A 72,089-nucleotide genomic window follows, 5' to 3' on the forward strand; every position below is an offset into this window, starting at 1 on the left:
CAATAGTTTATAATTAATGATTCTTTCCAAATGACAACCCGGAAGTAACAACGTGAACAAGCAAAAACTTGACTCAATACAAACAACGTTGAAAACTTTAATAACCAATTTTTCTTTCTTTTTTTTCCAAATGCAAAAATAGTGAGTCGCTGAGTTACCTCAGTTAAAAATCTACAGTCAAGAATAAGTTTAATGTGGTTGAGTTGCAATTCAATAGAATTAAGTTGAATGGAGTTGAACTTGAGTTGCAAGCCAGAATGGGAAGGAGATAGTTAGGGCGTCAAACGGAACCTGTGATTGATTCAACCGTGAACGTTCGTTGTCACTGTCTGGAATTAGGTTGCTGCCGAGTCGAGCTGAGAAGCGTTGATTTGATAGAGGAGGTATTCAAAGGCGATGTCGGAGTTGTTATTCGTAATCTGTGTGAGCTGTATAAAAGGACGAAACTTTCTTTGCTGCTGAGGTGTTGTTAGTGTTCGTTCATGGAAGATCGACTGTTCGAAGTACCCTTTAGCTGAATGTTACAGTTGAAGCCAGAGAAAGGGAAGCCATTGGGAGCTGATTACGGTAAGTGTAAAGTAGTAAAACCCGTAGAATATTCCTTTGTCCTTGTCCAATTCACGTTTGTGAGGTCGTCCGTTTGAATTCTCAGTTTGACATAATTTGGAGTCCGATTTGTTCAGCGGTTTTCTCCTTTGAATGAAGTTTCAGCATATTTAAAGCATTGATATTGAATTGCTATTTAACGTCCCTATTTTGTACATTGATATTGAATGGCTATTTAACATCCCTATTTAGTGCATTAATATTGAATTGCTATTTAACGTCCCTATTTTGTGCATTGAAATTGAATTGCTATTTAACGCCCCAATTTTGTGCATTGATATTGATTGGCTATTTAACGTCCCAATTTTGTGCATTGATATTGAATGGTTAGGATTTTGATCTCGTTATTCGTTGAATTGAATAATTTACTTAAAACTAGTATTTTAATCATAATAGTTAAAGATTAAAGAATCAATTTTGATATTTTTGAAGCTTCTCTGACGTTGAATTTACTAAACGTGATTAAAATAAAAAATTACTTCTTACCTAATTTACTGAGTAATTTTGCATAGAATCTTGATTCTAAAGTCAACTTGGGTAACCATTGATTGCTGACTTTTGGTTGCTTTTGGTTGATAAAATATAATTGTGAAAGGGCAATTTGCAATTACTAGATTATTGTGTTTAGAGTTGTTGAAATCAATTAATCAGAAGTATTTGGATGAGAAAATATTTAACTTATTGAATTTTTTTTTAAAAAAGAAATTTCAAATTGCTTGTTGATTCTAGGATTTATATTCGTTAATTAATCTCAAATTATTATTGTTGGATTTCTATTTATAGTGAATGAAAATAAATTTATACAATTGTATATGTGAGTTTACATTTCTACTTTTCAACCGTAAGGTCTGTTCTATGGTTAAATTCTTAAGTGTTAATGAAATAGTTTCTGTTACGATTATCAGTTGAATTGATATCAATTGAGATATAGGCAAGAAGTATAATTGCTATTTCTTTGATACGTTTGACCCCTCAGAAAGCATCCCGCTGTGTTGGATCTGAAATACTTCAGTTTAAATTGTCCCATTATAGATTGGTAAACAGTCGTAATATTGCGGATTCCAAATAGGTGTGGTAGCGTTGCTACACAGTGATGAAAGTACACGAGTCAGAAGGCGGCCTAATGAACGTTTGTTGCCAAGCTGCATTAATCGTCGTCATACCGGTCCGACCTCGCGCATTATGGCATGGGGAAGAGTTTCGTATGACAGTAATTATTCCTAATACCATGACAGCGCAAGACTACATTACAATGGTGATCGAATCGATTGTTCTCCCGTTCACGAACGCTATGGAAGGTGGCCTGTTTCAACAAGATAACGCTCATTCCCATACCACAACTGCAACACTACGAGCTCTTCAAGAAGTTAACGTTTTACCTAGGGCGGCAAGATCTCCAAATTTGTCTCCAATAGAACATGTATGGGACATGATTGGACGACGCCACCGGACCCATCCTGAACCAGCGGAGCTATAGGGGGCACGGGAGGGCGTTATCCCCTCAAACTTTTTGACAAAAAATAAAAGTGCCACCTATAAGATGGCCACATCTCCTTTAGCCTAGTCGGCATAACCGTGTTACGTAAAACACGAACTCAAGATTACCACCTTCCAAGACCTGTCAAAATGAAACTAAATAACAATAAGAAAATGTTCAAAAATGAGTTCCACATATTAACTCCACACTTGTCTCTGCGGTATTCCACAGGAAGACGGAAGTATTCTTAAGAAAGAGTGGAATGTAGAAAGTGGGTGGAGCAGAACTCCGCGGAAACCTACACACACAGCGTTTGTCCAGCATAATGCCCACTGGGCGGGAGCTGAGATAGATTTAGGGGCACAAGCTTCGGAGCTGAGTGCTCTACGATTCTAACAGCCATAAGGGAAGCACATAATCTTTCTGGAACAGGCTGAACCATTATATTCACAAAACTTCAATAATAATAATAATAATAATAATAATAATAATAATAATAATAATAATAATAATAATAATAATAATAATAATAATAATAATGAAATCTTTAAACTTGCCATAAAATTAAGCAAAACTTACAGAAAAGTTGGGATTTCACGGAGGGGGTCTGGACCTGGAGGACACATCTGCAACTACTCAAATATTAAACGAAGGCATTCCACTAAAGTTTCATACAGAAAGTAGTCTACTATACGTTTTAACTAAAATAACTGTAATAAAGATAACTGAATATCATTGAAAAGTAAGATATATAATAAACTAAGTATTAGGATTTGTAGAAGTTACTACAAAAGCTTTAATACAAAAATACCTACACAGACCATCATGCGATGAGCTCCAAAATACAATGTAACAAAATGGTATATAAGATTCAGAGAGCAATTGTTACTTGAAGAATGGATATACACTATTCCGAGAATCGAAATAAGACGAGAAATTTTTACGATACTTTTCGTCCCGTTTTGATTCTTAAACCGAGACGATAATTTGAGTTAGCCATGTCCTGTATCGAATGTAAAATGTTAATTCCCCCCTCGATTGTGTTTGTTTTATTTTAGAAACAAGAGAAGAAATTTCTCTTCTCTTGGGCAACAAAACAAAATTGCAATATTCTTGCCAAGCTGGACGTTTCTGTTTGCAATGGTTTGACGTGAGCGATGATGAGCTCCTAACTTTTTCCATAAAGAAAAGGAATTTACGCCATGGTTCCTATCCGAGGACCTCCAGATTACTGGTCGAGCGCCTTGACCACTGGACCACGGTAAGTACAAGGTAAATGATTCCTCGTTAGTGTGTTTAAGTTACGTGTCTTTGCTTCCACTTACAAATTTCTACATTATTTTTCTTCGTTTCCAACGTCTTTCGTATTGTTTCTATGATGATATAAGTCAATAATTTTTGGCATAATTTATATTAATAACTTGAGTTGTTCGTGAACCTTTGGTTCACAATTTTCTTTCTTATTCATACCAAAATGCAAATATGACAGATTTAATTCTCATACTCTGCATTTGGTTTCAAAGCAATCGCTATTACCTGTAAAGGACTATGTCTGTCACTATACATATTGCTCCAGAAAAGATACCCGCATTCTTTATTGCTGTTCTGAAGCAAAAGTTTTCCAACTTAGGGTATCTTCGGAAAAGAGTAAACTAACGATGCTGGTTCGAACCTCCAAGCCAATCTTAGCAAAAGGGAAAACTTGTTCAATTTTTTTCTTTTAAATGTAATAAGACGTGTTGGAATGATATTAAGTTTCGAAAAAATAACATTGATTGAAATACTTAGTGATAAAATATTTCGAAACTATATGCACATGCTTGTCTTGTCATTTTGGTTTCCATACGTAAAAGAACACTTACATACGTAAAAGAACATTTCCATATGCCATTGTCTTGGAAAGCACGTTATATTTCGTTAGATGGAGGTAGCCTATGGTGGCCATGTTAACTCAGTGGTAAACCGTTGGGGAGTTCAAGTCGTGAGTTCAATTCCCGTGTGGGTCAATTCTGTTTTGTATTAAATTTTATTTTCCGCAATGCATAAAAGATTGTATAAAATAATTATAATAAAATACATCATTTGTATATATATTCATATAATCATTGCAGAACAAAAGTGAATATAATGTTTAAAATATAACATCTGAGGTGGATGTTCAGAAAACGTCGGTATAATATATGTGAATGTTAACCCCTTACCGCATGCCGTTCCATATATGGCAGATACCCTTTTTCACTGTACATTTTTGTGATTTATCAGAGGCATCAAATGACTGTTTTGTTTGTTGTGTGAGATATTGACGTGTATGAATGATTTTGGTGTCATCTGGCATGTTTATGTGAGTTGGAAGTGTGTCATATAAGACTTTTATTTCTTGTCGGAATTAAGTGAAAAATCTAAAATTCAACTTTTAATTTATTTTTCAAGTTCCCATATGAGGATTTCCAATACTGATTATGATTTTTTTCCTAAAAGAAAAAAAATCATGCAGAAAGGGGTTAAATACAAATTCAGAAAATCGTGTGAGAGCAATAAATAAATTATGTAGTATATTTATTTGCAGCTATTTGTCATTTAGAGGTTACTTCCGAATATTCTCATTACAACACGTCATTTACAGTACGTTCTTGAAATATATTCCGAGGTATGAACAGATTGTATAAAGAGAGAATATCCAAAGTCGGATCGTGGTTCCACACAAAGAACTAAATACCCTTAAAATGCTCTCAAAAATTACTGATCCCCAAATGTCACGTGAAGAGGTTGAAATTATTCTTATGAAGCATGTCGGAACGGAAAGTCTCTACATACTGTGTCAGTTCAATATTCTGATATGCTTTTGTAATATGGAAGTTGTGATGCCTTGGTATCTCTATATTATCTGTATATTTTCGGATTAACGAAATACATGTTTTCTGGTTTTGACATCTATTTCTCAGTTTCGGACTTTTACTGGTGCCAACGCACTTAATGAATACCATGCTTCTTTGTTTTCTTACTTTTTAGATACAACTTTCCCCTATGCCGTAAGCGTCGGTGGACCACCGGTGAGCAAGTAACGATCTATCGCCAAAAATAGGCGGCCACGCAGCGACAATCCGGAATGTCAACGAACCACAAAATTACTACCCCAAAATACTTATGAGTGATTTCTTATATTTAGGTCAATCTGGAAACACTAAGAAAGTGCCTCGGGGTGGGCGCGAACCATTTACTTTATGATTACTTGGCGCATGTTCTTCCCACTTCTTCACCGAGACGAAGAAAATCTTGCTTCTAAAGAGATAAATCATTTAGGTCTGAATTTGGCCAATCAGACAAACCTCTATATCTCGATATCTATTAAGTGGTACCGTGAACCGTTACAGATTTATTGCTTTCTGGTGGGGTACTATCTATATGCAAAATTTGAACAAAATCGCCGACTGGCGCCTTCGGAGCCTCTCCTTTTTCCTACAATTTTAACACGTCTTATTTCATTAATAAGACGAAACATACATCGAGACAATTTTTTTCTCGATTGCGAAGGTTGGCTTGATAATATAGTAGATGAGATGTCATTTCTTCTCACGGTGAGACATTGATATGATTAAAAACCCATCTTAAAGTCGGTACAAACTACCTTCCAGAGTTATTAAAACCGGTTTCCCGACCACGAAAACTATGATATCGACAAATATTTCAGAATTTTTTGACATTTTGTTTTCCAGCTCTCCCGGCCCCTCGTCCTCTGAAGATGGGGACAAATTTGGACGTAAACGCCACTGGGTTCATCACTATTCATCTCAACGACCCAGAAAGCTATGAATAACACACTAAGATCAGTCGTTTTACATTATTTTTACATGTCATTCCTCTCAACTTCCATCTCTTGGAGTATCTTACTACCACAATATTTTTTCTTAAATTGAAAGTAAGATGTCTACTACGTTTTGCAAAAGTTGCTCCAGACATTCCGGAGTTACCCTGGAATGTACATTTATACACATATATTAACATTTTTATAGCTGTGTGAGCAACGCCTTTCATACTGCACATGTAAATTCAAAATCCACCTGACATGCTCGTTTATGCCTAAACGTGGCATTAAATGTCATGGTGACTGTAAACCAATAGATTGACGAACATAAATTACAAAATTCGACACTAATCTGAGTCAATTGAGAAATTTTATTTTTCATCCCTTTTCACCCGACACCAATATTGTCGTTTTTGATTCCTTTTACATGTCAACTTCTTCCCACCAACCCAGCTAATGGAAGCTAAACGTAGAGACTTAAATGATATACGAAGTGTCGACAATCAACTTAAGGACTCCGCAAATTATGGCTTCGATACTAATGTCAGTCGATTTTGATTATTTTTTCATGAGACCATTCCTCCCAACACAGGGATGTTAATGGGTTGAACTTGGACATAAATGGCAGGAGAAGTGTTGCTAGTTATCTCGGTAATCCCGAAACTATGAACTCTGCACTAATCAGTCGCTTTGAATCGTTGTATATGTTACTGCTTTCCGCTTTCCTTAGTTGTGCTAGGAGGTCTTACTCCTACTGGAAGCTGGACTTAAACTTTAAGGTCATTTGATCTGCTCCCAATGAACTGGTAGATCCCGGAAGCTATGGATTCGACAGTAACATGCGTCATTTCCAATTATCTTTACATGTCACAATTTCACACACCTCTTCAGAGTGGTTTTGCAATCTGAACTAAATGGCGTCTGGAATGTCTCTCTTTATCTAAGCGACCGCCAAAATTACGAATTGAACACTGTTATCTGTCTTATTTATAATTTTGATGTCAGCTCCTGTCATTTCTCTTAGGAGGGCTAAGGGGGTATTACTAACTTTTGTGCTTAATTTGGACTTAAATGTCATTACAACTGCTACAATTAACTTGAGAATGCGGTGACTTACCATTCGACTCTAATATCGGTCGATTTCGATATATTTACGTCACTATGTAACCCCCAGTGTTAATGGCTAGGCATGGGCACAAGTCGAGCTAAAACTCGACTCCAGTCGAATTCGAATGGAGTGTTGAGTCGGGTCAGAGGTAATTTTCTCGAGCAGAGTTCCGAACCGTGTCATTGTTTGTAAGGTCGAATTTTGTGTCGAGTCAAGTTTGACAAATGGCTCGCTCGTACAGCGAGTTTTAACTTTTTTGAAATAATGGCCTGATTAGACTGGAAAGGGATAGCCATGAGAAATGTAAGCAGTAATGTGGAATACTTTTAGTGTTCCTCACGAGAGAGGACACAACTCACAACACCTCTCGTCTCGATAACGAGACACAATAGATTTTTTAACGAGACGCCTCAAATATCGTAAGCACCAATATAAGTGTACACGGTGAACCTGAAAGGAATGCCCAAACTCTGGAAGGTGATTCGTGACATCAAGAGAAGACAAAATGTCATGTTGCATATTGTTGAATTCTTTGTCGTGTAAGAGTAAATAGATGTGCAAACTTGGAATCGAAAATCAAATTGTGACAATTGTATTAGAATAGAAAGATATGCACATGCTTCGTGACATCAAAAGATGATAACAAAACTTTTAGGAATGATCCAAAAAATGGATCAAAAGTTTGCGATCTTGGACAAGAATATTAGGAATAATACAAAAAACGCATCAAAAGATTCCGATTTTGGCTCAAAATTAGTTTTGGATCAGGGGCCACAAAAGTTTGGAACGGCCTGCTAAATCGAGTTTTCGTATTCTTTTTTACGGAATAAGCACATCATACTGAATGAAGTAATAATCTGGGTTTGGGTACACTGTATGTAGTTCTCCGGATATAAGGTGTAAAAGAAAATGATTGAATGAAATATATTGAATTTTTTGATCAGGGACCACAAAATTTTTGAACGGTCCCGAATCCAATCTTTCGTATTTTTTTTTACGGAATAAGCACATCATACTAAGTAAATTGTTAGTTTTGGTTTGGCTACACTATATGTAGTTCTCAAAATATGGGGCGTACAAGAAAATGTTTGATTAAATGAAATATATTGAATTTTTTTGATCAGGGACCACAACATTTTTGAACGGAACCTAAATCGAGTTTTCGTATTTTTGCGGAATAAGCACGTCATAGTGAGTAAATTGTTAGTTTTGGTTTAGTTGCACTATATGTAGTTCTCAAAATATGGGGCGTACAAGAAAATGTTTGATTAAATGAAATATATTCAATTTTGTGGATCAGGGAGCTCAAAATTTTTGAGTGTTCCCTAAAATCAAGTTTTCGTATTTTTTTTACGTAATAAGCACATCATTCTTAGTAAATTGTTAATTTTAGTTTGGCTAAATTATATGTAGTTCTCAAAATATGGGGCGTACAAGAAAATGTTTGATTGAGTGAAATATATTGAATTTTTTGGATCAGGGGTCATAAAATTTTTGAACGATCTCTAATTCAAGTTTTCATACCTTTTACGGAATAAGCACAACTTACTGAGTAAATTGTTAGTTTTTGTTTGGCTAGTTATATGTAGTTCCCGAAATGTAAGGCCTACAAGAAAATTTTTGCCTGAAATATATTAGATCTTTTGATCCAAGAAGTATTTTGTATGTTGTTTAATTCTGCGCCGTGTACGAGTGAATCGAAACTCGAATCCTGACATTGGAGTGGAACAGAAAGATGTGTACAGCGTATACTACTCGGAATTCTACAACAGGCATTTTGAATTCTTTTGATGTTATGAATCAGCCGACGAAGTATGCGCACATCTTTATGTTCCGTTCCATTTGTCACGATTGGAGAGAGTTAGATTTTGAGTTTAACGTCCTATCAAGCAGGGAGGCTACATGAGACGGGACTTACTGATTAACATGAAATCCGAACCAAGTGAGCTCCGGGTTGTCACGATTCGAATTTCGATTCCAAGTTGGCACCCCTGTCACTTTTAGACGACGCGGAATTCGACAATAGGCAAGAGGACTTTTGTTTCCTTTTGATGTCACGAATCACCTCTTGTCGTTTGTGCATATTTTTCAGGTTCATCCTGTATACTGTTTTCTTACAATCAAGGCTGAGACCTGCACAGTCGAATTTTTGAGCCTAATGAGAAGCCCGCGTAGTGATGGTAACCGTCTCGGTTTGATTCAACTGAGCGAACAGTTTGAGAAGGCTCGGTTGGAATGAGTCATCATCGGCTTGGCTCAATTGAGCAGATGCTTTGATGCCGGAACGGTTGGGATGAACCACCTACTCGGTTCTACTTGGTTCAGGCGAGACATTGGCTCGAGCCTGCTTGGTTGGTGTGAGTCATCGGCTCGGGTCGGTTTTGCTCAGGTGAACCATCAGCTCGAGCCGGCTCGATAAGGTGAGCAGTTAGCTCGGCACACTTTTCGGTATGATTCAATAGTGAATGGGATCCGAGTCGACGCGTGCGAGCCGTTGACAACCCTAAACCTGGACCGAGCAATTTGAACATGTTTGGCATGCACCTTACAACTTTTAACAATTTTTGGCTCGAGCCTGAATACTTGGTCCTCCCAAACTCATACCCACAACCTTCCTTATGCCGTAAACGTCGCAAACATCTAGTGGCCCACTTGCTGGTAAATGTCGATCGTCGATATAGCGATGCGTCGAAGGATTACCACTGGTGTGCCACTTGTGGCAGAGTGTCCTCGAGTCGAAAAAGATATCTAGAGTCGGGGTGTTGAAGTTACCAGTGCGTAGTAGCGTGGACTTCATTTTGGTACGCGCTCATTGCATTCGTCGAGGTGAATCGGGAAGGGATCAACACGAAGTATCGCCAGTCATGTGCATGCGGTCATTATTGTATATTAATTTTTCCTGACGAATTGTTCCTAAAGTTAGATAGGGGGATCAAGACTAACCCTGCCTCTACACCATGTAGTGAAAAATCTTGAGATGAGTGCGTATAATTGTATGAGTTTAGATGACAACTGTCGCCGAAAATTAGAAAGTGAATATGGGAGAACTCTGAAATAAAGTAAATAGACGCGCGTAATTTTGTTATAAAATTACATGGCGAACGCATTTTATCTGATCCCAAACGGTTATCGTCGAATATACACGGTTAAAGGAATGCTCTGATTGGCCAAGTTAGAAATACCTCAACGATTTGTCCCTCCACAAGCAAGGTTTTCTTCATCGGGAGTAACAAGGGAGTAACAACATTGGAGTAATTTTGTTTTCCTTTGGGTTTCGTCGCTTCTCTGCCGCTGGTGGTATAATTTTCTAAACGGAAGTGGGGCCACCGCCTTTCGTCCCTGCGAGGCCCCCAAATTTTGGCGAGATGTCGCTAGGTGCCCATCGGTGGTCCACCGACGCTTACAGCATGGGGTCATGAACGACGTCCCTGCCTCCTAGACTTCACGACTACCGAGTGCAGCAATCTATTATTAGTATTCCGACAGAAACCGCCTATTTTTCATGTTTCTACACGGTGTTGTTATAATAACAGCAATAATAATAATAAAATAAGTTGTACAAGTAATAGTATCATTGATAATAGAATAATTATACTGTCTATGTAGAATACTTCAAGACAGTACTTGAAATTACACACAGGATTTTGCTCTATTTGGCTCGTTTTGGGTTGACTCGACTCGAAACTCGAACGAAATTCGAGTGGAGTTGGAGGGAATTTTTCGAACCTAGTTCTATAGTCGAGAGCAAAGATGTCTGTTTCGAGTCGAATCGAGTTTCAAAGAAGTCACTCGTGCACATCCCTACTAATGGGAGCTTAATCGGAGTTGAACGGAATCGAAAGTGGCACTATTTACCTAAGAAACCCCGAAAACTATGGACTCGAAACTAATATCGATCATTTTCTAGCATTCTTTTATATATATCAATCTCTCTCTCACTATAACTAACCCAAAATACTCTTTTCCAGACTGTAAGAAATATGGTTAAAATTATTCTAGGCAAAAATGAATCATGTTGGAACACACGCACACATACATACATACACTTATATATATATAAATAGAGATGAGAGAGAGAGAGAGATTAAGGCATTACCACTTCCACGTACGAAAGCATATCAGAAAGGGTCGTTCCGTCAAATCACCTAATTCTAAAACATGACCATGCTTCAATGTTTCAGATTCTCTTCAAATGTTTTTCACATATAATTGCCAATGAACTTATAGTAAATTAATTTTTTCTGTTTTTTTTTTTTGATGAGAAATGGGCCGGGGAGAATCTTTTTGAAAAATGTGATTTTGGCGCCAATTTCTCTTTTCGGCATTCAGCTTCATGGAACTAAAATTACCATAACTCCATTATTTTTCAAGTTATTGGGTTCATCCAGGTGTCAAATGAAAGCTTATTTTCTGCTCTTTCGGCAGACTCTAAGAAGTGTTGCAAAAAATTACGCTGTCGAACATTAATGGTCATAGAAAACAAAATTTAGTTTTTTTTTTTTTTTTTTTTTTTTTTACAAATTGTGCCATTGCTCAAAGGTTAAATCTATGAAACTTTTGAAATTTTATTTTGTAAACTCATCTTAACAGGTACATAATATGGTTAAAAAATAAAATGGGTGTTTTTTGTATCTTTGTAATTATTATTTTTTTTTGTATTTTACATGCACTTAAACGTACAGTTTTAGGTTTTGTAACAAATTGTGTCATTGCTCGTAAGATACAACTACGAAACTTTTGAAACTTTTTTACAGAATCATCTTAGCATATACACGATATGGTTAAAAAAAATAAAAAAAGGGTGTTTTGGTATTTTTTTTTTGTGTGTGTGTGTGTTACATGTACGGAAACTTATGGTTTTAGGTTTCATTACAAATTGTGTCCTTGCACATAATTTACAACTATGAAACTTTTGAAGCTTTTTTAATAGAATAATTTTAGCACATACATGATATGGTTAATCAATAGAAAGGTGTTTTTGGTATTTTTGCAATTATTATTATTATTATCACTATTATTATTATTATTATTATTATTATTATTATTATTATTATTATTATTATTATTAGTAGTAGTAGTAGTAGTAGTAGTAGTAGTAGTAGTAGTAGTAGTAGTATTTTAAATGTGCAGAAATATACAGTTTTAGTGTTGTTTACAGATTATGACATTCTTCTGAAGTAGGGATGGCAATTTCCGGAAGTTTTATTTTCCGCATTCCGGAAAGTAAAATCGGAAAAAATTCTGAATTCGGAAAAAGTCCGATTTCGGAAAAAATCCGGAATACGGAAAAAAATGATTTCAGAATAATTTTTCGGAATTCCGGTTTTTTGAATTGCGAAATTTTTCCGAAATCTGGAAAGTGAGATTTCCGATTCTGGAAAATTTTGGCCATTTCTACTCTGAAGTAACAGCTGACACACTTCGAGACTTTTTCAAATAATCATCTTAGTAAATATTAGGTGGGTTTAAAAATTAAACTGGTGTACTGTGTAGTTTTGGTATTACCATAATATTATTTTTTGTACTTTAAATATGCCTTTCTGTTTTTCCCAATTGTACCAATGCTTAGAACTATCAAGCTTTCGTAACTTATTATAGGATCAGTTTGCTTGATCAGGATTACTTGATATGGTTAGATAACAAAAAGAGTGGTGTTTTTTGTAATAATTTTGTGGTTTTGTGAATGGAAAATATAGGCATAGGCCTAGCAATGTAAGTTCATTAATACGAAACCTATCAATAAAAATAAGAAATAATAAACTAATGTACATAGATAAAACAAAGATACTGTAACAGTACGAAATTATGGGTTCATGCCAGAAATAGCATGAATGGTTTTAAAATGAAATACGGGATGAATGCCGTACTTGTACCTTAACTCTTGCTCACTGCGAGCATCTTACACACCAATGTGTTCTCCACCAATAAGGTTGACTGGAATATAAACAAACAAAATTCAAATTTAAGAGACAAGAGCGACTGGTAAAGCATGGGGATGAAAGTAGAGCTAGTTATAAGTCTAAGATAAATAAGATATAAAATGTTAAGTTATTCTGTTTATGAGATATAAGACAAGGCTTATCCTCACGACAGAATGAGGTTCGACGTGACCTGCGACGCTCTCTTCTCCTCTGTCTGAATAGATCTGACCAAGTTTACGAAAATGACAAGGCTTTATTGCTTTCGAGTGCAACTGGTTGTTGCCCTCTCTTCGTGGTATCTTTCTGATGAAAATCCAAATTCAGCTCGATGACGGCACAAAGTGGGCTTAGTGCAAGTGCACTAACGACGGCTGCTTCCAAGTTAGTCATCGACTGGCAGTACGCTGTGACGAAAACCAAAAGTGTTGAACTTGATGACATGTAGTAAATACAGGACCACTTAACTTAGCAGAAGTAAATTGCAAGAAATCAATACGGAAGGTAAACAGAAAAGTGATGAGAAAGTACAAAAAACTATAGGAAAAGGAAGAAGTCGCTGACGCTCTAAGTTTATTGTTTATTAAAGAATTTTACATTAATGCATCAACTGATGATTGAGACTACAATTGAGACTACAATGAAGAATAATGTCTTCCTGATGATGACGAGACTCTGCACAATGTCCTATGGATAGGCGATGTCCTCGCCAAGGGTATTAACCGTAGATGTTCCAGGCAGCTGGTCTTGAGATCAATCCTCTCTCTCTCTCTCTCTGGCAATCAAAGGTATCCAAATAACACATCTTATTTAGATATGCAACAATACATACCGGTAATACTTCTCAGAGTTACATATATTTACATACAAAATGTTGTGTCCTGTATTTCACAGCTTATTGTTTTTACTGATGATATGATGTCTTTTGTAATTTTGCTTTCAATTGCGTAGATCGAACAGGAACTTTCCAGATTATATTTTTAAAAGATACCCAACAAAAGTCTTCATTTTTTGGCCAGTAGAATATAGAAGGCCCAGAGCGATTCATGAATTGCAGTCTGACGTACAAAAATAATAATTACAAAATTATCAAAAGCAGCCTTTTTATATTTTAACCCATATCATGTATGTGCGAAGATGATTCTATAAAAAAAGTTTCTAAAGTTTCATGGTTGTAACTTACGAGTAATGACACAATTTGTAACAAAACCTAAAACTGTATATTTCCGTACATTAAAGTACAAATAATAACTAGGAATGCAATGTACATACCCGATTGCAATGAAATGAGCTGAGCGAGCTTAAACTACGTAATCAGGAAGCGTTTTTCGGTGATTATTCCTCGATGGTACATCGGATTTTTGATTCCGACCTATGTTTTCACTCAGCACGACATACTCTATCAGCGTGCTAAGTTTGGTTGAGATCGGCCAAACGGTCTAGGAGGAAGCGTTTTTCGGTGATTATTCCTCGATGGTACATCGGATTTTTGATTTCGACCTATGTTGTCACTCAGCACGACATACTCTATCAGCGTGCTAAGTTTGGTTGAGATCGGCCAAACGGTCTAGGAGGAAACGTTTTTCGGTGATTATTCCTCGATGGTACATCGAATTTTTGATTTCGACCTGTGTTGTCACTCAGCACGACATACTCTATCAGCGTGCTAAGTTTGGTTGAGATCGGCCAAACGGTCTAGGAAGAGTTCGCGGACAACCAAACGGCTAACCCGAGTATAAGAGCTTCGCTTCGCTCAGCTCAACTTGGAATGCAATGGATATACCCGATTGCAATGAAATGAGCTGAGCGAGCTTAAACTACGTAATCATGACTTTTTCCCCATGTTAAGTCTATGGAAGCGTTTTTCGGTGATTATTCCTCGATGGTACATGGGATTTTTGATTTCGACCTATGTTCTCACTCAGCACGACATACTCTATCAGCGTGCTAAGTTTGGTTGAGATCGGCCAAACGGTCTAGGAGTAAGCGTTTTTCGGTGATTATTCCTCGATGGTACATCGGATTTTTGATTTCGACCTATGTTGTCACTCAGCACGACATACTCTATCAGCGTGCTAAGTTTGGTTGAGATCGGCCAAACGGTCTAGGAGGAAGCATTTTTCGGTGATTATTCCTCGATGGTACATTGGATTTTTGATTTCGACCTATGTTGTCACTCAGCACGACATACTCTATCAGCGTGCTAAGTTTGGTTGAGATCGCCCAAACGGTCTAGGAGTAAGCGTTTTTCGGTGATTATTCCTCGATGGTACATCGGATTTTTGATTTCGACCTATGTTGTCACTCAGCACGACATACTCTATCAGCGTGCTAAGTTTGGTTGAGATCGCCCAAACGGTCTAGGAGGAGTTCGCGGACAACCAAACGGCTAACCCGAGTATAAGAGCTTCGCTTCGCTCAGCTCAATAAATAGGCCTACAAAAATACAAAAATGCAAAAATACACCCTTTTTGTTTTTAACCATATCATGTACGTGTTAAGATGAATATACAAAAAAGTTTAAAAGTTTCATAGTTGTAACTTTTGATCAATGGCACATTTTGTAAAATAAATAAATAAATAAAAAAAAAAACTAAAATTTGCTTTGTATGACCATTAATGTTTGACAGTCTAACCTTTTGCAAAGTTTCTTAGAATCTAATGAAAGAGCAAAATTTAGACACCAGAATGAGCCCAATAACGAAAAATAAAGAAACTATGGTTAACTATGGTTCCCTGGTGCGGAGTGACAGAAAGTGCAATTGGCGCCAAATTCACATTAAAAAAAAAAGATTCTCTTCGGCCTATTTCTCATCCAAAACATCGTAGAAAAATAATTTAGCATAATTTCACTGGTATTTATGTATAAAAAAATTTTCAAGAGAATCTGAGACATTGAAGCACATTGCTCTAGGTGAGTTGTCATGGAATCACCCAATATTGAAGTCCTTCGTAAAGAAATTCCGTTGTGGCTTTCTTTCGGTCTCTTTACGTGACCTCTCAAGATCGTGAATTTCTTAAGTTACAGTTTGAGGCTATCTAGTTTTTTTGTTTTTTTTTTGTCTGGAATCGCGATCCAATTTTGGATATGATCTATGTCTCTGGCTACATTTGACGAATGTAAATCACATACTGTAGTGCGAATATGGAGAAGTCACCTACGTATGACAAATAGCTGCAAATAAATACACTACATAACTTATTTATTGCTCTTACACGATTTTCTTAATTGGTATTTAACATTCACATATATTATACCGACACACAGTGGTCGGAAACTGAGAAAAAGCGTCAAAAATCGTTTATTTCGAAACAATGGAATTTGGCGGACATCTGTCTACTGCTATATACGTAATTATCTTTTCTGAATCGATTGTAACTACTGGGAAAGTGATTCGATGAACCGCTGCTGCAATACGTGCAGTTATATATGGAATATTTGGTGGTCCAAAAATGTGGAAACCCCTTGCATAAATGTCAAGTACTGCAAAATATAACCAAATGAACAACGTAGAGGAGTAATAAAGATGAGAAATCGGGGAGGACACAGAAAGCCGCCATCCTGAAATCCACCATCGTGTATCATACACGCAGTTTAGAAATTAAAAACAAAACATATTGACGCCTTATATGAATTGGACATCGCTAGCCAGTATGAAGTTATGACAGTTGTTAATATGCATCCGAGAATCGGTTACAGGTTCAATGTGCTCTCCCTCTAATTGTATGTGCAGCTAATTAAAAGATGGTGTAAAACAAATGCGTGTTTGGCCTTAGGATAGAAAGTTAAATTTCGCGGTTTTGCATTCGCACCATCTTCGAAGGGACACCAATACTTACTAGAATGTAATTTAGTTCAGGATTACGTTGTTTTGGCAAGGTTAAAAGATTCAGTATAGAATTTTCTTATATACTATTACATTGACGTGTAATATACAGCAGCTCCACATGATTGATAGTTTATCACTGCACTGTGTATGAGACTTTCACTACAACATTGATTCAGGGACGAAGGACAATCCAAATTACTTACAAGACAATATGCTATTTCGCTTTGTAAGGCTCAGGTAGCAGATCTCGATTGCGATCAACACAACATTACTCATCATGCATTTGCAATTAGATAGGGCTGCGTCCTCCAGGAGCACTTGGGAGCAGCTATTTCCAATGCTCAACCTTTATACTACTCACGAACAACTCAATAAAACCTATTTTACAGATCAGGAAGGATAAGGTTAGACTGCAGAGTAAGTAACATCAGCGTATATGTAACTTGTAGGTAACACTAACACCAAATCTATCATATTAATGATATGACAATAGGTAACAAATAAGAGAGCCTAATGTACTAACCAACTGCTTTCATCGACCTCAGAAACGATATAAATGATTAAAACAAATCATATTGTTTGATTAATATTTTACTCATTTTTCGGCACTTTTATTTGTTCATGTTTACATGCATTGTATAGACAGCGAAAATATACCTATACCCTGAAACTCCGGATTTGGAAGCAGGAGATATTCTTATAATCAAATATCAATACCGATTTCATAGGAGGCTAAGTTGACAAAATCGATTTTTGACTACTGTTTTTCAGTTTCCGATCACTGTGCGACGTTCTGTGAACACCTACCTCAGATGTTATATTTTAAACATAATAATTACTTACGTTCTGCAATGATTATATGAATATATATACACAACTAATGTATTTTAATGTAATTATTTTATACACGGTGTTAATGAACTACACCGACAAACTGTAAGAGGTGATTCCTCACATCAAAATAAGAAAAAAAATCATATGAATCTATGGCAAAAAGTGCTTAGTTTCAGAGCTAGGGCTGTCCAAAATTGCGAAAAAACCAAGTTTCAACAACCCCTTTTTCGAATTCCAGAAACTGTGGATGATGATCCTTATCAGCGTAAAGGAAGCCACGCATACACAATCCAGAGTGCATATTTTGTCAATTTTCAATAGGTGTACAGGGCATTCCCTACAGGGTGTAATTTTCACATATACTCTCAATAGAGTTGTCAAATATACCCTGATTTTAAGGAGGGTCCACAGTAGGCAGGAGGTAAGTCTTGACAATGGAAAAATGAAATGAAATACGTCCCACGGATATGCCGGTTAGGCTAAAGCAGACGGTGATGATGAGTAATGAATGAAATGGTGGAATGAAGAAAGTGGGAGGAAACGGGAGAACCCCGAGAAAACCCACGCACACGGTGTTTGTCCACAACAAAGTTCACTTGGCGGGGTTGGAATCGAACCCGGGACCCCAAGCACCAGAAATGAACGCTTTACCACAGAGCCACCGCGGCCCTCTGACAACAATGGACATCCAATGCTTCGGAGCGAAGTCGGAAGTGTTAGGAACCGGCAGCTTCATGCTATTTTGTGTTCGGAATAACGCGCGATGCGATGTGTTTCATCATGGTATATTTCACGTTGTTGTTGTTTGTTTTTTTACTTATAAGCATAAAAAAAAACATTGCAGCATGCGTTCTCCCGAGTACGAGAGACTGTCCATCTGAGGATCCTTAACACTTCCGACATCGCGCCAAAGGATTCCGTGTTCAATGCTATCAAGGCATATCGTTTGCCTACTTTGGACGTTTCATAAATTCAGAGTATATTTCAAAATTCCGTTGATGGCATATCTGAATATTAATGAAATATGCATTTTGGGATTGCGGATGCGTGACTTAATTTACGCTGATAAGGGCCACCATCCACAGTTTCTCGAATTCGAAATAGGGCCTCTTGAAATTTGGACAGCCCAAGCTCTGAAAATATGCACTTTTGCCCACAGGTCCATATGAACGTTTTATCTTATGTTGATGTAAGGAATCACCTCTTGCGGTTTGTCGGTATAGTTCATTAACATCCTGTATAATATTTCGTGCATTGTGAAAAATAAAATTTCATACAAAAAGGAATTGACCCAAATGGGAATCGAACTCACGATTTGCACTCTAATGGTTTACCACTGAGATAACATGAAAACCCTAGGCTTGCTCCTCCTAAGGAAATATAACTTGCTTTTCCAGACAATGACATTCATGTCCATTGTAATTTTTTGTTCTACTTTGTCCTTTATTTTACTACGCATGCGACAATTATGTTCGATGTATTTCCTTTCATTATTCTTTTAGATATGGAAATGTTCTTTTATATATGTAAGTGTTCTTTTACGTATGGAAATCAAAATGACAGGACAAGCATGTGAATACGTAGTTTCGAAATATTGTATCAAATATTTCAATGTTACTTTTTTCTACACTTAAGAATATTCCAACATGTCTTATAACATTTAAAAGAAGAAAAGAAAAAAATCATCTGCACAAGTTTTCCGGACTGCTAAGGTTGGCTTGGAGGTTCGAATCAACAGCTTTGGTTTACATTTTTCCGATGATACCAAGTTGGAATTAGAAAACTTTTGTCCCAGAACAGCAATAAATAATGTGGCCATCCGTTCTGGAACAGCATGTACAAATAACACAGAAGAAGAAAACAAATTTCATATTGTAATAATCGTGTATCCAGTGTACGAGGGGCTATCAAAAAGCTCCTCCAATCATGTAGAAGGTGACGAACTACGAACCACCTCGGACATGCATTTTGTAGTTAGGATCTTGTATGGTAAGAATGCAAATTTTGCACTCGTTAGAACAAATCTTTCTTTCATTCTTTGCCTGTAAATAACTGAAGGTACGATGACTGACAAACTTGAGCCACGGAGTGTCATTAGGTTTCTCCATATTCATGCGAAGCAAAGCAGATCCATGAAGAGATGAAAGAAATCTTTGGAGATGAAAGCCCGTCCTGTGAGATTGTATCCAAATGGAAACGACAATTCCAAACTGGACACATGACGACCGCGGATGCCTCTAGATCTGGAAGACCATCTTTTACTGATGATGCTGCCTTAATTGAGGAAGTTGAGAAAATCACAATGTAAGTCGGGAAGATAACCCCTTGAAATTGTTATGTGTTAAATATGTATGTGTTACGGGTCTGCCTGGAATACATTCAAAACCAGCTTCAATTTCAGAAAGTGTCAGCACGATGGGTGGCACGACTGCTCACGCCTTTCCAGAAGAAAAATCGCGAGGACACTGCAAGAGAAGTTGCATCGCTGAGGTGGATGAACAGAACTTTTTCGACAGACTAGTGACAATGGATAAAAGTTCGTTTGATCTTTGGCCTGAGAAGCAGACTATGCCAAGTCACTTTTTGGTCGAAATTGAGTTATCATCTTTTTCATACATTAGCACGATGCTTCCAGTGGTAAATTGATCTAGATCCAAAAGTATCTAGTTTCGGAAATAGCCAGTTGTAAACTAAACCAAGTCACAGTTTGTGTAAGAGGTAAAGAATGCTATGTTCACTTAGGTTATCCTCCGATATCAATATTCAGAGACTAATATTCTAAGCCAGACTTGAAATAGTCTACCTTGCAAGAACATATAAAAATATTTTTAATTGTCAAATAATAATATTCTAAGTCAAACATGAAATTTTATACCTCTCAAAAATATATATTGCTTCTGACTGATCATATTTGTGTATTTAAGCATATAGGAGTTAAATTCACTCTCTCTGGAGCGCAACAATCGATTACCACAATAAGCGACAATGTAACTTCTATAAAAAAAAATAAAAACAGCGGGTGCTTAGTCTTTTGTGGTTGTCGAATCGAGCAGACGCACTGCAAAATGGCTGAGAGAAATCGTATGATATTGCAAATGGTCCACAAACAAGCAATTGAAGATGATAGGGAAGATATTGGTAAGTACTTTTTTATTTTAATTTTAGAAGGAATAAGTAAAGAGAGGACGTTTTGGTTTCAGCTTTTTAATAGATAATAATTAAATCAGAAATAAAAAATCTGAATTTCCAGAGTTGCTATCAGAGGAAGTTATTTGGGAATATTTTTTTTCAAACAAAAGGGGATATTATATGCAAAAATACAAGTTTCGTGGTATTGTTTCAGTATGCGCTGGGCAGGGAGGGGATTTTGCCAATACATTACGACGAGACCGATGCAACTCTCGCAAAACGTATCTGGTCCATCCACATTTTTAAAAATTAATTTGAAGCGGCGCATATCAGGAATCTGCAAAGACACAGTCTCGGGAGGCGTCGAGAATTAACACGGAATTGGCATAATACTTTTATTCTAATATTTCAACCCTCTTTTTATTTTGATGGGAAAAATACATGAAAGCTCACATATTTTTATTCTCATTGCTTATTAAGGAAGTTCCAAGTTAGAACATAAGATGTTACTGTGAGAGCCTGCGATGTGAGTGTCTAGGTTTTCGGCCAATCTAATTTTATTTCTTTTATGTCGTACATAACCCCGTCAGGGCCTAAAATTGAGTGGAGTACTCCACACTTTCTGGAACTGTAGGAAAGGAGTGTGGAACTATAATTCTTAAAAAGTGGAGTGGTATTAATGTGAGTACCTTACTTTTCTCGGATTATGCATTTAAATGTGTATAGTGTGTCAAACTAAATCTTACTGATTCAATACATTCATTATGCAATGAGTTACTCAATTCCATATAACTGCCAGTATATGGCATTAAGCCAGAGTTAATACGTATAGGTGTCTCCTAGATGGCACGAAAAAACATTGCCAATCTTGAGGTGAAGGAACTTTTTAATAATATTTAGTTTTCAAATGTTTTCGGTTGCATTCATATACTTTTAAAATATGCAACTAACTGCACGTTTATCCAGGGCCTAAAATTCAACGAAATCACAGCTCCACACTGATAAAAATTTGACATAGTATAGAAAAACTAGTTTAGTCAGAATTTATTTTGACATATAATCAGTGTTCTGTCCAGTACATCATGTTTACCTGCGACCAAAAAATATTATTATTATTATTATTATTATTATTATTATTATTATTATTATTATTATTATTATTATTATTATTATTATTTAGGAAAATTTAGGCATCCATAGCAAACAAAATTAAAGGCATATTAGGATAAATATTTAATTGTATTATATTAAACTATAAAATACAGGAAATAAACCGGTAAGAAAAATAGTCACACTGGAAGAAGAAAAGAAGTCACTTTTTCTTACGTAAGAATTTCACTGTCATTTATCCGTGATCATCACGCTGTCTCAGTCTGCTTTCTGCCGAGGCGAATACACCGTTATACCAGGGCTGTTCCTTTGACTTCCTACCAACTTCAAAACGCTTTTCCTTTCTGGCCAGCCATTTCATAACAGCAGGGGTTGAATTAAAATCTTCCAACGGACCCATATTTATTTTAACGTGAAGGTAATTTTTCCACAGTAGTAGGAGCCAAAGAGGGTATGTTATCTGTTTTCAATATGTTGTAGTCACTTATAAGTCTTTCAACATCGGAAGAAGATGGTTTCGAAGCAACAACTCGGGCTAGACTTGTTGACAGAGCATGAAATGACTGATTTCCACAGTTTTTCATGAGAAGGCTTTGAGCGTCCAGACCTTTCAACATACTGCATGATGATGCCTCTCTATATTGCAATGCGAACTGCAAAAGATCTGTATCAGGACAAATAACTTTGTGGCATTCTCTTAGGGCATCATTAGTTACATCCTCTTGCGAAACACGCAAAGGCTTCAAAGCAACAATACTCTCTTTATACAGCAAACGCTAACTAACAAAGTTAATTATGGAATCCAGGACTTCGTAGCGTACAACAGTAAAATCTCTTTTCTCACTGACATACTTATTATGGGATTTATTATGACGTGTGTTACGATGTTAATTCTCCATTGACGTTCTCTTGCACACGTTCGTTTAAAAGCGTTTCTTCCCACCCGCCTAACAGAGGTTTTTCTTTCACACTCTCCAATTGTGCTACAGTTCTATTATTATTTGTTTTCTGTCCAAAAGAAACATTTCATCACTCTCGAACTTCTGATGGCAGTTCTTGAAAACATATAGAGCGTCTGTCACAACACACAGAAGATGAAAGCAATCTACTTCTATCCATTTACGCAGATGACCATTGGCTTCATTACATCCATGGCTTTCTGTTTGCAAGTAAAGGCAGCTTGGATACCAATTTTTAAAGGAGAGTAGTGAGCATACTGAATGAAAATTCTGTCCACCTGAAGTCAAAATATTCTGGGCAGTGCAAAACTTCTAAGTTATTTTCTGAAGCTACCATCGTTAAACCTTTCGTTTGCTACCCTGAAGAGTGATAGAAAGCACACAATCCAGATGCTGCTTGTATGAGAGATGAAACTTCTTGGACATTCTTGGTGACATCTTTCCATGCTAAATTAATGCGATGGGCAGCTCACCAAATTTTCAACAGAGGCAACGTTTCACCTGAAGCAACTCTTTCATGAGTTAACAATTTCCACATTCTTTTGTGTTCTCCTGTATTTACGTTTTCACCATCAGTATCTATCGAAGTCACTCTGGGAAACAGTTATTTCTATGGTATTACTCTTTCTACTGATATTCGTAACGCTGTAACATGCGCTTCGGAGCCTCTTACTTTTGGTTATTCAAAGCCCAGAACTTGTTCTTACCCTTTTCGTCAACAAAATTAGCCATAACGTGATGATTGTGCAACTGCATTCTGTCAACACTACCATCGCTTCTCAGTGATATAGCTAGTGGGTTTTTAGGGCTTTTCTTACATTTTCTATTTCTGCCTCAACAATGCAATTTAACAGTTCGGCGTGAGATGGTAGATTAAGATACAAGAAGTCTGGGAACTTGGGTTCAAACTCTGTGTGTTGTAAATTAACATCACTGCTACATGTATCTGCGTACATCTGACCTTTCAGGAAAGCCATCTGTCTGGAAGGCCATGACCGCGCACTTAATGTTCCACGTTTAGCGTCATTAAACACTGTGTTCATGTATGCACCAATCTTCTTCGCTTTTTCTACATTCTGAGCTAAAAACTTCTTTAGTAGTTGGGATTCTTTACATTTCTCTTCAAATGTCATCGATGAAAATGTTTTAGCCTCAAGAGCTACTTCGTGATGCTGAGACGAGATATGATTGTCGGTGATTGCCTGTCTGCATTCTGCTCTAGTTTCTGTACAAATAGGTGGTATCTGTTTGTTAGTTCTAAAGCGCTTGACACTATGCAAATGCTCCATACAGACTATACACCTAATTCGCTTTCTTCCTTCACAGAATTTCTGTAAACATTATGGTACTTTCACTTTTTGTTTTTGAGAGTTTGGTAGCTGGGAACTATGCACTGATGGAAAGATTGCTGCTGCAGCAGCAGAGCCGTCATTATTCACTCTTTCATCATCTACAACGGAAAGGTTAGAAACAGTTGCTGATATACGTGGTTCAGCACCTTCAGTTTCAGTAACGGCATTTGGAACAGGCGCTTCTGTTTTCTTTTTTGGGTCTGTCATCTTTCGTAAGCCAGGACAGAAGACTCCTTTGAGTACCAGTATCCTAAATTAGAAACAGAAATGTACCCTAAATTACTAAACCCTATTTGCACTGCGTAAAGTCGTGTCAAAAATTGTAGAGCCGCAATTTTGTGACATAAATACTCATAATGATGGGGCTAGCGAAAAAACTGAGTTTATATTCAATTTTAAGAACATAATCGTTTTGCTGTCAGTGCTAACAGATTATATGCAATCATGCATTATTTACGAAAGAACGTGTTTTTGTGATATTACGAGGCTCTTGCCAAATTTACGTATGTTTTTCCAAGGAAGCAGGACGACAGAATAAAATCTATTTTAATCCATGTATACCAGATCAATTTTACTATATAGGCTGCTATTTTTAAAATTAAATAAAAAAATAATTACATATTTAATTTTACTCAATTCTAACAATGAGAACTAATAGCAAACTTCATTTGTTACGCGTATGTATCTCTCAAAGTACGTTTTATTCTGCTTATCTGTTTTCTTGCAGCAAAAAGAAAAAATCGTGACAAGAAGTCTCGGATCATCAGCGAAATCACATTCCCTCCTCTTCCCCCTCCCCCCTTCCCACACAGACAAACAATATGCTCACGATTGCAAATTATCTGTTAGCAGTTACTCTATGTTTATATGTAACATAAAAACTTATTTTCGTCTGCTTAACCCTTTGGGGATCCCATGGTACAATCTGTACCGTACGAGGTGTTTCATGGTACATTGCGTTATAACTCTCCTATTTGAGCTTTTTCGTCCGGATTTTTTTTTTTTTTTGTTTTTCAAGTCCAGAGGCATTGTAGAAGACATTACGTATGGTTTCACACCTTCCTGCGTCGAGAGATAGGAGGTGATGACGTCATAATTCTAAAATATATATTTTCGTGTAATATTTTTTTTGGGGGGGGGTATGTAAAGTATATTTGGCGGGCTTATTTTTGCACGTAGAAGATTGAAATTTTGCACAAACATTCAGTCCACCGAGTAGTATTTACCAGTAGTGTTGTAAATAGAAAAAAACCGTTCGTATTTTTTCAGAAATTTACGTTTTTTTAAGAAAAAAAAAAACATTGCCTCTCGTTTTTTTTCTAAATTTCGTTTTTTTTCAAATAGTCATTTGTAATGCATCTTACGTCTATTTAAGTATTAAATATTTTTTTGTAGGTATAATCACCGTAAAGTGCAACATAAATTACACTCTAGATACTGATACCTACAAATATTTTACAATTTACATGAATACCATACCTATTAACAATTCGGGTTTCAGCAGTTTTCATCAATATCAACTAAGAAATAAAAGTAGAAATGAAATTTTGTATTTTCGTGAAAGCAGGCCTTTAATAAGAACGAAAATAATGTCACGAACAGTATAAAATTCAAATAACTTGTCTAAAGGTAAAAACTAATACTAATTTGCCTAATAGTATTTTTCTAAATGTCATATATAAATAATTTGTCGACTAGATATATATGATATGCAGAGCCGGCTCTACCATATATGCAACACGTGCATTTGCGTGGAGCGGGAAGTTTGGATGGTCCGGCAAAATCTGTCATAAGTATATTATTTAAATTAAATATTTCTTGTTGGAAACAGGCTTCATGATGATGGTAGTTACATTTGCTAAGCTGACTTTCTATTTGAATACTACATTCATAAATTATGTTTAGGTTGCGTTACTTTAAGGCCACATGAACAATGCTAAAGCAAATGGTCGAATAAATCCGAACACAAATTGCTTGATTGTTGCCAAATGCAAGAATTCAATTCTCGAATAGTAGTGAATATCTGTTCCATTTAGTAAGTTATCACAGTTTTGATATGACAACTAGTCTTGTTTTTGTCAGAAACAAGTTCCTTATCATAGAAGATAGAAACAAGTTTTTTTTTTTTATGTTAACAGATATAGAAGAGAAATAAAGATAAGAGAGCTAGTTACACTGGAATTGCAAACTGATACATTGAGATTGAAGCTCGATATTGAATTCTATAAAAAGGATTACCATCTTTACTCTGCAGGTGTGTTTGCTTTATCTTTCACTAACATAATAGATTAATATTTAAAAAAAAAAAAACAGACAAAACCCGATTGCATTTTTAGTAAGCATTTAAGCCTTTCTGAGTGCAACTTCACTTACCCTTACCTTTGATGTTCATACTGGAGTAGCATACCTAAAATCATGGCTTTTAAGATTTGTTCTTTCTGGAGAAAGGGGGAGGCGGCAATTATGCCATTGCATGGGGCGACAAATTAACTAGGACAGGCCCTGATGATATGTACATAAAAGACATGAATATAGGATGATACAATTTGAAGTAATGTAGGGTGTTTCAAAATTAATATTAGGGTTTTGAAACTTTGTAGTATCTATTACAATTAACTTACAATTATAAATATTATATCAAATGAAAGAGCAACTCAAACAGTTTTGTACGCACGCATGTACATGCAATGCAGTTGCAGTCCTTTTCGTTTGCAGTTGCTACAGGTCTAAAGCCTACAGACTACGGTTTACGTGCCAATTTCGCAAGTGAAATATTGCTGCATAACAATGAAGATTTTCTGGATCGTGTCGTCTTCAGTGATAAATCGACATTTCACCTAAGAGCTAATGTGAACACTCATAATGTTTGTATCTGGCCGTCAGCAAATCCTCAGGAGATGGTACACTTGAAACGAGACTCGCCTAAATTGAATCTGTTTTGTGCCATATGGCGGAAAGTTTATAGGCCTTTCTCGCCTATCGACTAGATGTGTGCCGTGTGACGAATGAATCTCACATTGAACACTTGTAGCAAAGACTGTTTGAGGTGCTCTTTTACTTGATGCATTGCTTATAATTGTACGTAAAATGTAATAAGTACTACGAAGACTTAAAACCCAAAAATTCATTTTGAAACACCCTGCATTTCTCATCAACAGTGTTGGAACTAAGATGTAAAAATGAGAGAAAGTTTTCCTTATAAAGTTATTGTTTACAACAACGATATTATTATTAGTCGAGACTATAACTACTACAACAACACGAGTTAGTAGTCAAAAAAAGGTAATCAAATATATACTCGGTGGCCTAGGTGGCCAAAGTGGCACACACGGGTGTGTCATTTGTTTAATCCGCTCCTGTGTGGACACTAATTAAGATATCGGGATATTATTCTTGAAAAATATGGTTGGACTATAGTTTATCATTTTATTTTTTTTCTTCTGCTGTCGAATTTCCTTCTCAAATTTCACTCAGTCAAAAATTCGAGAATTTTCTAATTTCGAATTTCCTTTACTTCTTTTTTCACCTGTAGCTTCCTTCGTTGTAGAAAGACCTCCTTAAGACTTGCCAGGTAGATACCTCGAATGAATACCTAACTGTTGACATCAATTGGACGGGCCTGCGCGCAGTGTTGTCAATTAGGGAAATTAAAATTTTCCTAAATTTGGGCAAAAAATTATAAATTTTTGTTTATAAATCCGTACCTACAAGTCCGAGTGGAAGTCAACTTACACCAATCGAACATTTTTCCTTACTTAACACACACAAGTACAGATCGTGACAACGGGGTAATTAGGGAAGGCACGAGAAATTCTTATTTAGGTTCTAACCCTTGATTTTTCTAGTTTTTCCCTACTTTTCTGTTTACCGTAATATATTTTTGGTAATTAGAAGTTTTGTTCCTTAAATATCGTTATAATACTTGTAGGATATATTAGTGGTGTACCAATGTTTAATTTAAGATAGTTTGCGTCTGTCCGGTAGCAGTGTTACCAGCTACAGAAAATTTTAATTCCAGATTTTAGGGGGAAATTTTGGAAAAATTATCTGTTTTGTCTCTATTATTTCCTTCTTGTTGGCTATATCGGACCAAACGTACCAGTATTTGGAAGTCTCGTCTTTGCTCTACACAACGCACTATAGAAAGTTTCAGTAGAATAATTAGGGGAAGTACAGTTGAGGTTTACACTAGACCTTGTTCTCTAATTGAGAAGATAACTGTGATTTTTTTAAAGGTAGAATGAGATATTTTTTATTGACATGCTTACTTTACTAGATATCGTCACAATACTTGTACGATACATTAGAAGGATACAAAAGCTTATTTTAAGATAGTTTCTGTGTGTCCGATAGTAGTGTTGCCAGCTACAGAAAATTTTAATTCCAGATTTTAGGGGCAAATTTTGGAAAAAAATCCCTTTTTTATTTCTATTATTTCCTTCTTGTTAGGTACATTCGAACAAACGTACCAGTGTCTAACAGCCCCATCCTTAGCCTACACAGTGCACCATAAAAAGTTTCACTAGAATAATTAGGGAAAGTACAGTTGAGGTTTATAATAAGCCATGTTCTGGAAATGGTAAGAAAATGGTGAATTTCTGAGGTAGAATGAGATTTTTTTTTCAATTTCATGCTTAATTTGTTATATATCGCCATGATACTTGTAGAATATATTTTTGGCGTACTAAGGTTTATTTTCAGATAGTTTTCGTCTGTCTGATGGCAGTGTTTCCAGCCAAAACAATTAATTCCCGCTTTTAGATGAAAAAATTCGGAAAATTTCCCTTTTCCCCTCTATTATTACCCTCTTACTGGCTACATTGAAACAAACGTACCACTACCGGAAAGCTTCCTCTTTGCCCTATAGAACGCACCATAAAAAGTTTCAATAGGATAATTATAGAAGCTGTAGCTCCGGCATATTTGATTTTTGCTTGTGAGGCGTAAAAAGTGTCAAAATTTCATGTGTATGACAGATTTTTTTCTTTCCCTTTTTTGAATGGAAGCCAGTGACTTCAGGATTTCACTGTACCTTGTCAACACACCAAAGATTTTTTTTAGGTGACTTTAGCCCATATAGCAGCAGTGGTACTAGATACAAAAAATTTTGAAATTCGGTTAGGGAATTTTTTGTAAATTTTCACCCCTACATTTCCGTCAATAATTTCCCATCCATTGGCAACACTGCAATGCAACTTACACCAAAAAACTGCCACATCCATCTTCTAAAAAACAAGGCCTTAGCCATGTCAATCGAATGAGTGATTTTTGAGCAATAAGTCACTAACTAGAAATGTAGGAAAACGCCAAAAATGACCTGGGTCCGAAAGGAATAATTACACAGATTTGCTAGTACAAAGAAACAAAAGATTTCTAAGGTACGAGGGCTTCGACTCAAGTTCTGTTGATTATTTCAATAATCTGCAATGTAAATCAATAAATAATAGTTGCCAGGAAAAAAACAGACATTTAAAAAAAAACATGAAAAAGAACGATGTTTTTTATTGAAAAAAACTCCACAGAAAAAAAACCGTTTTTTACAACACTATTTACCAGATTTTTTTTTCAGATTTCTGCGTTAAAACAGGGGGAACCGGAGGGGCTAAAAGTTGAAAAAAGAGATATTTTTACTGAAAAAATCCGGTTTTTCCTCATTTTCCCGCCTTAGATACATGATGGAGACACGTGAGTCATACCGTCTGAAAGGCAGTTCTATTCTGAAGAGAATGATGTGCGACAAAAGGCCCTAGGGTAATTAGGGAACTGTCAGAGAATTTTTATCAAAATATACTTCTGTATAGGGAATTTTGGACATATTCGGTATTATTTTTTGCGGGCTTATTTTTGCACCTAGAAGATTGAAATTGTGCACAAACATTCAGTCCACCGAATAGTATTTACCAGATTTTTTTAGATTTCTGCGTTAAAACAGCTGGTAAAGAGGGGCTAAACGTTAAAAAAGGGAAATTTTTACCAAAAAATCCCTTTCACGGGATTTTCCCGTCTTAGATACATGATGGGGACAAGTGAATGGTACCGCCTGAAAGGCAGTTCTATTCTGAAGAAACTGATGGGGGAAACATGACCCTAGGGTAATTAGGGAAGTCTCAGTGAATGTTTAAAAATTTCCCTCTGTATACGGGAATATGGGACATTGTCGGTATATTTTTTTGGCGGGCTTACTTTTGCACCTGGAAAATTGGAATTGTGTATAAACATTCAGCCCACCGAGTAGTATTTACCAGATTTTTTTCAGATCTCTGCGTTAAAACAGGAGGGTCCAGGGGGGCTAAAAGTTGAAAAAAGGATATTTTTACCCAAAAAATCCCGTTTTTCCTCATTTTCCCGCCTTAGATACATGATGGAGACACGTGAGTCATACCGCCTGTAAGGCAGTTCTATTCTGAAGAGAATGATGGGCGAAACATGACCCTAGGGTAATTAGGGATGTCTCAGGAAACTTTTTACCTGAGATCATGCTGTTTTACGGTAATTTGGGGCATGGTGGGAATTCCTGATAAAATTTCCCCCGCTCTTGGTATTCAGGATAGAAACTTGAAATTAGGCACATACATTCAGTATACCAAGTACTATTTACCAGATTTTTATTAGATGGCTACGTTCACACAGGGCCGCTCCAGAGGGGCCCAAAGTGCGAGAAAAAATTTCCCTCTAAAATTTTTCCTTTGACATCATTTTCCCCCCTCCTGGTATATGGTATGAGCATGCAAGGGGTATCATTTGAAAGCCAGCTCCATTCTGAAGAGAATGAGGTATGAACCATGATCCTAGGATAAATATTGACGATGCAGTAGCTGCTTGACTGAAAGTCTAACAAATAGCTCAAAAACCCGGATTCGGAAAGAGTTAAAGTGCATGTAGCCCCAGCTTTATCGAGTATTAATGTCGCAAAATTATCGCTCTTATTTTGGGGACGAGCTCAATGAAATAAACAGAATTCAAAGGATTTATTTCTAGAGGAGTTTTGGACCTGGACTTACAGCTATTATGAACCTTCTTCTTCACATATAGCAAAATTAATAATCTTCGCATCTTTATTCTGAACTAAGATAACTAATAATTTTAAATTGAGACTTATATGGCGGTCTAGTTGAGGTTGAACTGTTGTATATCAGTGCTAGGCGTACTCCCAACTGCCGTACATGTGCTGTACAGGTTCGTCAGTGTCGAATCTGAACATGAATTTAACAACTGTTACCACTATCACTGTTGGATTTAGCAGCTTTCATTATTTATCTATAAATTACATTAATCACTTAGCCATCTTGGTTTCCACTCCCCCTTCTACCAGTATAATAACCTTTTGTGATGATACTTTCAAATTCTCAGGATCACCGTGACGACGCAAAAATGCATAGCAAAAATGATATGGCAATTTTCAAAGGCAATTAGTAACAGCAGACTGGTATTTCAAACATAGATTATTTCTAATTATATTTTTCTAAAGACAAAACTCATGTACTAAACAAGCCAGGCCAAAACCCTGTGGAGACTGTTCCCAGTTCAAATGCTTAACTTTATGACTTAAATACCATGGAAATTATAAATATTTTTGTGTGTGTTGAACATCGCTGATTAAATCTTAAACTCTGGGTAAAATAAACTAGACGTAGCTGACGTTTGGCGCAACCAGGTATAAGTATTTCACTATAAACATTGTAAATTCCGCATAATGCAATCATTGATTTGGGATTGGGAACTGGAAAATATTGTTCAACCTGATGAACTCATTGTGATTTACCAATTACCATATTATGGTCAGCGTATTAAAGAGGTAAAACTGATTCAAAAGTTAAGCCCTGCCAATGCTGGCAAAGCCCTCGCAAATCTCCCGTGACGTGCACATAGTCAATAAGTATTTATTTCTTGCTTTTTTTAAAGGTGGAAATGTGATTTTCTGTTTGACGACTTAGGAATGGGTTTTCAGATTTGACAGGTATTATACTGTTTGCGATTGTATGTTATACAGTCAAAAATTCAGATTTTTAACTGTTATCATATAGATTTTAGTAATTTTGCACTTATTGTGTTTTTGCACTCACATTGACATATGTTGTTTTCAGCCTGCAAAAACACAGTAAGTGTCATTTCTTGAAGCCAAACCATTAAAGAATACGTAACAATATTGAACAACACTTGTAAACTCAAACATAGCCCTATAATTTTGAAAAAAAAATGAAAGATATATATTATAGGTTCATAAAAGCGATACGGGGGGACTAGTCTACAGCATTCTACTCACTCCCCATTATCACTGCAGCATACACAAAACGATGGAAAGTAATGACGAAGAAACAGAAACAGATGTCACGTTTCTTATATTAGCAGGCGTACCTATTTTCAGGGATTCCTCCACGTGGGGTGTCGTTTTCCGCACTTAACATCGCCGGGACACAGCTCCACATTAAAATCCCGCCCCGCACCTTACCAGCACTTAAAATTGCCGCGTTAATACGTGAAAAGAATGAAAATACTCCGAGTTGGTGAAGTGCTTCTCCACTGACAAGACCATGTACTCTTTTCCCCAACATGCCCAACTTGGCTCAAATTAACTGCGTTATAGGCCAAGCAGGCCTACTCTACCTGTTCATACCGCTGACTGTGAGCGCGATTTCTCAACACCGGGTAATATTTAGTCAGTAGTGGGTGCCCACACAAAGAAATTCCTGGAGGGATCCCTGTATAATTTTACTGACGCTTTGAATTCCAATGTTCCATATAAAAATAAATAGACCTAATGTCTAACGCCCAGCAACATGGAAAATTGAATACCCTATGCTGCTTGTAGGCAGACAGTACCGATAAATCTACTAGATGAGAACCATGTGTCAGGTGTCGTGTCTGCAGGCATAAAGACGAACTAAAGGAAGGCATTCGAAGCACATGTTACAGCGTTACGAATATCAGTAGACAGAGTAATACCATGGAAATAACTGTTTCCCAGAGTGACTTCGATAGTTACTGATGGTGAAAACGTAAATACAGGAGAACACAAAAGAATGTGGAAATTGTTAACTCATGAAAGAGTTGCTTTAGGTGAAACGTTGCCTCTGTTGAAAATTTGGTGTGCTGCCCATCGCATTAATTTAGCATGGAAAGATGTCACCAAGAATGTCCAAGAAGTTTCATCTCTCATACAAGCAGCATCTGGATTGTGTGCTATCTATCACTCTTCAGGGTAGCAAACGAAAGGTTTAACGATGGTAGCTTCAGAAAATAACTTAGAAGTTTTGCACTGCCCAGAATATTTTGACTTCAGGTGGACAGAATTTTCATTCAGTATGCTCACTACTCTCCTTTAAAAATTGGTATCCAAGCTGCCTTTACTTGCAAACAGAAAGCCATGGATGTAATGAAGCCAATGGTCATCTGCGTAAATGGATAGAAGTAGATTGCTTTCATCTTCTGTGTGTTGTGACAGACGCTCTATATGTTTTCAAGAACTGCCATCAGAAGTTCGAGAGTGATGAAATGTTTCTTTTGGACAGAAAACAAATAAAAATAGAACTGTAGCACAATTGGAGAGTATGAAAGAAAAACCTCTGTTAGGCGGGTGGGAAGAAACGCTTTTAAACGAACGTGTGCAAGAGAACGTCAATGGAGAATTAACATCGTAACACACGTCGTAATAAATCCCATAACAAATATGCCAGTGAGAAAAGAGATTTTACTGTAGTACGCTACGAAGTCCTGGATTCCATAATTAACTTTGTTAGTTAGCGTTTGCTGTATGAAGAGAGTATTGTTGCTTTGAAGCCTTTGCGTGTTTTGCAAGAGGATGTAACTAATGATGCCCTAAGAGAATGCCACAAAGTTATTTGTCCTGATACAGATCTTTTGCAGTTCGCAATGCAATATAGAGGCATCATCGTGCAGTATGTTGAAAGGTCTGGACGCTCAAAGCCTTCTCATGAAAATCTGTGGAAATCAGTCATTTCATGCTCTTTCAACAAGTCTAGCCCGAAATGTTGCTTCAAAACCATCTTCTTCCGATGTTGAAAGACTTATAAGTGACTACAACATATTGAAAACAGATAACATACCCTCTTTGGCTCCTACTACTGTGGAAAAATTACCTTCACGTTAAAATAAATATGGGTCCGTTGGAAGATTTTAATTCAACCCCTGCTGTTATGAAATGGCTGGCCAGAAAGGAAAAGCGTTTTGAAGTTGGTAGGAAGTCAAAGGAACAGCCCTGGTATAACGGTGTATTTGCCTCGGCAGAAAGCAGACTGAGACAGCGTGATGATCACGGAAAAATGACAGTGAAATTCTTACGTAAGAAAAAGTGACTTCTTTTCTTCTTCCAGTGTGACTATTTTTCTTACCGGTTTATTTCCTGTATTTTATAGTTTAATATAATACAATTAAATATTTATCCTAATATGCCTTTAATTTTGTTTGCTCTGGAGGCCTAAATTTTCCTAAATAATAATAATAATAATAATAATAATAATAATAATAATAATAATAATAATAATAATAATAATAATAATAATAATAATAATATTTTTTGGTCGCAGGTAAACATAATGTACTGGACAGAACACTGATTATATGTCAAAACAAATGCTGACTAAACTAGTTTTTCTATACTATATCAACTTTTTACCAGTGTGGAGCTGTGATTTCGTTGAATTTTAGGCCCTGAACCCCGTAAATGTTTATTTTTTGTTCGCTCAGAAAGCAGTAAGATCACAAGCTGTTGTCTTAGTATTAGTTACTTTTCTGAACCGAATTGGAATACTAAGAGTGTCCTGCCGAATCCATGGAGTCTGCTTCGATGAACTCCTGATATGTACTGTACAACAAACAAATTCTAATACAGAAATGTACGAGGCAAATTCGAAAAGTAAGAATACAAAGACTAGTATTCAAACACACTAAAACATCTGGATTAATAACTTGGATAAAACACGTAGATTATTGTAATCTTGTTTTCCGAACTCACATTGTGCATTCGTTTATTTGGATTTGATCGTCATTCAGTCTAGATCAGCGGTTCTTCATCTGTGTTCCGCAGACCCCTTGGATTCGGCAGGACTCAAGAAGCCTCTCTTAGATTCCGAAAAGTTTCGGATACAAAAGCAAACGCTGAGGCATATCCGTAAAGTTACAACCCCTGTAAGTGGACAAGTAATATTTTTGTATGTAAATTTTTTAGACTGGCTTTCAGTGCCAGCCTCTTGCTTCCCTCTCGCGGCTGTTTCTTTAATATTACAAAATGTTCACTGCAAGCGATTTAGTGATTCAATGATACCGTGTTCCTCAGAGGCTGACACTGAAAGCCGGTATAGCCAACCTACACACTAAAACATTACTTGTCCATCTACAGAGATTGTGCCCTTAATGAATATGCTTCTCAGAATATTGTGACTTGCGTTATTGATTTTTTTTTCAATTTTTATCGTTTCAGATGGAGCTGGTGTGCCAGAACCTAGTGGCTTAAAGTGTACTCCTACTGCACCAAGCGATGTATGGAGTATGGATGATCTTTTGGATGCTGATGATATTGATGATCCCGACTATGAAGAGCCTTCATCACTTTCAGATTCACCCCCTGAAGAAACTACAAAGACTAAAAAATCAAGGAAGAGACGTAGAGATAAATATACTTGGAAATCTGAAATTCTCAAAAGGAAGAGAGCAGCAGGGTAGGAGTATGTTTCTAGAACAAAGAAAATCGTGGCCGCAAAAAATGTACGGCCTGGTTGTCCTGGAAATTGTCGCCGGCGTTGCTTTCAACTTATCTATGAGACTTAAAGGAGACATAATCATAAAAACTCTTGGTATTCAAATGTAATAATCAATCAAAAACGGCAGTTCATAGTGTCTTGTGTGGAGAAGGTGCTCATCAAAGTCAGACGGGAAAGAAGTGGCCAAAGGAGTGGTCAAAGGACCACAAGTCTTTGCTACAGCTTTCGAATCGAAGGTCGAAAAATACACATTTGTAAACGCTTCTTTTGGACAACACTCGATATTTCTGCCCAGTTTGTGACCACCGCACTAAAAAAACTGCAAAATGGAGGTGTTGTTATGGAAGATAGAAGGGGAATACATTAGCCTCCCAATAAAATATCTCCAGGAGTATGTGCACAAGTAGTACACCACATTTCAAGATTTCCAACACTTAGTAGTCACTACTCCCGTGAAAAATCAGTAAGAAAGTACGTAGGTTCCGAATTAAATTTAGCAAAAATGTGCAAACTGTAACGCGAGGAATGTATACAGAATGGCGTACCGCAAGCAAACGTTGTGAAAGAGTCTTATTATAGAGCGGTGTTCAATTCAGAATTCAACTTATCATTTAAAATGCCCAAAAATGACACTTGCGACACATGTGATAGTTTTGTTGCCAGCTTGAAAGAGAATCAAAGTGAAGAAGACAAAAGTAAGCTCCAAGTGAAGAGGACGAAAATAAGCTCCAACTCGATTATGATAATCACTTGGAAGAGGCTAATCAACTATACAATTTGAAATGGGAAGATAAAAACAGAGTAAGAGGCAATTGTAAAAAAAGGTTCTTATGTTTGACTTACAAAAGTGTCTCCCAACACCATTGCTTACAAATTCTGGAAGTTTTTACTTACGGAAATTGTGGACACTCAATTACACTATTTTTGATAGTACTGCACAGAAAACTTACAGTAAGATGAAACAAAGTCTGGGAGAGGTGCCAATGAAATGGCTTTGGGTTTATACAGGTGGGCAGAAATAGAGCCTACCAACATTGATGTTCAAGTGATAACAGTTTTGTCTGACAATTGTAGTGGACAAAACGGAAATCTTGTGATTGTGTCTTTATACATGTGGTTGCTTCGAAAGTTTCCGAACTTGAAGATTATCAACCACAAGTTTCTTCTAAGAGGTGACACTCACTTGGAAGTGGACCCCAAACATGCTGTGATTGAGAATTCGAGGAAAGCGCTTCCGCATTTCTCGATAATGACATCATGGTATTGGCAGCAACTTGTTACAAGTTGCAGACACAAACAACCTCTTACAGTTGTTAACATGGAGCTTGAAAATTTCAAGAATTTCAAGGCATTGTGTAGACAACGCTCAAGTCCTTTGCGTCTTTCTAGAAAAGCTACTAGTGAACAAGATGTATTTATATAAAAAATGGTCCACATGCAAGTACGTCAAGATAGTCCTGGAGTGCTATACAACAAGAAGAACTTCGGTGAAAACTTTCAAAATGTTGACCTAAACAAATCTACGCGATATGCTGTGTGGCCAGACGAAGTTCCCCAATTAAGTGATTCATTGAAGCCCATCAGTTCGGCTAAGTACAAGGATATTCAAAGACTTTTAACGTGGGTCCCCATCATTTGGCATGAGTACACAGAAACCTACCGCATCGTAATGGTGACGAAGACTCAAGTGGTATGGAACCTGAATGATTCTCAGTGTAATCATTGAAATCTGAATTATTTCTATAAGTAAACACACTGTAAAACAATATCATTGTACCACATGCGTGATACATTGAAATTACTACTTTATAATGTTTCTTTCATTTTAAGCACCAGTTATTACTTTGCTAATATGTAGCGAAAACAAAGTTTTGTGGTAAAATATTACAATATCATTTTGCACTAACGTATAAAACATTGTTGTTAACATTCCAAATATAACTTTAGGACACGGAATAAAGCAAAAATGTTTACTATAAGAAACATAAAAAACAAAACTCTGCTAGTTGAGTCCATTTTGTATTTACCAAGAAGGTAATAATAAAACTGATAGTGTAGCGGTAATATAATGGACTTACGATCAATAAAGCTGTCCAGCATAGGTTCAAGTCTTGTTCATGCCGAAGTGGCATTTTTTACAAAGTGATAGTGAAAAATCGATTTCTCATACTCGACATGCAATGCTTAAGAATGCGAAAGTAAACACTTTTATCATGATAGAGACGATTTCCGAATGTTGGTTGGGAAAGGGCAAGGGATTTACCACGACATTCGAAACACTTCATTGATCTGCAGTAAACACCTTTCGTGTTATCGTTCTGAGAAAGAAATAATACAGCATTTGTTGAACAAACTTTCGGTAAAGCAATCGGTAGTGTAGTGTTAAAGTACCAGAATTCCAAACGGAAAGTCTGGGTTCGATTCCACATCAGGTAGTATAACTTTTTCGCATAAAATAATGCTGCAAACAGATTTTTATATTCTGTTGGAGAACTTACAAAGCATCACTGGTGAGAATTCGAATAAACATTGTGTGCGTTCCTCATCATACACTATAATGATAAGTATGTTTCATACTTATATTCGTCTCCCTCTGTTTCTTGACGTTTCTCTATCCTGTCGTTGCATCTTTCACTTCTCCACCTCTCTCTCACATACAGACGAATTTCCTGTGCGTGCGCATGTTCCAAAGTTAAAACGGAGGAAGAGACCATTAGACCTAGTCCGGAAAATGTAATTAACTGCCAACTTCAGCGTCGAGTTAAATTAAAGACAGCACTACGAGTTATATGATTTTAGATATAAGTTTTTATGATTTTAAATGTCATAAAAGCATATTCAATCTCACTTTAATATTGTAGTTATGGGAATACTTTGGCCGTGTAACTTTGTATAATTAGCTGGATCCTTCTGCGCTGGTTAAAAATATGTCCGAAATGGCTTGGTCTAGAGTTTTGGCCCAGAAGTATTCATGATTATCTATTCCTAAGAAATTATACCATATAATATTGCAAATTTGCAAGTGGGTGTATTTACATTGCAATTTGTGGTAATAAAGATATTGTGATTAGAAAACAATATTGTAAAAAGTAAGTTTAATTTCTTCATCCATCGCAAGTCTTAGCGGCCCCTTATACCTCGCTGCCCCCCGAATATCGATATCGAAAATTTAGAATGATATATTCATGTCCATATATTCGCGATATCGAATGTTGATATATGATAATATAGATATCCACGATAGAGATGTATCGACATATCACAGGCCCAGGCCCGAGAAGTGATGCTTGAAATATACTGGAATCAACAATCAAATTCTAAATAAGTTCTCCATTTCCGTATTCAATGTTGAAGGGGAAGGGTGTGAACCCGAATATAAATTTTAAGGAAAACAAATGTTAAGATAAAAGTAGGTTTTCCGTCTCCCCTTGAATATAAAAATTAAAAAAAAAACTATTACTGTAATTATCTTTTACTTCTGTTTCTGATTGTTATCACAAATTAGCGACAGTACACAAAATTTGCAAAGTATACCAATACACTCTATAACTTTTCACAACCAAGCAAGCCGGAAGATGAATTTCCTGTGATATTAAAGTGGAATGTTCTACAAAATAGTCATAATTCATTGGTCATATTTCTATCAGTACTTTGGTACGGACTAAGAGCTACAAGACTAACAGAACTAGAAATTAGAGACTTCATTCCTTTTTTCTCTCAGACTGAGACTTCAGTGGTAGAGCCCTTCCTCTGGTGCGGGGGTCTTTATTGTTCCGATCCCCGGTCAAGTAAGTTTGTTGTGGACAAGATCGTGTTCGTGGTTTTTCTCAGGGTACTCCCGCTTCCTCCCACATTTCATTGAACCAATTCTTCTATCATCATTGACTTGCTTTAATCATTGGAGAGGTCTTGGTCCCTTGAGGATTGCGGTGATATCAGAAATCAGATTCAGTCCCAAGCATTTGGGTTGTGATGTAAACCTTTGCTGTGGTTCAATCTCAGTATTTTATTACGCGATATAAAACCATCCATACAGCTATAAATGTTGTTCTATCTCGCGACACCAGGTATTGATATTGAGCCAATTCGGAACCTCATTTCTTGCGCTTTGAGGCCAGGAACCGATTTCGGACATTACGCTGTCCTCAAACGACTAGGATCTTTCCAATGTTACCATCCGCGTCCAACAACCCCATGTTTAAAAGGGGAATAGAAAGGACCCGTGTCTAAAACTTCCGAACCCAGTTTCTTGAGGTTCAAGGCTAGGGATCGATTTCTGAAATCTCAATTGTGCTCAATGGATCAAAACCTTTCTAATGCCGCCAACGCTGTCCAGCAACTTCATCTTTAATAGGTGAATAGAAGGGACCCGAAATCATAATGTCAGGACCCCATTCCTTGAGCTTCGTGGCCTTGGCCAGACTTCTGACATTACTACTGCACTCAGGGTACCCAGACCTTTCTTACGTACCACTCGCGTCCAGCAACTCCATGTCTAACATGGTCGTCCTGACGTAGCAGAATCGACTCCATGCTTTTTTCATAATTATTCTCCAAATGGATTTGTATACAAGGTAGTTTGGCAAGTTTAGCAGCAGGTCTAAAATAAGCGTCTTGAGAACGGCTCTTGTTTGTTAAAGAATACATAACGATCGCTTTTGGCTGTTGCAATGGTCTGTTAAAAAAAGAAACAGGGTAGCATAACAACAAAAAGGTGTTTCTCTTATATGTTAAAAATAAAAGCACAGAAAGGAAAAGTCAAAGTTTGGTAAGGTGAGTGTCGGGGGACGCCGAATTCTACTTCGCCCCGGGCAACGAAATTTCTAGCTACGGCTCTGAGCTCCAACACTTATCGATCTTTCAGTCTCATACCTTACCTACAACAACGTAGTTTGATTAACCTGTTATACCAAAACGTTTGGAAAGAACCTGTGAGTGTGACTTATTGATAGCTATGCAATATGTTGAACGAGTGCTAGTCTTCAGTTTAGCAACAAAGTTGCCCTTAGGCGAAATATCAGTCTTCTCTCTACTTTTGTCTGTGCCTTGTAAATCGTAACATTGTGTTTAAAGGCAAACAGAAACAACGTCAGTTGTTTAGTAGTTCTTTGTAGAACAGCTTATAAGGCGTTTGTGTCTTTTACACAAATACTTTTTTGCCAGATTGCTGTTTGAAGCCTTTTTTACATATCCAGATTCAGAAAAGTCCACAGAAATTTTAAAGAAGCTTGAAAAATATCTTTATTATTCAGATGCTTTATTATTATTATTATTATTATTATTATTATTATTATTATTATTATTATTATTATTATTATTATTATTATTATTATTTTCTTGAGTACAAAGATACAATGAACAAGAACTCCGTCACCATTAACATGGAAGCGAAAATGACTTCGAATTGGAAATAATAGATCAATGCTTTTAATTTCGGGAAGAGGCTATAGGGCAGGGACGGATCCATGGAGCGATCGGGGCAATTGCCCCCTCCCACGGAAGAGGAACCTTTCTTATTTTATATATAAATAAAACCCATCCCAGAATTTGGAGCTCTTAAAACTAGCTAAGTAGCAGTATCACAATCCACGCTCCCCCCAGAAGTCCGTTCTGGATCCGCCCCTGCTACAGGGGTACTTTAGGGTTCACTGCTTTTCCTTGCAATCCACGCTCATTGTTGCATAAGTATTATATTTTATTATATTATTTGTCAAATTGAGCGAAATAGTTTTACCACAGCGACAAATTCAACAATTAGGTTTAGGAAAAACAACGCATTGGTTCAAACACACACAGAAAGAGAGAGTCCGTTTTTTCGGGATTTTTTTTGAGGTTCGTGGCGTTTCCCATGAAGAAATCTTGCTAAAACCTATGTTGGTTTTAACAAGGAACGTAAATGGGCATCCGGTATATCACTACTTCAAATGAAAAGCAAAAAGAAAAGAGAGACAAAGATGAGTGTATTTTCCTATACTGTATTTTCGGCATTGAAGAATACCGTTATTGTTTTACTGATCTACTTTACGCACTTCTGCGTTTTACTAACCAAGCCCCAATCATGCTATATATAGCATATATCGGCTAGGTCCAATCTGCTGCCAATGCGCCTTTTCTTCAAGGATCTTTTTTTTTTATAATTACACGCTCAGAAACAAGGATAATGACCCGAAACCTGAGAAGATCTGAAGAATGACCCAGTAACAATAAACTGACAAAGGGAAAGAAAGACAAAAGTGGAAAACTATTGTAATCCAAAGTCGAGGCATTTTTTCTTGCAATAACCGACCCTTCAAGTCGGGGGAAGTTTCTTGAAATAATAGTAATATATTTTTAACTTGCTCCTTATTTTAGCTTACGCAGTAATTTAAGACACAAAGATGTATCGCAATTTGCAATACATTTTTCAATTTGCATTGCATTTCCATGTTTGCACTGCATTTCATTCCCATTTGCACTGCAAACTGCGATGCATTATTCTATTAGAAAAATGCAAGCAGATTCCTGACCAGTTGTTCTTTCAGAAAAAAATGTTCCGGGTGGGGGTCACTGCTGGTACTATTCTATTTATTATTGTATTATAGACGTATTATTTTGGTCTCCTCCTGGGGGCACTCTCAGAGCTCCGGGGAGGGAGGGGGCAGTGCCCCCAAAAACATATCTGGAAGAAATACTGTATACCAAGATACGCCATACACCAAGATAAGAGAAAAGGTAATAACCAACCTGGGAACACAAATGCTTAATTTCGGAGTTATAGGCTGCCAAAAACATGAAGAAATGAACTTTAAAGGTCCATAGCTTCTAAACTAGGCGACCTACCGTAGTAGGGTCAAGACTTTATTTAGGAACTAGTATGTGCGCTATCCAAATATCCATGTTTCAGAATTCTGCCATACTTCTGCAACAATTTTTATCCAGGAATTTGGTGAGTACTTCAAATTATATGCATATAGAAAAAATCCTCTCTAAAAATTGTCACGTGTGTACTTTAGATTCTGAAACATTGTATTTTTGGATACCGCACATATTAGTTTCTAAGTGAAGTCTTAACCCGACTACGATAGGTAGGGATGCGCACGAGACAAGATTTAAAGCTGTCTCGTCTCGAAAATGTGCTGTAAAAGTGGTGTCTCGACTTGAAAAATGTATTCTTTTCTATTGGAAGAGCTGTGTCTCGACTCGAAATTTGTCAGGAAAATTCTGTCTCGACTCGTCTCGTGCGCATCCCAACGATAAGGTCCCATAGTTTTACAGCTATGGACCCTTAAAGCCACGAATCCAGAATATGATCAAGGGAGCGACTAAATCACAGTTTGCCGCTTTATCCTGTGTAAAGCAGGATTGAAGCCTATTTTATCCAGTGTATACCTGAGTGTCAAGAGAGCTGTAGCTCCCCTCGGTTGAGTTGAGTTGATTTTGAGTTTAACGTCCCTTTCAGCAGCGAGGCTATATGAGACGTGGACCTACTGATAAACGTGGAATCCGAACCACATGAGCTCCCGCCGGGAATCGAACCCGGGTCTCCCAGGCCAAAAGCGCGTATGCTAACCGCTTAGCCACGGAGAAGCTCTAGCTCCTCTTGGATCCGCACCTGTATAATATACATCTCAGAGCAGTCTCGATTCGACTCGAATTTTACAAATTGTGTCTCGACTTGTGCGCATCCTTACTTCTCGGTTCGGTTCGATATTGAATAAGCTGTGAGCCAAGTCGCACAAGTCGTTGAAAACCGTAGACCCAGGCAGAACAGTTTTAAACATGTGTGCCTGGAACGCTATAACTTTTAACAAATTTTGGCCCAAGCACGAATACTTGTTCCTCCGGAACTCAAACCCAGAACCTTGTGAACGATGTCCTTGTGCCCTAGATTTCACGACTACCGAAATCGGGAAACAACTAGTTTTTAGTATTCAGACGCAAACCGCCTATCTTTCAAGTTTAATTACAGAATTTAATAATAATAATAATAATAATAATAATAATAATAATAATAATAATAATAATAATAATAATAATAATAATAATAATAATAAGTTGTAGTGCAAGTAGCAACATTGATAATAATTATATTGTTTATGTAGAATAAGTGAAAAGGGAACTTGAAACTACACACAAGATTTGGCTCGATTTGGCTCGTTTTGGCTCGACTCGATTCGAAACTCGTTCCAAATTCGAGTCGAGTTTCGAGTCGAGTTGGAAGAAATTTTTCGAGTCGAGTTCTCGAGTGGAGCTAAAAGATGTCTGTTTCGAGTCGAATCGAATTTAAAAAAAAACTCGCTCGAACTCGCTCGTGCCCATCTCTAATCACTGCCACTGAGTGCAGTAGTAATGTCAGAAATCAGGCCCAGGCTACGAAGATCAAGGAATGGGGTCCTGACGTTATGGGCTCGCGTCCCTTCTATTCACCTATTAAAGATGAAGTTGTTGGATGGCGTTGGCGACATTTGAGAGGTTTTGATCTGTTGAGCACAATTGTGATATCAGAAATCGATCCCTAGCCTTGAACCTCAAGAAACTGGGTCCGGAACTTTTAGACACGAGTCCTTTCTATTCCCCTTTTAAACATGGAGTTGTTGGACGCGGATGGTAACATTGGAAAGATCCTAGTCGTTTGAGGACAGCGTAATGCCCGAAAACGGTTCCTGGCCTCAAAGCGCCAGAAGTAAGGTTCCGAATTTTCTTAATAACAATACCTGGTTGCGCAAGATAGAACAACATTTATAGCTGTATGGATGGTTTTATCTCGCGTAATAAAATACTGAGATTGAACCACAGCAAAGGTTTACATCACAACCCAAATGCCTGGGGCCGAATCTGATTTCTGACATCACCGCAATGCTCAAGGGACCAAGACCTCTCCAATGATTAAAGCAAGTCAATGATGATAGAAGAATTGGTTCAATGAAATGTGGGAGGAAGCGGGAGTACCTGGGAAAACCCACGAATACGACCTTGTCCACCACAAACTTACTAGGCCGGGAATAGAAACAATAAAGACCCCACGCACCAGAGGAAGCGCTCTGCCACTGAGCCACCGCTCCCAATGATTAAAGCAAGCAAATCATAATAGAGGAATTGGTGGAATGAAAAGTGGAAAGAAGCACGAGAACCCTGAGAAAACTCACGGATACGATCTTGTCCACCACAAACTTACTTGACCCACCAGACGAAGCGCTCTACCATTGAGCCACCGCTCCCAATGATTAAAGCAAATAAATGATAATAGAGGAGTTGGTGGAATGAAAAGTGGGAAGAAGCAGAAGTACCTGGAGAAATCCCACGGATACGATCTTGTCCACCAGAAACTTACTTGGGCGGGGATCGAAAGAATAAGGGACCCACCCACAAGAGGAAGCGCTTTACCACCCAGCCACAGTGCCCAATGATTAGAGTAAGTCAGTGATAATAGAAGGATTGGTGGAATGAAATGTGAGAACAAGCGTGAGTACCCTGAGAAAACAAACAGATACGATCTTGTCCATTTCAACCTTACTTAGTCCACCAGAGAAAGCGCTCTACCACTGATCCACCGCGCCCAATGATTAAAGGAAGTCAATGATAATAGAGGAATTGGTGGAATGAAAAGTTGGAAGAAGCGGGAGTACCCTGAAAATACCCACGGATAAGATCTTTTCCATCACAAACTTACTTGGCCCACCAGTGGAATCGCACTACCACTGAGCCACTACGCCCAATGATTTAACCAAGTCAATGATAATAGAAGAATTGGTGGAATGCAATATGGGAGAAAGCGGGAGTACTCTGACAAAGCCCACGGATACGATCTTGTCCACCACAAACTCCTTAGAGGGGGATCGTAATAATAAGGACCCCACGCACCAGATTAAGCGTTCTTTCACCGAGCCACCGTGCCAAATGTTTGAAGCAAGTCAATGATAATAGGAAAATTGGTTGAATGAAAATTGGGAAGAAGCGGAAGTACCCTGAGAAGACCCATTGATACGATCTTGTCCACCACAAACTTTCTTGTCCCACCAGAGGAAGCACTCTGCCACTGGGCCACCGCCCAATGATTGAAGCAAATCAATAATAATAGAAGAATTAGTGGAATAACATGGGGGAGGAAGCGGGAGTACCGTGACAAAATCCATGGATACGATCTTGTTAACCACAAAGTTACTTAGCCCACAGGAGGGAGCGCTCTACCACTGAGCTACCGCGCCCAATGATTAACGTAGGTCAATCATAATAGAGGAATTGATGGAGTGAAAAGTGGGAAGAATCTTGAGTATCCTCACAAAACCCACGGATAGGATCTTGTCCATTACAAACTTACTAGGCATCCCACACGAAGCGCTCTACCACTGAGCAACAGCGTACAATGATTAAAGTAAGTCAATGATAATAGAAGAATTGGTGGAATGAAATGTGGGAGGAAGCGAGAGTACCCTGAAGAAACCCACGAATACAATCTTGTAAACCACAAACTTACTTGGACCACCAGAGGAAAAGCTTTACCACTGAGCCACCGCGCCCAATGATTAAACAAAATCAATGATGGTAGAGAAATTGGTGGAATGAAAAGTGGGAAGGGACGGGAGTACCCTGAGTAAACCCAGGAATACGATCTTGTACACCACAAACTTACTTGGCACACCACACGAAGCGATCTACCACTGAGCCACTACGCTCAATGATTGAAGCAAGTTAATGATAATGGAAGAATTGGTGGAATGAAATTTGGGAGGAAGCTGGAGTACCCTGAAAAACCCATGTATACGATCTTGTCCACTACAAATTTAGTTGGCCCATCAGAGGAAGCGCTCTACCACTGACCCACTGCGCCCAATGATTGAAACAAGTCAATAATATTAGAGGAATTTGTGGAATGAAAAGTGGGAACAAGCTGGAGTACCCTGAGAATACCCACGGATACGATACTCTCCACCACACAACTTACTTGGTTGGGGAACGAAACAATAAGAACCCCATGCACGAGAGGAAGCGCTGTACCAGTGAGCCACCGCATCCAATGATTAAAGCAAGTCAATGATAATAGAAGAATTGATGGAGTGAAAAGTGGCAAGAAGCGGGAGTACCCTGAGAAGACCTACGGATTCGATCTTGTCCACCGCAAACTTACTTTGCCGGGGATCGAAACAATAACGTTCCCACGGAAGAGAGGAAGCGCTCTACCACTGAGGTGCCGCGCCGAATGATTAAAGCAAGTCAATGATAAAAGGGGAATTGGTGGAATGAAAAGTGGCAAGAAGCGGGAGTACCTTGAGAAAACCTACGGATACGATCTTGTCCACCGCAAACTTACTTGGTCGGGGATCGAAACAATAAGGACCCCACGCGCCAAAGTAAGCGGTCTGCCATTGAGTCACCGCGCCCAACAAGAACGAGAAGATTGGAAGTTACTAGGAAACATTTTAAGAAGCAATATCTTTCAATGGTAAAGACCACTGCCCGATGATCGTCTTTTAATAACTCCATGAGGAGAAAAGACTGATATGGTCTTTTTCAAACCACATACGTTATCCGGATATTATCCTTTATTCGTCATCCGGATGTAATCAGTTATCCGAATGTTCTATTATCCAGATTTTATCCGTTATCTTAATTTTATAAATTATCCCTATAAATCCATTATCCGGATATTATCCCACATCCGGATATTATCCGTCATCCGGGTATTATCCGTCATCCGTTATTCATCATGCGGATAGTATCCGTTATCTGGATATTATCCGTCATTCGTTATCCGGATATTATCCTTCGTCCGTTATCCTGATATTATCCGTTATCCGTCATCTGTTTGCTTATCCGTCAGCCGGATATTGCAAATCCGGATAAGTTTCTATCCGATATCAGTATAAAAAATTATTCAGATGTAGCAATCCCTAATCAGTATCTTGGGGAGCATACACGAGCTAAATATCTTCAAAGACTGCTACACAAGAGCGGGGGCGGTTCCAGGGGGCGATCATGGCGATTGCCTCCCAGAAAGGGAATATTTCTTATTTTATATATAAATAAAACTCATTCCAGAGTTTCGAGCTCTTAAAAGTAGCTCTCAATGGGAGTATTACCAACCACCGAGCCCTCAGAAGTCCATCGTAGATCCGCCTCTGGACAAGAGAATGGGAAACACTTATTATTCGCATTCAGTTTGCACATCTCAACAAATAAACAATATTTTCTTTCACTTCTGCATTTTACTGAAGTGTAACGACTTTTTATGTTTAAAAATAATTATTCATTTTTCAATAATTGTAAATGTTTATAAGTTCAGTAATTCACCATGGATAGAGCCAACTAGAAGTGTTTTTGTAACGAAGAAACAACAACATGAACTGTGAAATATCATCTCACAAACTGTCGAGAGTTGAGAGATTACAAACTTTGCTCTTTCGTTTACCGATTACCTCGAAACCGCGGTAGCCAGAATTAGCCCAGGATAGGGGACTTACATTAAGAAAATGAAAATCTCAGGAAAATGCAGAAGTCTTTTAGTCTGAGAGAAAAAAGGAATGAAACCTCTAATTTCTAGTTCTGTTAGTCCTCTAGCTCTTAGTCAGTACCAAAGTACTAATAGAAATATGGCCAATGAATTATGATTATTTTGTAGAACATTCCACTTTAATATCACAGGAAATTCATCTTCCGGCTTGCTTGGTTGTGAAAAGTTATAGAGTGTATTGGTATACTTTGCAAATTTTGTGTACTGTCCCTGATTTGTGATAACAATCAGAAACAGAAGTAAAAGGTAAATTACAGTAATAGTTTTCCGTTAATTTTTATACTTAAGGCGAGACGAAAAACCTACTTTTACCCTAACATTTGTTTTTCTTAAAATTTCTATTCGGGTTCACACCCTTCTCCCTCAACATTGAATACGGAAATGGAGAACTTATTTAGAATTTGATTGTTGATTCCATTATATTTCAAGCATCACTTCTCGGACCTGGGCCTGTGATATGTCGATACATCGCTATCGTGGATATTTATATTATCATATATCAACATTCGATATCGCGAATATATGGACATGAATATATCATTCTAAATTTTCGATATCGATATTCGGGGGCAGCGAGGTAAAACGGGCCCTTAAGACTTGCGATGGATGAAGAAATTAAACTTACTTTTTAAAACATTGTTTTCTAATCATAATATCTTTATTACCACAAATTGCAATGTAAATACATCCACTTGCAAATTTGGAATATTATATGGTATAATTTTTTAGGCGCCAGAACTTTTCTGTTCCCTGAAAAAAGAAACAAAAAATCACGTGCAAAAGCAAGTGCTTCGAACTTTGAACTAGAATTTATCATAAGAAAGTTTTTTATTTCTCTCCCTCGGAGATATCGATCCGTTTTCGCCTTTGGGACCGCTCATTGACAAAACGTCGCCACATGATCGCTATAGGCATTCATGCTCTTAGGCAGAGTCAGAGATTTTGAAGAGGAAACGACTTTTTAATAATAATAATAATAATAATAATAATGATTATTATTTTTACTATTAGTAAGTAGTAGGCCCCCCGTATATTGAGCCGAGTCAGCAAAAAATTTTGTGACGTCATAGCACAAAGGTCAATGACCTTGGCCCGGGGTCAATGACCTAGGGGTACATAGGACCACCCCCTCTAAATTTGGGCGGGGGTACCATGGCCCACCCCCTAAATTTTGGCAGGGGTACATAGGACCACCCCCCTTAAATTTTGGATATTGCCAAATCTAAAAATTTGGTATGGTAGCCTAGGACCATAGTATGTACCTCTATTAGTATTGGGTGTCTATGTCGTTCCCTTTCATGGGTAAAATATTGCCAAAAATTCAAATTTCGGGGGTTTTTGACCTAATTTATCCCCTTTGATGAGGTATTATTACCCTATATAGTTATATGGGCGTATACACGGGTCTATTACCTTTCATAACGTATGGGTATATTAATGCACCCCTTAAAAAATTTGGGAGGGGTACCTTGGCCCACCCCTTAAATTTTGGAAATTGACCAATTTAAACATTGGGTATTATAGTACAGGACCCTAGTATGTATTTGATAAATTTGGGCGGTCCACCTTGTTTCCTTCTAGGGGTACAAAATTGCCAAAAATATAAACGTAAGCAATACGTTGTACCACGTGTTTGGTTTTCGACCTAATTTATCTCCTTGGATGAGGTCCTATTACCTTATATAGTTATATGGTCATGTATAGTGGTCCATTATCTATCATAAGACATGGGTACATTGGTGCACCCCTTTAAATTTTTGGGAAGGGTACCTTGGCCCACCCCTTAAATTTTGGAAAATGTCAAATCTAAACATTTGGTACTATAGTACAGGATCTCAATATGTATCATGATAAATTTGGGTGGACCACCTCGTTCCCTTTTAGGGGTACAAAATTGCCAAAATATAAACGTAAGCAATACGTTATACCACGTGTTTGGTTTTTGGTCGACTTTATCCCCTTTGATGAGGTGTTATTATCCTATATAGTTATATGGTCATGTATAGGGGTCCATTACCTTTCATAAGATATGGGTATATTTGTGCACCTCGGGAGGGGTACTTTGGCCCACCCCTTAAATTTTGGAAATTGCCCAATTTAAACATTTGGTATTATAGTAACGGACCCTAACATGTATTATGATAAATTTGGGTGGTCCACCTCGTTCCTTTTTAGGGGTACAAAATTGTCAAAATATAAACGTAAGCAATACGTTGTACCACGTGTTTGGTCTTTGGCCCAAATTATCCTCTTGGATGATGTTCTATTACCTTATATGGTTATATGGTTATGTATAGGGGTCTATTCCCTATCATAAGACATAGGTACATTTGTACACTCCTTTAAAAATTTGGGAGGGGTACTTTGGCCCACCCCTTAAATTTTAGAAATTGCTCATTTTATATATTTGGTATTATAGTACTGGACCCTAACATGTATTATGATAAATTTGAGTTGTTCACCTCGTTCCCTTTTAGGGTAGGAAATTGCCAAAATATAAACGTAAGCAATACGTTGTACCACGTGTTTGGTTTTGACCTAAGTTATCCCCTTGGATGAGGTCCTATTACCTTATATGGTTATATGGTTATGTATATAGGTTCATTTCCTATCATAAGACATGGGTACATTTGTGCACTTCTTTTAAAATTTGTGAGGGGTACCTTGGCCCACCCCTTAAATTTTAGAAATCGCTCATTTTATATATTTGGTATTATAGTACTGGACCCTAACATGTATTATGATAAATTTGGGTGGTTCACCTCGTTCCCTTTTAGGGGTACGAAATTGCCAAATTTTAGTACAACCACGTGTTTGTTTTGGCTCAATTTATCCCCTTGGATGAGGTCCTATTACCTTATATGATTATATGGTTATGTATATTGGTCCATCCCCTATTATAAGACATGGGTATATTGATGCACGCTTTAAAAATTTGGGAGGGGTACCTTGGCCCACCTCTTTATTTTGGAAATTGTCCAATTTAAACATTTGGTATAATAGTATAAGACCCTAATATATATATATATAACTATAAATTTGGGTGGTCCATCTCGTTCCCTTTCATGGGTACGAAATTGCCAAATTTTAGTACAACCACGTGTTTCGTTTTTGACCTAATTTATTCCCTTGGATGAGGTCCTATTACCTAATATGATTATATGGTCATGTATAAGGTCCATTTTCTATCATAAGACATAGGTAGATTGATACACACCGGAAGGGGTACCATAGCCAATCCCTTAAATTTTGGAATTTTTTCCAATTTAAGCATTCGCTATCATAGTACATGACCTCAATATGTATAATGATAAATTTGGGTGGTCCACCTTGTTCCCTTTAATGAGTAAAAAAATGCCAAAATATAAACATAAGCAATATGTTGTATCACGTGTTTGGTTTTTGGCCCAATTTATCCCGTTTGATGCGGTCTTATTACCGTATATGGTTATATGGTCATGTATATAGGTTCATTTCCTATCATAAGACATGAGTACATTGATGCAACCTTTAAAAATTTGTCCATTCAGTCCACTCAGTTTTAGAAATTGTTTAATATAAGCATTTGGTATCTTCGTACAGGTCTTCAATATGTACCACTATAAATTTGGATGGTCCACATCGTTCCCTTTCATGGGTAAAGAACTACCAAAAATCAAATTTTGGAGGTTATTGACCCTTTGATAAGTTATATGGATTATTACCTTTATATGTTTATGTTCTCTTTTAAATTTGGGAATTATAAAATAACATAATTTGGTAAACGTTTTCTAGGACCCATGGGTGTTCCTCTTATGGCCAAATATTCAAATTTTAAGGGTATTAACCGGCTTTATTATTAAATGAGTACATGATTTATTACTTTTTCATAAGACACAGGTGTATTTGTGTACCAATCTTAAATTTTGGGAGGGGTACATTTCTTATTGTCATATCAATAATTGGTAATTGTTCTTAAAATTGGATAGTATCTCATTCATTGGGTAAATCATTATGATCACGTGATCAGTTATTGACCTATGATGGGATTAGGAGTCCAGGACATTGGTACATTTAAACTTTGTAGGATAATTTGAGAATTGTCAAATGAAATTGAGTCATTGGTATTGATTATTACAGCCAAATATAAACGTAAGCAATACGATGTACCACGTGATTGACCTTGATGAGGTAGTGTACAGGGATACATAGCTAACCTTATTGAATCTTATGACTCATAGTCTTAAGGGAATACATGCTTCAACACTAGCAAAGTTATTGTTGATGCAATTTGATTGGCTGATCTTTCCTGCAATCTGATTGGTTAATCACTATCTTTCGTGCAATCTGATTGATTGATGATTTTCAAATCTTTGCTGCATTCAGTTTTAAGTTTTGTTTAACATTTAAAAATCTTGGTTTCGTTCAACATTTTGCACTCACTGATAAATATGGCCAAAACCGTTTATTTGTTAATCGAATAGTTAAAAAACCGGATAAAGTTTGACGGTTAACCGTGAAACGTAAAATTTTTTTAGTTTGAAAATTTTTTGTTTGAAAGTTGTTGTTTGTAAACTCTTGTTTCAAATTTGTGTTTGAATTTTTTTGTTTCAGAATTTTGTTTGAAATTTATGTTTCAAAATTTTTTGTTTGAAAATTTTTTGTTTTAAAATTTTTAATATTTTTGTTTGCAAAATTTTGTTCGAAATTTTTGTTTTGAAATTTTTCATTTCCAAATTTTTTTGTTTAAAATTTTTTGTTTCGATTTTTTTTCAAAATTTTGTTTGTAAAATTTTGTTTCAAATTTTTTTGTTTGAATTTTTCGATTCCAAATTTTTTCGTTTCAAAATTTTGTTTGAATTTTTCGTTTCAAAGTTTGATTTGACATTTTAAAAGTTTGTGCACTCATTAGTAAAGAACCGGAACTGTTTAGAACAAAAACCTCTGGCAACATTGTGGTGCAATAGTACACATCAGAATATGGGGTTGGACTTGAAATGAAAAAACACAAATCATTGAAATGGATCATTTTTTTACACTCCACATACATCCATACCAGATAAATTATCTGGATATTGTCGATACAATGTATTTTGAACTTTTTGCACTAGTTTATCTTTAGCGTATAATTTTAATTCCAATTGAAGTCTTTTAAGGTCTATTGCAATATCAATTGGTGGAAACTCAATGTGCATTTGATCACAAATAAACTGTTTATCAATACAGGTATGCATCCACGAACGATGTTGACAACCATCACAATATCTAGATACATGTTGTACAATATGCATAACACATTTTTCAAAATAGTACTTTTTTTAGAAATATACTTGTTTTGTTGCACACTTCCACTGCATGTTTAACACACTGAAATACGCTGATGAATTTGTTCCATTCCGTTGGCGTTAGATACACCATGTTGCGAGGGACATGGAATGTACTCTTTTTACGTAACAGCACCATCTTCTCTTCGAGGACTGTACGCATCACCACTTCATGATTTGAGCCTAATGATTTGACAATGGTCACATTTAGCTCATCATGAAAATAATCGTTCATTTGGTCGATTCGTGAACATAATATTTGCCATTCTTCAAAGGTCAGTTGTACACCAAATTGTTCTGCTTTGCCCAATCAAATTACTGGTTCAAATGTTCTAGCACTGATACCAATCATCACATGTTTTGTTTGAAATATATTTATTGGATAATAGCTTGCGAAGATGAACTCTTTATCGTTAGAAGTACAAATCTTTCCTCCTGAAAAGCACTTGCTCAAATGATTTCGTGGGATGACAGTGTATTGGTTGATTAATAGAACTACGGCTGACGTCATTGGAAAGGAATGTGCTGACGTTTGAATTCATGGTTTCATCACAGTTGCTGACGTCATGCTGACCAACCAAATTCATACAACTATGTCTGACGTCAAAGGAATGTGCTTACGTTTGAATTCATGATTTCATCACAATTGCTGACGAATCTGGCTGTGTACTAAATTCAAATTGATGACTTCGACCCAAGAATCCTTTATAACATAAAGATACAGATCCAGTATTTAAGAAACGCAGCAGTTCTTCTTGTTTTGATGCTTCCATGGGTAAATATCTTGCTGGTAAAATTATATTTCTATCATTTTCAAGCTTCACTACGATTCTTAATCCAAACTTTGTAGGGATTTTTTGGCTAGCTAAGATTCTATAAGGTACATTCTGTTGTAAATCAGTAATCTTGGTAAATGATTTCATCACATCACGTGTGTTTACAAACTGCAGACAAGTAGCCATGATGATGTTATTATGAATACTAACTCGAACGATACTTATATATGATGCAAAACTGATGACGTTGCATTATCATGTTCTGACGTGTACTATTGCACCACAATGTTGCCAGAGGTTTTTGTTCTAAACAGTTCCGGTTCTTTACTAATGAGTGCACAAACTTAAAAAATGTCAAACCAAAATTTTCCAAACAATAATTTCAACCAAAAAATTTACAAACAAAAATTTCGAACAAAAATCTTTGAAACAATTTTGAAAAAATTTTTGAAACAAAAAAACTTGGAAAGGAAAAAATTTCAAACGAAAAAAATTCAAACAAAATTTTGAAACGAAAAAAATTCAAACAAAATTTTGAAACAAAAAATTTCAAACAAAAAATTTGCAAACGAAAAATTTCAAACAAAAATTTCAAACAAAAAATTTTATCCAAAATTTTGAAACGAAAATTTTTTTAAAAATTTCAAACGAAAATTTTTTAAACAAAAAATTTTGAAACAAAAGATGCCAAAGAAATTTCAAACAAAATTCTGAAACAAAAAATTAAAACAAAATTTTGAAAGCAAGAATTTTAAACAAAAAAATTTTAAACTAAAAATTTTACGTTTCACGGTTAACCGTCAAACTTTATCCGGTTTTTTAACTATTCGATTAACAAATAAACGGTTTTGATCACATTTATCAGAGTGCAAAATGTGAACGAAACCAAGATTTTTAAATGTTAAACAAAACTTAAAACTGAATGCAGCAAAGGTTTGAAAATCATCAATCAATCAGATTGCACGAAAGATAGTGATCAACCAATCAGATTGCAGGAAAGATCAGCCAATCAAATTGCATCAACAATAACTTTGCTAGTGTTGTAGCATGTATTCCCTTAAGACTATGAGTCATAAGATTCAATAAGGTTAGCTATGTATTCCTGTACACTACCTCATCAAGGTCAATCACGTGGTACATCGTATTGCTTACGTTTATATTTGGCTGTAATAATCAATACCAATGACTCAATTTCATTTGACAATTCTCAAATTATCCTACAAAGTTTAAATGTACCAATGTCCTGGACTCCTAATCCCATCATAGGTCAATAACTGATCACGTGATCATAATGATTTACCCAATGAATGAGATACTATCCAATTTTAAGAACAATTACCAATTATTGATATGACAATAAGAAATGTACCCCTCCCAAAATTTAAGATTGGTACACAAATACACCTGTGTCTTATGAAAAAGTAATAAATCATGTACTCATTTAATAATAAAGCCGGTTAATACCCTTAAAATTTGAATATTTGGCCATAAGAGGAACACCAATGGGTCCTAGAAAACGTTTACCAAATTATGTTATTTTATAATTCCCAAATTTAAAAGAGAACATAAACATATAAAGGTAATAATCCATATAACTTATCAAAGGGTCAATAACCTCCAAAATTTGATTTTTGGTAGTTCTTTACCCATGAAAGGGAACGATGTGGACCATCCAAATTTATAGTGGTACATATTGAAGACCTGTACGAAGATACCAAATGCTTATATTAAACAATTTCTAAAACTGAGTGGACTGAATGGACAAATTTTTAAAGGTTGCATCAATGTACTCATGTCTTATGATAGGAAATGAACCTATATACACGACCATATAACCATATACGGTAATAAGACCGCATCAAACGGGATAAATTGGGCCAAAAACCAAACACGTGATACAACATATTGCTTATGTTTATATTTTGGCATTTTTTTACTCATTAAAGGGAACAAGGTGGACCACCCAAATTTATCATTATACATGTTGAGGTCATGTGCTATGATAGCGAATGCTTAGATTGGAAAAATTTCCAAAATTTAAGGGATTGGCTATGGTACCCCTTCCGGTGTGTATCAATCTACCTATGTCTTATGATAGAAAATGGACCCTATACATGACCATATAATCATATTAGGTAATAGGACCTCATCCAAGGGAATAAATTAGGTCAAAAACGAAACACGTGGTTGTACTAAAATTTGGCAATTTCGTACCCATGAAAGGGAACGAGATGGACCACCCAAATTTATAGTTATATATATATATTAGGGTCTTATACTATTATACCAAATGTTTAAATTGGACAATTTCCAAAATAAAGAGGTGGGCCAAGGTACCCCTCCCAAATTTTTAAAGGGTGCATCAATATACCCATGTCTTATAATAGGGAATGGACCAATATACATAACCATATAATCATATAAGGTAATAGGACCTCATCCAAGGGGATAAATTGAGCCAAAACAAACACGTGGTTGTACTAAAATTTGGCAATTTCGTACCCCTAAAAGGGAACGAGGTGAACCACCCAAATTTATCATAATACATGTTAGGGTCCAGTACTATAATACCAAATATATAAAATGAGCGATTTCTAAAATTTAAGGGGTGGGCCAAGGTACCCCTCACAAATTTTAAAAGAAGTGCACAAATGTACCCATGTCTTATGATAGGAAATGAACCTATATACATAACCATATAACCATATAAGGTAATAGGACCTCATCCAAGGGGATAACTTAGGTCAAAACCAAACACGTGGTACAACGTATTGCTTACGTTTATATTTTGGCAATTTCCTACCCTAAAAGGGAACGAGGTGAACAACTCAAATTTATCATAATACATGTTAGGGTCCAGTACTATAATACCAAATATATAAAATGAGCAATTTCTAAAATTTAAGGGGTGGGCCAAAGTACCCCTCCCAAATTTTTAAAGGAGTGTACAAATGTACCTATGTCTTATGATAGGGAATAGACCCCTATACATAACCATATAACCATATAAGGTAATAGAACCTCATCCAAGAGGATAAATTGGGCCAAAGACCAAACACGTGGTACAACGTATTGCTTACGTTTATTTTTTGACAATTTTGTACCCCTAAAAAGGAACGAGGTGGAGCACCCAAATTTATCATAATACATGTTAGGGTCCGGTACTATAATACCAAATGTTTAAATTGGGCAATTTCCAAAATTTAAGGGGTGGGCCAAAGTACCCTCCCGAGGTGCACAAATATACCCATATCTTATGAAAGGTAATGGACCCCTATACATGACCATATAACTATATAAAATAATAACACCTCATCAAAGGGGATAAAGTCGACCAAAAACCAAACACGTGGTATAACGTATTGCTTACGTTTATATTTTGGCAATTTTGTACCCCTAAAAGGGAACGAGGTGGTCCACCCAAATTTATCATGATACATATTGAGATCCTGTACTATAATACCAAATGTTTAAATTTGACATTTTCCAAAATTTAAGGGGTGGGCCAAGGTACCCTTCCCAAAAATTTAAAGGGGTGCACCAATGTACCCATGTCTTATGATAGACAATGGACCACTATACATGACCATATAACTATATAAGGTAATAGGACCTCATCCAAGGAGATAAATTAGGTCGAAAACCAAACACGTGGTACAACGTATTGCTTACGTTTATAGTTTTGGCAATTTTGTACCCCTAGAAGGAAACAAGGTGGACCGCCCAAATTTATCAAATACATATTAGGGTCCTGTACTATAATACCCAATGTTTAAATTGGTCAATTTCCAAAATTTAAGGGGTGGGCCAAGGTACCCCTCCCAAATTTTTCAAGGGGTGCATTAATATACCCATATGTTATGAAAGGTAATGGACCCCTGTATACGCCCATATAACTATATAGGGTAATAATACCTCATCAAAGGGGATAAATTAGTTCAAAAACCCCCGAAATTTGAATTTTTGGCAATTTTATACCCATGAAAGGGAACGACATAGACACCCAATACTAATAGAGGTACATACTATGGTCCTAGGCTACCATACCAAAATTTTAGATTTGGCAATATCCAAAATTTAAGGGGGGTGGTCCTATGTACCCCTGCCAAAATTTAGGGGGTGGGCCATGGTACCCCTGCCAAAATTTAGAGGGGGTGGTCTTATGTACCCCTAGGTCATTGACCCCGGGTCAAGGTCATTGACCTTTGACCTATGACGTCACAAAATTTTTTGCTGACTCGGCTCAATATACGGGGGGGCCTACTACTTAGTAGTAGTAGTAGTACTATTATTATTATTATTATTATTATTATTATTATTATAAAAATGGGTTTACAACTAGGGTCCCATTTCTTTATCTTGCATGGGAGGGCCGCAAGTCTGCTACACCAATGGTGTCCCCTATTCTGTGTTTGTCTCTTTTTCGTTTCGTTTATCTATTTGTTTTTGTGCTGTTAGGCTTTTATATGAAACCTTTATATTATATGACTTTTTCTTTTTATGAGTTCCTTTTTTTTGGGTGGGATGGGGGGAAGAGAGAAATGCTTTCTTTTTATATCTGTTTCTTGTCATTCATTTTGTTTGAACTGCTTAAGTAAGTCATTTTGTAACTTTTGATGTCATCCAACTCCGTCACAATAATAAAATTGTCATTCTTAACAATTTGTTTTATTCTCTTATTTGCAGTTTGTCACACTGATATATTTGTGACAAAATTGGGGTTTAGTCCAAGGCCTTTCGAATTTGCGACCAATCCAACCACCGAGCTTTTTGGGTTGCCTGCTATTGCAGGAAAAGTAGAATTGCAGGTGGTAATGCACTTTTGAAGTCGTGTATACAACACGCTCTGAACTGAGAGATTATTCTCAGAATGGAGAAGTGTTTCGTGCGTCCTCTACTCAAAATTTTACTTGCATAAATACTTTACTCAGTGCTAACAACTGCTGTTAGTGCCGAGAAAAGTTACGTGTAAGTTGGGTTGCATCTGTTCTCACAAATGCACAAATGCGAAAGACCTGGCCCCGAGGTGAAGGAATTAGAGCGCTTAGAGGGAATTACTTTTGTGGCTGGCCTTAAAAATCTATGATATGATCTGGTCTTAATAATTCTTTTACAAATATCTCGAATTTCTTTCTCTTTGACTGCACTTCTGATGAAACATAGAAAAATTATATGTGTCGGATACTATATCAACACAAAACCTCGACATCTGATCAATTTTTAAAATGGTGAACTTCACATTAATGCAACAAATTATAACTCAGAAACTGCTCAAATCTCAGCAATGCAATTTTATCCACTTATTCCTGCGCAAATATCTTATATTTTATGCAAATTTGGGATTTTTCACGTCTGTCCACTCTGATATATTTGATGGTGAAAAAACACGATTTTCGAAAATTCGCAGTGTTTAAAATTTTTCAAAAAATTAAGTTTACATTTCTCAGATTTGAAACTTGTTTTTGACGTTTACTATTTAGTCTCCATGTAGACAAAGAATTGAAGGTGAGTCTTATTTATTTCGTTTCAAAATGGACATTTCTAGGTTTCCAACCTCAGTATTCAGTTCTTCTTTTCTCGACGTTCTAAACTACGTCTCAATGTGCACAGGACGCAAAATGTTCTCCATTCGATTATCTCTCATATGGTTTTGGTTTGAATTCTTTATCTTTAAAAGCTGAAAATTTACGGCGTTTAACGGAAACCTTTGAAAATTTCAAAATACACTCAGGCGCCTATACAAAATGACCGTCAGAAACAAAGCTGCGCCGCTAAAAAATAAACGAATACCCGTTTTCAACTCCCTGAATGTGGTACAATTTTAGGTAAAAAATCAAAAAATAAAATAAAATAAAATAAAATTTGTCAGCAACGTTTCACTTGGGAGTTGATCGATTTTACTTGCATTGTCCCGGTGACATTCTTCAGAGTAGATTTCTTCTAGGTGATGCCACAAACTTTTTAATACCTCCTTACACACACACACACACACACACACACACACACACACACACACACACACACACACACATATATAAATATATATATATATATATATATATATATATATATATATATATATATATAGCGATTCAATATGAACGTATCAGCTCTATATCGCAGCAAATACTGCACGTAGAGCCTTCAAACAAAAAAAAATGCATTAGCAAATCGTATGTGTAGAATGCAATAAAAATAGTAACGAGAGCAGTGGCGTCTCGTGAATACCTCCAACGGGGGGGGGGGGCAACTTCAAAATTTGAAATTGAAAGTGGTATAACTGTTGGAATCCTTCGAAAGGACATTAAATGTCATGCAACGTTTAGAGGACAAACTTTGTCATATCCTTTCCCATTTAGCCGCCAGAGGTGTTGATGCAGACTTGTATCTGACTACCCGTAGCAGGCTTTTATCTCAGATAATAATGCACATAGAGCCGTCAAACAAACAATTGAACTACCAAATCGTATGTATAGACGTCAATAAAAATAGTAGCGACACCAGTGGCGTATTGTGAATATCTCCAACGGTGGTCATCTGCAAAATTTGACATGAAAACAGGGGTTGGTTGTGCCTCCATTGAAACAAGCGCACAATGGGAGAAACATCGAGAGGAAATATGTTGGCATATTTCTTTTTTTTTCCGTGGCAGTAACACGATCGCATTACGAGGTCAAAGTTAGATGATGCGACGGTTCCTGCATGCGGAACCAAAGGGAAGAGTATATACTGGTCTGAAACGAACGGAACGTACAATTGTATATACGCGAAATCACACCGTGAAAGTGGCGACAACAATGACATCAGCAAGAGACCACGACGGGGGGAGGGTACATACTGGAACAGTAAGCAGAGATACATTTGCTGCTCTTGAATGAAGCTCTAAATAGGGAACCAATGACATACGCACTATTTGAAGAGAGTGGTTTCCGTATGGCTGCGACAGAAGTCTTGTGGATTGGGAGAAATATGATGAGGGAGAATGTACGATGCTATAACAAAACGGAAGAAGAAACTATTGGTTGCAACGAAAAAGGACGAACCGAATGTTTTGTTGCCAAACCTTGGAACAAAACATGTGGACAAAAAGCTGAGGCGTTGCAATCAAGCCATTGGAGAAAGATGAGTAAACAGCTAAAGAATCAGCTTACCTTCTGCGGAGTGTAGTCGACGCCCCCTGGCTTTCACAAGTGTTCAAAGTGATGTCCCCGAACAGCGATACTGCGATTTATTCGCTGTACGTAATTGTGAGGAAGAGCTTCCCACTCGACCGCGTTGATGGTCTGGAATGCGGTTGTAATGCGGTCTTGCATGTTGCGAATTGTAGTTGCCGGTTGACATACACAAGATCCTTAATTCGACCCCAGAAAAAAATAGTCCACACAAGTAAGTTCGGGCGACCGCGGAGAAAACTGTGGGTTGGAACCTCTTCCGATCCAGAATTGCGAAAATAGAACATTTAGCTCTTCCCTACTCCTGGCAGCATTATGGGCTCGATAGCCATCTAATTGAAACCACAGCGACTGACGTATATGGAGGGGCACGTTTTCCATTAGCGGCTGTCCAGCCCATAATGCTTCCATGTTTAGGGATGAGCTTAATATTCTATTTCCGCAACGCTGGATCGGAAGAGGTTCCAATCCACAGTTTCCTCCGTGGTCGCCAGACCTTTGTTGTGTGTACTATTTTTTCTAGGGTCGAATTGAGGATCTTGTGTATGTCAACCGACCAACTACTGCAACATGCAAAATCGCAGATGGTGTTGCAACAAATCACGAAATATTGAACCTGTTAAATGACCAGCAAAAAACATGGACCAATGACCAGAGTCCCACCAATGGCACCCCATACATTAATGCGCCATCAGTGTTGCAGATTGACTTCTCACATCCAGTGAGGGTTCTCCTCTGCATAATGATGTGCAATGTGGAGATTCACATTGCCATCACCGCAGAATGTCGCTTCATCAGTCCATAAAATGAAGTGAATGAAATTCAGATGTTCTCTCACGTGATTGAGCACCCAGTTGCAGAACAGAAGCCGTAAATTACAGTCCGTATCACTTAGTTCTTGATGCGGAGAGAAGTGGTACGGGTGAAACTGTGATTTCCACAGAATACGCAGTACTTGACTGATACCACGATCTCGTGCGATCTGCCGCGAAAATACATGAGGATTTACTGCAATAGCGGCAAGTACATCAATGGCAACGTCTTCATTTTGTACGACTCTTCTCCGGACACAATAGCGTCCACGCAAGTTGCCTGTCTGCCGCAATCGTGCTGCTAATCTCGGAAACAGATTGTGGGAAATTGCTTGTCCCTGTGGATAGCGTTCAGCGTATAATCGAGCTGCAGCCCTATAATTTTCTCGGCATTCCCTTAACGTCATGAGCATTTAGAATGCCTCCAAATTCTTATACCGCAAGAATGTTATTTACTACCGACACTTCCTACTACAATCACTCAAACATCAACACAATCAAAGAAGTTTCACTGCTTGTGAAAGTTTCGTATTCGTCCCGTCACGAGCTTGTAATGCACAGGGGTAGTAAAACTGAATGCACGACACCTTGTCCAGTACACGGACCAGTTTAACTCACTGCAGAGGTTAATCACTCTCGAACTCTACACGCTTGTGTTACCTCTTTTGGCTACAGCATAGCTCCTTCTGCTTTCTGTCTGACATAGGAGCATTCGCCTGTTCGAGGCCACATAGACTATATCTTGAGCAAGGTCACGTACGTGTTAGCTACTGGATCTATAAGAGTACCACCACTCAATCACTGGTAACGATAGATGAGTGTGCTGTTCGAAACAACGACAAACAAGCCCGCAACACATGATCCTCGATTTGGGAGATATTTCATATTGTACGTACGCACACAAATTCATCGCGGGTTCTGGTCATTGTAGGTCTGGGCTACCCTTGGCTTAGGCCCCGAGTTAATCCTGCAAAGGCGTCGGCGGTTGTTTGTCAGGGCATGGTTTGCACGTACCCTCCCGGCATTCGCCTGGTGTGACTGGAATCACCCTTGTACCATCTGATTTTCACCTAGTAATGCGACTGTGTTGCTGCCAACGAGGAAGAAATATGACAACGTGTTTCCTCTCGACGTTTCTCTCATTGTGTGCTTGTTTCAATGGAGGCACAACCAACCCCTGTTTCCATGTCAAATTTTGCAGATGACCACCGTTGGATATATTCACGATACGCCACTGGTGTTGCTACTATTTTTATTGACGTCTACACATACGATTTGGTAGTTCAATTGTTTGTTTGACGGCTCTATGTGCATTATTATCTGAGATAAAAACCTGCTACGGGTAATCGGACACAAGTCTGCATCAACGCCTCTAGCGGCTAAATGGGAAAGGATATGACAAAGTTTGTCCTCTAAAAGTTGCATGACATGTAATGTCCTTTCGAACGATTCCAAAAGTTATACCGCTTTTCATTTGAAATTTTAAAGTTGCTCTCCGTTGGAGGTATTCACGAGACGCTACTGGTCTCGCTACTACACTCGTGCTCATAATTTAAGGATAATGCGGATAAATGGTGAAACAACGCTCTGGTGGGCGGTTTTCGGTTGGAAAACACCTCGGGGTATGACCATGCGGTGCATTTGACCATTCGGTGCGGTCGTCGCACGGTGGCACCGGCAGCAGTCCAAATACGCAGAGGTGTGTTGGTGCATGTCAGAGTATGGTGCAGCGTGTAAGTATGCAGATGTTGTCAGACGTGCTAATGGTGACTGTGTGTTGAAAATGGCTAAAGAAATCATATTGATGACGTTATGAGGGGTAGAATAATAGGGCAACTGGAGGCTGGTCATACACAGCAGGTCGTAGAAGGGCCCTCCGTGTACCACAAAGTGTGATCTCAAGATTATGGCAATGATTCCATCAGACTGGAAGCGTGTCCAGGCGCTACAGTACTGGACGACCACAGTGTACAACACAACAAGAAGACCGATATCTCACCATCAGTGCCTGCAGACGGCCACGGAGTACAGCAGGTAGCCTTTCTCGGGACCTTGCCACAGCCACTGGAACAGTTGTCTGCCGACACACAGTCCACAGACGACTGAACAGACATGGTTTATTCACCCGGAGACCTGCAAGGTTCATTCCACTGACCCCTGTTCACAGAAGAGCCCATAAGGCCTGGTGTCAAGAACACAGTACATGGTCAATGGAACAGTGGTCCCAGGTTATGTTCACGGACGAGTGCAGGTATAGTCTGAACAGTGATTCTCGTCAGGTTATCATCTGGCGTGCACCAGGAACCAGCTACCAACCCCATAATGTCCTTGAAAGGGACCTGTATGGTGGCAGTGATTTGATGGGGTGGGGTGGTATTATGATTGGTTCACGTACACCCCTGCATGTCTTTGATACAGGAACTATAACAGATCAGGTGTATCGGGACGTCATTTTGCATCAGTATGTGCGCTTTTCAGGGGTGCAGTGGGTCCCTCCTTCCTCCTGATGGATGATAACGCACGGCTCCACCGAGCTGCCATCTTGGAGGAGTATCGTGAAAGAGAAGATATCAGGCGAATGGAGTGGTCTGCCTGTTCTCCAAACCTAAACCCCATCGAGCATGTCTGGGATGCTCTCGGTCGACGTATCCCTGCACGTCTTCAAACCTCTAGGACACTTCAGTCACTCCGACAGGCACTGGTGCAAGAATGGGAGGCTATACCCCAGCAGCTGCTCGACCACCTGATCCAGAGTATGCCAACCCGTTGTGCGGCCCGTGTACGTGTGCATGGTGATCATATACCATATTGATGTCGGGGTACATGCGCAGGAAACAGTGGTGTTTTGTAGCACATGTATTTCTCAACTTATCACCAATACCGTGGATACCGAGGATACCGAGGATACCGTGGATATCACCAATACCGTGGTACCGATATGTTTCGTTTGTTCGTATGTTGTGTTTACTATGTGCCTATGCTATTAGCGCCAGTTTTGTGTAGTGCCACGTTGTGTAGTACCACAATCTGCAATTATCCTTAATTTTTGAGCATGAGTGTAGTTTTATTGCAATCTACACATATGATTTGGTAACGCAGTTTTTTGTTTGAGGGCTTTATGTGCAGTATTAGCTGCGATATAGGCCTGGTACGTTCTTATTGAACCACTATATATATATATATATATATATATATATATATATATATATATATATAGGGAGGTATTAAAAAGTTTGTGCAATCGCCTAGAACAAATCTCTCTCTTTCTCTCTCTCTCTCTCTCTATCTATCTATCTATCTATCTATCTATCTATCTATCTATCTATCTATCTATATATATATATATATATATATATATATATATATATATATATATATATATTGTGTATTCAAGAAGCGAGAAACATTTCATGTTGCAAGACAACTGAGTCTTTTTGTTCATTTTGAATTTGTTAGTCTGTTTTGAAAAATCATTCCGTTACTTAACCATTCACAGACATACCAATTAACATCGTAAATTGAAAGGATACAAGGGAACTAAGAACTAGTAAGAAATGGTAATTGGCTAGTTGCATTTCTCTTATATTTATGATCTTGTGATGTGGGCATTGTTTGTATATCAAATGACCGTTCATTCGACCATTCATCTTCAACACCAAGACGATATTCTACTTTTGGATGTAAAGTCTAAATCACACATCCTCCTACCAGGAATTTAATCTTCCTATACTATGCTAAAGATACGTTTACTAACTATGTATACATGAGAGAGGTACAACATATTCACTAATTTTGCACCGCCTAACGAAGACTAAACTTGCTGAACCAGTTTGCGTGTTCCGCATTTTACGCTATGCAACTTTACATTTGACTCAAATCCTCGTTAGGGGAGACTTAGGGCATTGTAACAAACTTTACATTTTATTATTTTTCTCATACGTTTACGCTCCAATAAATCTGAAAATTATACAATATCTTAAGTGAATATCTTAAGGGACCAATAAAATAAAGAAATAAAAATTACCTATATGACAGTCAAGCAGCGATATAAACATTTTCTTAATCCTTTGCCGCCCCTCATTATATACAAGCGACATAATGCTTCGATAGAATAAAAAAGGAAATAATGTTACAATGACGGAGCATTGCAAATATATTAATTATTCCTTTCGTCGCCCCTGACTGTATAGGCGCGCCTTCGATAGAATAAAAAAGAAATAATATTGTACCAAGGGGCGCTGTAAATACATTAATTATTCCTTTTGTCTCCCCTGATTGTATAGGGCGCTTCGATAGAACAAACAGGGATATAATATTACACCAAGGGCGCTGTAGATATATTAATTATTCATTTTGTCACCCCTGATAGTATAGGGGCACCTTCGATAGAACAAACAAGGATGTAAAATTGAGGGCGCTGTAGATATATTAATTATTCCTTTTGTCGCCCCTGATTGTATAGGGGTGCTTTCGATAGAACAAACAAGGATATAATATTGCGCTAAGGGCGCTATAGCTATATTAATTATTCCTTTTGTCTCCCCTGATTGTATAGGGGCGCCTTCGATAGAACAAACAAGGATGTAGCTGTCGATTGAAGGGCGCTGTAGATATATTAATTATTCTTTATGTCGTCCTTATTGTTTAGGGCGCCTTCGATAGAACAAAAAAGGATATAATATTGCACCAAGGACACTGTAGATATATTAATTATTCCTTTGTCGCCCCTGATTGTATAGGGGGGTGGAACTTCGATAGAACAAACAAGGATCTCCTCAGCTACCGTACAGGAAACAGACCCCGAAAAGACTAGAACATTCGCAGACATCCGCGAAAAATTACCAATTCAACACCGCAGAAGAGAAATTATGCGCAACCTATTATGAATGTTTGGACAATGTCATTTGCAAAATTGAGTCGATTCCATCAGCCTGAACTGAAGAAGTATCGTGCAATAGAGGATGTAATTCTGGAAGGTAACTTTTTTCAAGACATTAGTGACATTTTAAAAGAATACCATGTCAATCCGGACCGACTACAACTACAGATGCAACAGTTAATCACCACTATTCCGACTTCAAAAAATCTGAGAGACCTGCTTGAGTACTTCAAGAAACTCTGTAAAGAAACAAAAGAGTTATTTCCTGAAGTGTTGAAAGTACTTCGTCTCCTGCTTGTCATCCCGGCGACATCTGCAACTGCCGAGGGAAGTTTCTCAATGTTGCGGCATCTCAAAACTTATCTGAGGTCCACAATGACACAGGCAAGACTGAACCATTTTGCAGTTTTTAATGCATACCCAGACAGGCTTGACTCACTGGACGTGAAGGAACTGTGTAGAGAAATCACAAATAGCTCCTACCGTGCGACTGTCTTCGGAAAAGTGTGACTTCTGCTGTTTGAAGTGTGCAGTTTTGTGTCGAAATGAGCTATAGGATCACACAGTGGCTCGTTATTTTTTACATTGAACATTTAATCAAATTGAAACTATATTATGCCGTTCTTGTTAAATATATTAAAAGCTGGATGTTAAGTACGCAAGGGCTCAAAAAACGGCTTTTAAAAAAGTTTTTCCACCGCATTTTTGCCTGTCAAATTTTGAACTTTTTTTTTTTTTTAAATATTTCAACTTTAATGATGAAAGTACTTTCCAACTTTGTTCCCCATTATAAGAAGAAAAAGAGACTTAATTAGTGCATTCTGAAGAAAAATAAATATGAGAAGTTCAACAATCAAGAATAATCGATCACTCATAAAAAAAAAAGAAGGGCAAATATATTAATCCTTTGGGAACTTTTGGTACAGATCTGAACCATGGCGTCGAGCTTCGGAATCTGCTTTATAAATCTCTAGTAAAGCTTTTCACATCGAGTTTTCTGCACTCGTTCAGAGAATGTGTTTCATGGGCATTTTGCAGTCACGCTTGCGATGCCTGAGGGCAGTGACGTAGCAAACATGGACGAAGGAAGAAAGAAAAGCATAAATTTAGAGCTCTTTTTTAAACAAACCCGAACACATTGCTATTAATCCTAGTATCATTGTCCATAACTAGTTGTGTTCATAATAAAGAAATGTACCAGAAGCGGGAATATCCCGCCCAAAGTGGAAAAAGGGGATTTTTCAAATCTTTTTCTTTTTTCGGGAATTCCTTCCTTCAGAGACATGTGAGTGGTACCATTTAAAACCTACTATCATTCCAAACAAAAACAATGTATCCTCGTCGCCAAAAGTGCCTTTACATCGCCGTGACGGGTATGTGACACCGCAGTACTCTAAGGAAGGGATGGTTGCATAAGAAATTTTGATTTATTTTGAAGAGTTTTTATTTTGACTAGGGAAATAACGTAGGTATAGGGAGTAAGGGCATAGATTTAAAGCATCAGTGCACTGTCATCTCTGAAGAGATTTGTATTCTCAGTTTTTCAAATTATTGTCTTATATGTTAAGTTAAAAACTGCTAACAACTGCTACTAGCGCTTTTCACTCTTCAGGAATTTACTACGACATGTTCGGGCTTGAATTATTTCATTCGCCTCACTGTAATTATTTGTGAATGGAAACTGATTACGCTGAACATGAATATGTTTCGTTGTCGAAAAGCAAGGGCCGTAATAAATGTAGATCAGGTTCTTATTATTATATAAAACACATAAGTATTTATTCCGTGTATAGAATAATATAATACAGTAACTAAGCAACATCATAATCACTAACGCCCGCAGGATTTTTTCTAACGGGGGGGGGGGGGAGACCGATATAGAGTTTTTCGTTTTATTCCCTATATATATTACGTTAACAGTCATAACACTGATAACGTATATCGTCTTTCGCCGCTGTAGGCTATTAGTCAGAACACTGATCTCCAGATATGTAGAAAGAAAAAATAAATTGATATGAACAGTGATGTGATTAATTTTACTGCGCCCTGGATCGATCTACCTTCGATTTACTCATACTCCCCCAGGCCCCCTGCCCCAGGTATTTCAGCTGCTGCGTTATATATACGGTTCCATGTCAAAAGGGCCTGACAAAAGGGAAAAGACCGAAAGGCCAGAGTCAATATGGCCCGCAACAAAAGGACCCGAGTCAAAAGGGCCCTGCTTTAAACGGACCCGGGTTGAAAGAGGCCCCGCTACAAAGGGGCCCGAGTCAAAATGGCCTATGTGAAAAGGACCCAGGTCGAAACGTCTCCCCAACAAAAGGGCCCAAGTCAAAAGGGCCCGAGTCAAAATGGACCATGTTACAAAAGAGCCAGACCACAATGACAACGCAACAAAAGTGCTCGAGTCAAAAGGTTTCCGCAACAAAAGGGCAGGAGTCAAAATTGCCCGAATCACAACGACCCTCATCAAAAGGGCCCGAGTAAAAACTGACTTGCTTCAAACGAGCCCGGCTGAAAAGAGCCCTGCTACAAAAGAACCCGAGTCAAACGGCCCGGGCTAAAAGGCCTCCGCAACAAAAGGGCCCGAGTTAAAAGGGGCCGAATCAAAACGGCCCTCATAAAAAGAGCCCGGGTCAAAAGAGACCCACGACAAAATAACCCGAGTCAAAAGGCCCCGGGTCAAAAAGGGGCATCGCTGCAAAATGGCCCGAGTCAAACGGCTCGGCGTCAAAAGGGCCCGGATCAAAAGGTCTCCGCAAAAATGGGCACGTGTCAAAACGCCTTTCATTAAAAGGACCCGAGTCAAAAGGGTCCCACGACAAAAGGGCTTGAGTCCCAAGCGACCTGCGTCAAACGGGCCCGGTTCAAAAGGTCTCCGCAACAAAAGGGCCCGAGTCAAAAAGGGCCGAAACGAAACGCCCCTCAAGAAAATGGCCAGGATTAAAAGAGTCCCGCTACAAAAGAGCCCGAGTCAAAACTTTCCCACGTCAAATGGGCCCGGGTCAAAAGATCTCCACAAGAAAAGAGCAGAAGTCAAAAGTGGCCCCTCTACAAAGGGCACGAGTCAAAAGGGACCCGCGAAAAAAGGGCTTGGGTCAAACTTCTCCGCAAGAAAAGGGTAGGAGTCAAAAGGGCAAGAATCAAAAGCTCCGCGCCAAAAGGGTCCCACGACAAAAGAGCCCGATACAAAAGAGACCTGCCTGAAATGAACCCGTGTCAAAAGGTGCCGCGCTACAAGAGGGCCCGAGTCAAAATGGCCTTAGTCAAAATTGCCCGGGTCAAAACCTCTCCGCAATAAAAGGGTTTGAGTCAAAAAGACCCGAATCAAAACGCCCTTCATTTAAAGAGCCAGTGTCAAAAGGGTCCCACGACAAAATGACCCGAGTCAGAATGCCCCGCGTCAAACGGACCCGAATCAAAACACCCCTCATCAATAGGGCCCGAGTCAAAGGTTCCCAGTACAAAGGGGCTCGAGTCGGAAGGGCTCTGCATCGAACGGGCCCGAGTGAAAAAAAGCCCCGCTACAAAAGGACCCGAGTCAAATGGCCCCCTATCAAAAGGGCCTGGGTCAAAAGGTCTACGCAACAAAAGGACCCGAGTCAAAAGGGGCCGAATCAAAACGCTCCTCATGAAAAGGGCCTGGGTCAAAAGAGTACCACGACAAAAGGATCCGAGTCAAAAGGGCCCTGCGTCAAACGGATCCGAGTCAAAAGGGGGCCCGCTACAAAATGCCCGAGTCAAAACAGCCCCGCGTCGAAAGGGCCTAGGTAAAAAGGTCTCCGCGACAAAATGGCTCTGCGATAAAAGGGCCCGGGTCAAAAAGGATCTGCAACAAAAGGAGCCGAGTTATAAGGACGCTGCGTCAAAAGGGTCCGGATCCAAAGGGTTCTGCGACAAAAGGGCCAGAGTCAACAAGAAACTTCGTCAAACGGGCCCTGATCAAAAGGAGCACCATTACAATAGGGCACGGGTCAAAACGGCCAGGCGTCAACTGGGTGCGAGTCAAAAGGGCCCTGCGTCAAAAAGGCACAAGTCAGAAAGACCCCGCGTCCAAAGGGCCCGGTAAATACGGTTCCACGTGTAAAAAGCTTGAGATCAAAGCAAGAGTGGAGATCAACCATGCAAAAGAGGATTGTGTCCCCTTAGTAAGTTGAAGTGTTTATGCAAATGAAGGAAATATATCTGTGGTTATTAATAACAAATAGGAAATTTGAATGATAATATTAGTTTTGTTTGTTTGTTGATTGTTTTGGAACAATCGCTATCGCTTAAGTCGTTCTCCATGAAAGTTTGCTTGCACTCCCGTCATAGGCGGACTGGGTGTATTAGGGCCTAGGTCACGGTTACTATGGAGGGAGCTCAGACTATAACACCAATTTCTAAAATAACGTACAATCAGTGGCGCAACGAGCTATGAACTCGGGGGCCCATGCCCTCTCCGAAGCAAACCTGATCTATCTTATACAGCAGCGATGCAGACAAATTTTGGTGAAATTTCAAAATAGATCAAAGCATAAATGAATATTGAATTAAGTCAAAGCACTGTACGAAAGGAGAAATACCCAGTGAAAACCCCTACATTAATTTCTTAGAGTAATAAATGTTAGCAAAGAGTGCGTCATTTTATGCAAAAATAAAGATGTTCAAAATATTTATTATAGCGCAAATTTTAAAACTTGTAACCGTTAATAATAGGGAATTTGTGAATTGGAATTTTCATTTTAAGGTTTTTTAGCATGTTAATAATAAGGATAACTAAATTGCTTGTAATGAGGAGAATTCAAAATTTCAATTTTGTCCACATCAAATGGTGCA

Source organism: Thermobia domestica, chromosome 17 (assembly GCF_964235325.1).
Source record: "Thermobia domestica chromosome 17, izTheDome1.hap1.1, whole genome shotgun sequence".
Lineage (NCBI taxonomy): Eukaryota > Metazoa > Arthropoda > Insecta > Zygentoma > Lepismatidae > Thermobia > Thermobia domestica.